The sequence below is a fragment of the Drosophila pseudoobscura genome, chromosome X, assembly GCF_009870125.1.
Source record: "Drosophila pseudoobscura strain MV-25-SWS-2005 chromosome X, UCI_Dpse_MV25, whole genome shotgun sequence".
NCBI lineage: Eukaryota > Metazoa > Arthropoda > Insecta > Diptera > Drosophilidae > Drosophila > Drosophila pseudoobscura.
In genome coordinates, this window is record NC_046683.1 from 67,621,041 (window position 1) to 67,678,988 (window position 57,948).

The window sequence follows — 57,948 nt, forward strand, 5'->3', positions numbered from 1 at the left end:
GATACAGAATACAACAAGGATGATTTTTCAATAGTTTTATTCATCATTCAACATTCAACTGCAGGTTAAGGGCAGTCCCATTCGGTGGCTTGGATGTATTTGGACAAGGTCCCTGGTTTGATTACGGACAGGTCCGAAATGTCCGTGAGGAAAGCGGCCCCGAGAATACGAAGACGACGATTTGCAAGGGCTGGGCAGTGGCAGAAGAAGTGGGGGACCGATTCCTCCTCCTCCTCGTCGCGACAACTCCTGCAGAAGTCGTTATGAGGGATTGACAGTCTAGAGGCGTGAGTGCCGATCTGCCAGTGTCCCGTAATGGCTCTAGTAACTGCAGAGCACTGTGCTCTGCTGAGTTTATACAGCTCTGCTGAGCGCTTCTTCGATTCATTCGAGTCATTCCCCTCGATGTCCCTGTGGCCGGGGACCCATATAAGGAAGGGATCTAACTGCTCTGCGATCTCTTGCAGAGACCTGCGGCAGTCAGTTACAGTCGCTGAGTTCGACGATATTGAGCCTAGAGCTTTGATAGCTGCTTGGCTGTCCGAGAAGACGCACACTAAGTGCGTATCTAGAAGTAGTTTGGAGACTATCGAAATGGCCTCCTTGATGGCTTCAACCTCCGCTTGGAACACACTACAGGGATCCGGGAGCCTGAAGCAATGACTGATGTTCAGCTCGCTGCAGTAGACTCCGCCTCCCACGCGGCCGTCTAGCTTTGAGCCATCAGTGTAGAAGTGGACCGTTTTTGCAGGTCCTGGTTCGCCCATCTCCCAGTCCTCCCTAGATGGGATTGATACCTGGAAGGGCGTCGAGAGGTGATCACTGGGGATACAGTAATCTGTCCTCCCTGGTAATTGCGGGAGTCTCATCAGGATTCCCGAGTGCCCAACCGCGGATGCTTTCCACAGTCTGGCTTCTCTCATTCTGAGGGCGGAAAGTGTTGCCACCTTCTTTCCCATGACATCCACAGGGAGGAGGTCCAGCACAGTATCCAGGGCTTCCCCTGGAGTAGTGCGTAGCCCGCCAGTTATGCATAGCTCTGCCATGCGTTGAACTCTGCTGAGTTTATTGCGGCATGTCCTTCTGTCCAAGGCTGGCCACCTAAACCTAACAACAACGAGATCTATTTAGAGTTCTTGGTTGCCATAGTCAAAGTCCTTGTTGGCGAGCTTATTCCGCTCGGATCTTGCAAGGGGTGGGATGGGACTCGGTCTGTCGCGAATACGCCTCGCTGATGCTTGGCTAGGACTCAGTCCAAAGGTGAAAGAAGATACATTTTAAAATATGTACACTAGTTTATAATAATTCACTTACGCGTTTTGTAGCTCATCCTGGCATCCAGAAAGCTCGCAGATTTCGCCTCGTGCAGCTATCCTCTAGGATGGATGGACAATTGCTGCTCGGATCTTTATCTATAAACTCTTAGTGGTTAGCATCGATTGCCGTGACCTGCTTAGTAGGATGGGCTTGAGTACGTCTGCAAGGAGCTCAAGTACCCATACACCCACTCATCTTCACCGGACCAACTATGGCAATAATGAGCCAATCTGTTGGGATTTTCGCCAGCACAATGCGCTGCCAGCAGGGTGCAATTTGACTTTTGCCAGGGGAAAGGAGCCTTCAGACGCTTGATTATAGATTTTTTCCTATTTTAAGTATGATTTAGTAATTCTTTGTTTTTTTTTATTATTTAAGATAGAAATAAGTTAGTTAAGGCTTATTTTGATTTCGTTGTCGAATAATAAAATAAATAAATAAATACTAAAATGTTTGATTGGGAAAAATACTCTGGATCCTTGATAAGGTACCATGTACCCGACACATCTCGATCACAGGAAGCCGTCACACTGATCGGGCATTGGCCGACTTTTTCATATTTTCTTTGGCTATAGCTAGACCGATCTGGGCGTGGACTGTCTTTTCGTGATCGGCAGAGTCCTGCCAATCGACTGCAATCGGATAAAAGGACATCCATTTCTTCATGATTTTCGCAAAAAAACATGATGAAACCATCATTAAATTTGCCAAAAAGCGGCCTCATTGTCGTAGTCGAGATTTTGATACCGTTCGACAGTCGGGATCCTCGCGATCCTGGGAGTGTTGGTCCTTCACCGACCTGGCGCTATTTTTCTGAGATATAGCCTTCCGAAGATTGGCATATCATTAAAATACTGGTTTCTTCGGCACGCTATATCTCTGCTATACGGCAGCCGATGGGGCCGCGGCATGTCTTTTCGTGATCGGCAGAGTCCTGCCAATCGACTGCAATCGGAAGAAAGGACATCCACTTCTTCACGATTTTCGCAAAATAACATGATGTAACCATCATTAAATTTGCCAAAAGCGGCCTCATTTTCGTAGTCGAGATTTTGATGCCGCTCGACAGTCGGGGTTGGTCCTTCACCGAACTGGCGCTATTTTTCTGAGATATAGCCTTCCGAAGATTGGCATATCATTAAAATACTGGTTTCTTCGGCACGCTATATCTCTGCTATACGGCAGCCGATGGGGCCGCGGCATGTCTTTTCGTGATCGGCAGAGTCCTGCCAATCGACAGCAATCGTAAAAAATTACATCCCCTCCTTCACGAGTTTCGCAGAAAAACATGATGTAACCATCATTAAATTTGCCAAACAGCGGCCTCATTTTCGTAGTCGAGATTTTGATCCCGCTCGACAGTCGGGATCCTCGCGATCCTGGGAGTGTTGGTCCTTCACCGACCTGGCGCTATTTTTCTGAGATATAGCCTTCCGAAGATTGGCATATCATTAAACTACTGGTGTCTTCGGCACGCTATATCTCTGCTATACGGCAACCGATTGGGGCGCAGCATGTCTTTTCGTGATCGGCAGAGTCCTGCAAATCGACTGCAATCGGGGAAAAAGATATCCATTTCTTCGCGACTTCGCAAAAAATCATGATTTGCCATTAAATTTGCTAAAAAGCGGCCTCATTTTCGTAGTCGAGATTTTGATGCCGCTCGACAGTCGGGATCCTCGCGATCCTGGGAGTGTTGGTCCTTCACCGACCTGGCGCTATTTTTCTGAGATATAGCCTTCCGAAGATTGGCATATCATTAAAATACTGGTTTCTTCGGCACGCTATATCTCTGCTATACGGCAGCCGATGGGGCCGCGGCATGTCTTTTCGTGATCGGCAGAGTCCTGCCAATCGACTGCAATCGGAAGAAAGGACATCCACTTCTTCACGATTTTCGCAAAATAACATGATGTAACCATCATTAAATTTGCCAAAAGCGGCCTCATTTTCGTAGTCGAGATTTTGATGCCGCTCGACAGTCGGGGTTGGTCCTTCACCGAACTGGCGCTATTTTTCTGAGATATAGCCTTCCGAAGATTGGCATATCATTAAAATACTGGTTTCTTCGGCACGCTATATCTCTGCTATACGGCAGCCGATGGGGCCGCGGCATGTCTTTTCGTGATCGGCAGAGTCCTGCCAATCGACAGCAATCGTAAAAAATTACATCCCCTCCTTCACGAGTTTCGCAGAAAAACATGATGTAACCATCATTAAATTTGCCAAACAGCGGCCTCATTTTCGTAGTCGAGATTTTGATCCCGCTCGACAGTCGGGATCCTCGCGATCCTGGGAGTGTTGCTCCTTCACCGACCTGGCCCTATTTTTCTGAGATATAGCCTTCGGAAGATTGGCATATCATTAAAATACTGGTTTCTTCGGCACGCTATATCTCTGCTATACGGCAGCCGATGGGGCCGCGGCATGTCTTTTCGTGATCGGCAGAGTCCTGCCAATCGACTGCAATTGGAAAAAAGGACATCCACTTCTTCACGATTTACGCAAAAAATCATGATGTAACCATCATTAAATTTGCCAAAAAGCGGCCTCATTGTCGTAGTCGAGATTTTGATGCCGCTCGACTATCGGGATCCTCGCGATCCTGGTAGTGTTGGTCCTTCAACGATCTGGCCCTATTTTTTTGAGATATAGCCTTCCGAAGATTGGAATATCATCATTGCCATATCTCTACTATACGGCAGCCGATGGGGCCGCGGCATGGCTTTTCGTGATTTGCAGAATCCTACCAATCGACTGCAGGTTGGGGCTTGTTGTTGTACAACAACAAAAATTTGTTGTACAACTATTAACAGCAACAACTTTTGTTGTTTTCTCCGTTATTCGAGGCACGTTCAGAACGTGCGACGTCGTCCTGGGTTTGGAATAGTTTCCTTGAGATAATGCATTCCTTATCAAGGACCAAGGATCAAGGATATTTTCTCCAGAGCGACCGGTTTAAAAAGTGGGTGCACGGGCCATCTGATTTAACGAGGGAAAATCACCAGAGCGGCGCAGAAAACAGAAAAGTGACGGTTGAATCCTTGTTCTGCTTTTCCGGGATATGTGTCATGAAATATGCTCTCAGAAGGAATAGACAAACCGAAATCGCTGTTGGGAGCTGGTTTTCAATTCACTTTCCACAGGGTTCCCAGGACCTTTGGCGTTCTGGCGTTCAACCACCGCCTAGTCATCATGAGAAATACGGGCAGTACACATATGTACGTGCTTGCTGGTTGTGTTTTTGAATGCACTAATGATTTAAAATTTGATGCGCAGGTATTACACTATAATCTGTTTAGTATATAATTTTTCACGAGCGATTTACTTTTTTATATGTAATCATATATGTATGTATATTATTATATAATATAATACCATAAAATACACATACATATGTTCATAATAGTACATAATATGTAGTATTTATGTTTATTCCACTAAATTATATACAAATATATATACATATAAATTTAATTTTCTTTCTACTTTCATACGTTTTCTTTCTATTTTCATACAAATTTGTATTTATTGTTTTTTTTTCTCATGTGTTTCCGTCTCACTCGAAAATATGTTTTGCCGCTCTCTTTCTCTGTTCCGGTTGCGAGTGTGTGCCTGATCGGTATATATCTCCATCTCGCTCGAGATGTATGTATTGCCCTTTCGCTCGAATTCGTGTTTCCGGTTTAGCTTGGTTGCTGTAATGGTTCCGTTCCCTGATTTTCTGTAAGCATCTTGCAGATGTCAATAGGCAGCAGGCCTCGGATAGGCCGGCCTGGGGTTTGGTAAGATTACAACAATTATATTTATTACTTATTTATTATTTATTTTGACATGGTTCGTTTGTGGTGGAGAAAAGGAAATAATGGGATATTCAGTAAACGTCTTGGATTAATTTGAAATAAGATTTTTTACTGTTCGGCTTTTTTTAGTATCTTTTCCCATTTGAAACCTGACATCATGGCGTAAGTCGACTATTTGCTTATATACATATTTATAGGGTATTGAATTAGAACTATCCATGTCAAAGCCGTTTCCCTTGGCAGATTTGTCCCTTTTGACCATGGTTTGGCTTGCCGGCCGCATGGGTGGTTCATTGGCTAGTTTTTAGTCCTTGCTTTTGTTTTATTTGACTAAAACAAGGTTTAAACAAAATAGTTTAACAAAAAAAAAACAGTCGCATGATGCGTGTATAGGCTTTTGTATACCCGAGTCTTTCCGCTCCTTCTTCATCCTGCTCGGTGCGCAAGAATATCCGAGGCAGGCAAATCGTCTGTACCATGGCACATTGAAAGTCTCCTGGCAGCTTGCAGCAGTCGGCCTCATCGTGGACATTCTCACAGTTGTCACAGGTGGTACCATCGCAGATCAGAGCCTTGTCGAAGCACCCGCCGGACTGGCAGCTGAACTGACAGTCATATGGGACATCCCACTTCATCCGACTTGTCCGGGCAGTCAGACTTGTACTTATTCATGTCACCATTCCCCGTCACTGGGGCCGTGCACGTGATATGATCTGGCCCACAGTCCGGACAAACGCCGTAGTTCTCCTGGTCCTCTAGTAGCATCAGATGCATGGGGCACGAGCAGACGTCGCGCGTGCCGCGTGTCACACCCCTCTGGCTATGCAGTTTTGGAAACAATTTGGGCAACTGTGCCGTGTGATTGTGCAGCACTTGCGCATCCGGTGTCCACACGGCCCGGATGTCGGTGAACTGCGACAGACGATGCAGCTCCACGGAATAACGTCGTTGACAGTGATCCGTTCCACTCCGGTCTTGTCCTCCAGCCAGTACAAAATCTCCCTAAGGTGGCAATGGTGCGAGGTTTTTCCGAGTCCCCGGTATCGTTGACGCCTACGAATTCAGCCAGGAAGCTAAAAGAGGCAACGTTTTAGGAACACAGTTGTGCGAATGGTCATGTTAATGCTGTTGGAGTAGGAGCAGGTCCATAGCAACAGATCATAGTCCACGGCGCGGATATTCGGGTTCGTGTGTCGTGTTCGGTAGCAGTCGGCCGAAGCTGTTCCTCTGGCTGAAGATGATGTAGTTCTTGCAGGAGACCCCGTCCTCGGCCAACTGGTAGTGGGTGGGGCACAAGTCATGCCCCGTCTGCCGGGTTAGGCCAGGTACAGGTGGGAGCAGCCCCCGTTGTTGACCTTGTACTCGGTCAAGATGAGGCCAATGTGCTCGTGGCGCGAGAACAGCAGGAAGGCGGCAGGCAACACGCAGGGGGTCGCGGGGTCGGTACAGGTAGAGGTGGAGCAGGCCCCATTCCCCACGGCACACGAACCAGACGCCAGAATCCTGAAGACGCCGGTGTTCCACCCAAACCTCCAGTCCAGGGTCTGTTCTTCTTCCTTTTTCAATTGTTTTTCAATGAAATTTCTCTTCTGGGGGCAGAGGCAGGAAGTAGTGGGCCACACAAAGGGCGTCGCTGGTCGATTCGGTATCGCAACTGCGGACTCTGTGGCTCGACTTTACCTGTAAATGCGAAGAATGTGGAAAGCACGGAAAACCCGTGGAACAGCGGACAGGGAGTGACCTGTGACATCAGGACTTACTGTCATTTGAAGCCACTGTAGGCAGACGCACAAGGCACTTTTGCTCATGCAACAGTAGCATAAACAAACGAGTACCGTTCCAATTGCTCAATTTCTTTATTCCGTTGAATAATGCTGCCTAACTAAAACCATTAGCTCTGCCCACATAATTTTATCGGATTAATGAATCAATTTTCTACCTGATTGGCTTAATTTAAATAATTACTTTTACTGGATTTCTATATAACGTTGAAAATGAAATTTAATAGATTGATGAAACCGACAAAATATACCAATATATACCGATATTCCGTAAATATGGAAATAATTCCATTCAGAACTATCGAGTGGCGGCACTATCGATGGTTTGACAGTGTTTTGTGAAAGGAAAATCCCACGAAACGGATATCGATAGTCGCACAGCTGTTTTTTGGTGTAGAATGTAAATAAGAATGTATATAGACATTTTTTTGAAGTGGCGCTGCCAACGGTCAAGGCACATGTAGTTTCTTCATAGCAGAATGAATTTAGAACATTTTCGTGTTTAAATATTTTAAAAAAATATTTCAATACCCACTACTTGCCTAAAAATGAGAATTTGAGAATAGAAAATTGATTGGATTGTTAGAATAAATTAGATGTTCGTAAAGAATCGTGATGGAAATGCACAGAGATTACCTACTCAGCGGGTGGGGGTGCTTATAATATTTACATACATATATCAATCTTATCAATAAAAGCTGCCAGTGCGTGAAATTATCAATTAAACCTTCCTGATAGCCCATGAAGGTTGTGGGCACATTTTTGTGACAACAGTTGCCGCGTTAAGAGTTTTTCGGGTAACTTTGGATGGGAGGGAATTTTCTTTAAGTCAAGAGCCCGGTCGAGATGGGGAAGGGAAGAAATGTTATCAAGCAGCTGACAGCGTTGTTAACGGAATTTGTAGCTATGAACATGAATGAAAGTAAGACAAGAAAAAACGCGCACAACGTGAGAGAGAACCGGACATACACACTCTCTCTCTTGGGTTTCGTCTCTCTCTCCTGCTTTGCTCCCACACTCCTGCGCAGCAGCAGCTAACGGTTCCACAAGAAAAAAGACATGAAAATCGCAATCGATAAGCCACGGACCGCAGGCACGTACCAGAGAAAAAGCCGTAATTTTCGTGAAAAGCAACCAGATAAACCAGAAAAATCAAGAAACTGTTGACCAAAAGAACAATCTTCACGGGCAATGTCCAAGAAAAGTGTTAGCATTGAGTTTTTCAATTAAAATTGTAGTTTGAAATATTTTGCCACCGTCTGAGTGCCAGAGAAATCGATACATCCAGTACGGGGTGCTGCTGCTCCGCTGAAAAATTACCATCAAACTGTAGAGAATTTGGCTTTTGAGAAAAAACTTGCAACCTTCAGCCACAATATTTTTGTTACATAAACCTTATCCAGTAATAGCTTGAACCTGACACATCATTCCGCCCTTTTTTTTTTTGCAGCAGCTGCTTGTGGTAACGTAGTGAACAAGAATTGGCTTGGTAAAAGCGTAAAGAGAGAGCGTAGCACTCTACTATTCAATAACATAGTAGCCATAGTAGACAAAGCCCCAAAATGCAGCCACCGCCGCGAAAGGTAAAGCCTCTCTCTCTTGGAGAACATTCATTCCATAGAGAAGTATTCCCCAGACACTAAATTCTTATGTCCAACAGGGTAACTATGTGAAATTCTTGAAGAATCTGCACACGGAGCAGGTGGCCAAGTTGCAGCTGAAAAACCAGCATGAGTGCGACCTGCTAGAGGACATACGACAGTTCACCATCAAGCGATCGGCCATCGAGAAGTCGTATAGTGAGGCCCTCCTGAAGATCTCGTCGCAGTATCTCAACAAGAAGATACCCAACATTCCTGACATCAAGATGGAGGGCATGGAAGAGCGTTGGTGAGCGTTGATGACACTTTTAAAGAATTAACGGATAAATCCCTATAACTGCCACATTGCCTTCCCTCAGGAACATGTGGAGTGTGTGGCGCACAGTTCTCGAGGAGAATGAGAAGCTGGCCCGTGCCCGCCTGGCCGCCATCGAGGTGTTCCAGCAGCAAATCGCCGACGAAGCCAAGGTCCTCAGGGACTACAAATTGGCTATTGCCAAGAGATCGCTTTCAGGCATCGTCAACGTGCAGAAGGAACTCCATTTGAGTGTGGGCGATGTGGACAAGACAAAGAAGTCGTATTTTGATGAGGAGCACTGTGCCCACGATGTGCGCGACAAAGCTCGCGACATCGAGGAGAAGCTGAAGAAGAAAAAAGGCTCCTTTTTCCAGTCGATCACATCGCTGCAGAAGAACAGCGCACGGGTCACCTCGCGGAAAGAGCTGCTCGAAGAGAAGTCGAGTGGAGCTCGAAACGATTACATACTCAGCCTGGCCGCCGCCAATGCTCATCAGAATCGTTACTTTACAGTCGATCTGCAGACCACGATGACCACCATGGAGAACTATGTGTTCGAGCGAGTGGCCGAGTACCTAATGCTAATGGGGTAAGACCTACCTCTACCTCTAGAGTTTACCGCAGTTTTCCTATTGATTCCTCTTCTAGACGCACAGAGCTGCTGACCTGCTCGGCCACGCAGAACAGTTTCGGGAAGATTCGCGATCAGGCCCAGCAGCTGACGCGGGAATACAATCTGCAGTGCTGCTATCTGTTCTATCCGGTGCTTAAGCAGCATATCCAGTATGATTTTGAGGCTTGTGACAACGATCCGGTGAGAAAGGTGACCACAGAGCATGATTCGGCCACGGAGACGCTCACCAAGGAGGCCAAGAACTTGGCGGGACGGGTGGTTAAGGAGAACGCCTCCATAAGGGAGAACGCCAAGAAGCTGGCCCTCTGTCAGTCGCTGAGGGACTCGGGACAGCGATCCGATCCCAACGATCCTAATGGTCCCGATCTGGACACCAAGATCGAGGAGTTCCGTGATCAGATACGCCGCTCCGAGACCGAGAAGGCCAAGGCCGAGGCCTGTCTGCAGTGCCTGCGCGACGGCGGCATCAATGTGGACGAGTGGGTGCAGGAGGCAGAGATTATGGGCGTGCAGGAGCTAACGCGCTCGGCCAGCTCCATATCGATGCGCACCGATGCCTCGGGCCAGGGCGAGAATCCTAGCTCAGATTCCTTCTACGACAGCGACAAAGATGAGGCGGCCGGCGGTGCCTCGGCGTTTGCTCAGACAAAGCCCAAGGCTGAGACGCAGCTCTCTAGGGATCGCACATTCAGCGACAGCGATGATGAGCCCGAGGAGCGTGCGGCAACTGGATCTTCTGCAGCAGCTGCTGCTGCCGCAGCTCCTACCTCCGCAATGGCAGCCAGTGGTAGAGCTGGAGCGTGGGACGATCCAACCGAGGTGAATTGGGGAGGCGAGGAGGAGGAGGACAAGGACGAACCGATTGTACCCGAGCCCAAAGAAGCAATCTTCAAGTGCACCGCACTCTACAGCTACACGGTGAGTGGTGGATCCTCTCTGCGGGATTGATATTAATGTTTCGTATCGACATTGAAGGGGCAAAATCCCGATGAGCTGACAATTGTCGAGAACGAGCAGCTCGAGGTGGTCGGCGAGGGTGACGGCGATGGGTGGCTGCGGGCCCGCAACTATCGGGGAGAGGAGGGCTATGTGCCGCACAATTATCTGGACATTGACCAGGAGACGGCTGGCGGCGCTTTTAATGGTACTGGTTCCGCCAATCAATTGCGCTCTCAAATCTCATTCTCATCTGTCGATTACACCGTTGACAACGAAGATCAAACGGTGGACTCGATGCAATCCCCCGACCAGGTATCGGTCATAATGGCCCCCCAGAAGCAGCTCAAGTCCGACGTCGAATGGTGCATTGCGCTCTACGACTACGATGCCACCGCCGAGGATGAGCTCACCTTCGAGGAGGGCGACAAGATCAAGATCGTCACCAAGACGGCCCACGGCGTCGACGATGGCTGGTGGGAGGGCGAGCTAGATGGAAAGTTTGGCAACTTCCCTTCCCTGGTCGTCGAGGAGTGCGACGAAATGGGCGAACCGCTGAGCGAGGGCGGCGACGAATCACCACCCCCAATGGCAGCCCCGAACTTTGCCCTGCCCCCGGCACCAGCACTACCCCCAGAGTATGCCCACGAGCTGGAATTGGAGCTTACAGAGGATATGTTTGGCTCGCAGGATACGGCAGGTGAGTGAATGGAAGTGAATTGCTGATCTTTAGACTCAAGTGAATGGTTTTTCAGATGAAGATAGCGGCTATATACCCAACGGTGCGGCTGTTCCGAGTATGCCTCCGCCAGGTAAATGTCCACATACCAGTACTGCCCCCCCGTCAGCACCTACTCTTTGGTTTCACCTCTGTCTTTATCTATTTCTATATCTATATAAATATGTATATCTATCACTCGATCTCCGATTCCTTTAGTACCAAAAGCAATTGTATAATTTTCCATTTTCCACCGATAAACAAAAAAAAGAATACATATCGAAAAGTACTGTTATACCTGCTTCTATATTCTCTAGAGGTAAAACTTAATCTCCTCTCCAAAACTGCAGCTCGTCTAAATACTAATACTACTACTAATACTATCACAACATAAAACAAATAACCATCCACCCAACCACCACCACAATTACTGTAACTACTCTCCACTCTCTACACTCTTCGTTAATGTGTCTCTGTCTTCAAAAATTGAAAAACAAAACGTGTCTCCCCAGCCAGTCCCCAGACGAAAGCCATCCGAAGAATTATTATACCCTACGATTTTTTACAGTGTTCTCTCTACTCTTCTTAGGCTGCTCTGCTTATCCAACGTGTGTCGTGTTAGTGTATCGATGTTTCTTGTCCTGTTATCGATTACAATTTTCGATTTATTTCTTTTTGCAGCTTCTCTTTTTTTTCTATAATCTATTATCAATATATTGTTGAGTGTATATGGCACTGATTTTTTATTGAAAGCTTACGATTGATTTCAATAATTATCACTTTTGTGTTTTTTTTCATTGCTGTGTGTTTTCTGCATCGGTTGTTGTTATTTCTCTCCGTGTAATTGCGTGTCTTTCTGTCATTTAAGGCCAGAACCAAAGCCAAACCACTGCCAAGAAGGGTAATTTAACGATTATGCTCTTTTAACAACATATCTACATATATATCTCTACTACCCAAAAACGTTTCTCTTACTACAATATCTCTTAATTCAGTATCTTGAATTTAATGTAGGGGAAATCTTTACCTTTTCCATTGTTTTTGAGAGCATGTAAAAGAAATCTCTTGAAATTTTTCCCCACTTGGTAGCTTCTATATTCTCGTGTTCTCCTTGAGGCTTTCCACGTAAATTTGTACTTAAATATCAGCCCAAAAATAATATCTGTAAGCTATAAGATCCTGTGACAACCTTCTTATGTATATAAAGAAAACTGATTTGCTGATAACCTAGTTTTCTTATCACCTTCCCGCATGTTTGTGTGCCCCGAAACAAAACAAAAAAAAAAAAATTCCCCCGAGTATATATTGAATATACAAATTTACCCTTCTTCTATATATCGTACGTATACGATTATTGCTTTTCTATTGCTAATTAGTTTACTTAGTTTCCTTTTTGTCATTTCCTTATCGTGTATCTAGATAGTTCTTGTTCCAAGACTGCCTTGAAATGATTCTTAACTGATTGATTTCTATGTATATCTCTCACCGTTCCATATATATATATATATATATATATATATATAAATATATATATACCATATATATATATACATACATATTTTTTATCAAGAAATAAGATTGATTAAACCAGAAATACGAATCTTGACTAAGCAATCAATATATTTTGTCATTTTTTTCTAACGCCTACTCAGTACTCATCCAAGAGCCTGGCATGGAGGTAAACTATCCATTAAACCATTTACCCATCCAATCTGATCGAAATATAGCGCGGCCATACTGAAATGTTTATTCTGTTGTGTGTTCTAGGACGATCTCAGTGACGATGGGCAGCCACCGCCATCTTTGCCGCCGCCCCAGCTGCAAAAGGCTGCTGGCAAATCAGAGCCTGGCGCTGGTGGCGCCACAGCGAACACGTTGAACTTAGGTATGGCACAAATAATTGTTACCGCTGCAACCCCCATGGTTGAAGACGGTGCCGATAAATCTTTCCCACCAGTAGGAGAGAGCGAAAGAGAGCAGCAGCAGCATGTGAAGAAGCAGGACGAGTCTAAGCAGGAACAGCCGGTGGCGGATAAAAAGCCAGAGATATCGCCAAAGCCATTGGTCAAAGTATCGCCATCGCCACAGAAACAGCCGCCATCCAATGCGGCCCAGTCGTCAATGACGGCTGCAAAAGAAGGTAACACTAGAGTGCGACCGGTGGTAAGCATTACACTGACCGAGTATCCATCCTGTGATCCAGAGGACCAACAGTCCTTCTCGGAGGGCACCGACTCGGCCTCGGGCAACAATGTCCCCATTCTGCAGGAGGTCGAGGATCCATTCAACGAGAAGTCAAAAACCGACTCGGCTGGAGATGGAATTGGATTTGAGGCTAACTTTGAGGCCAATTTTGATGCCAACTTTGATGATGCCTTTGCTGGAACTACAGGCGGAGGAGGTGGGGGCGGTGGGGGTGGAGGCGAACAGTCCAGCGATTTGGATGTGAACGGAGAGCCGGGCGATGAGGAGGAGCAGGGTCACTGCGAGGGCGTTTCAGCAGCTGGAGCCGGAACCGGAGCTGGAGCAGCCGGAGCCGCAGCCGAAGAGGACATTGAGGCGCCCAAGCAGGTGGTCGGCGGGCGAGCTAGCATACCCGAGGAATTGGACTCAAATCAATTGGCACGTTTGCAAAATCTGAAAGAGTCCAACGCTTAGATCGTCGGCGCTCCGGTCTCTTCCTCTTGGTCGGCTACTTCAATGTTGTTTCTCTTGTTCTTTTAGGCACACGATCATGAGCATGATATATACTATATAGACTATAGCGACGGACAGTTGTAGAGCGGATCCAAGCGGAACACCAACTCCAGACACAGCCACTTTGAATGCATAATAGGCTCACACACAAAACCAAACACCAACCACCCACAACCAACCTACATCCAGATACAGACTTAGACGGACTTCAATCTAGCAGTTTAACGATCGGGAAACGGGAATAAACCAAAGTCGGCAGCCTATCCATCAAAATTCCAATATAATCACAACAGAAATCCAATTTGTTGCTGGTTTATTTACGTTTCTCGAGCCACATACAACGACACAACAGCAGGTCTTCAGATAACTCATATGAAATATACTTATGCGGTATATATATATATATATATACCGTACGATAGAAGTTAAAGATCCTCTTACCACCCCTCGCATCACGTACAGCGCTCAAATTGTGTACATCCATTCAAAAATACTTCTGACTGCCTCCGGGGTTATAGTTACACAACAACTGGGCCTTCATTAACAAAAACATAAAAAGAAACCACCATACGTTATACATTATATATATATAAATATAAACTATATAAATATATAATTAATTATTCTAGTTTGTAAAGTGTTATACTCTCAGACACGTATGGAATATATATAAATATTGTAAACGCGTTTATGTAGCACTCAGACACAGAAACGGTCTTCGAATATCAGCATCCTCAACTAATCGAGCAATAATATGTATTGTATATATATCTAAGTCCAGTATTTTAGCAGTCTTACGATAAACATTGTGCTTGATCCGAACCGTATTGTATTGTATTAGCCAAGTTAACAGCATTAAAACCAAACAACAAACAGCCAAGAAGAGTTCTACCAAGTCAATTCAGTTGTTCTGTTTGATCGAACTACTCGTACACGTAGGAGTTCTGCACAACCAAAAAGGAAACAGATCCCCAAATATTGTTGCAATTGTATGCAAAACTATAGCCTTATTAGCTAAAATTGTTTTCCGTGTCTAGTGAAATGAACTAAGTTAATGTTTTGGAAGCCAGAAACTGTTGGTGAAACTGAAGAGAATCTAGTGAAATGCCTACTCAATCAGAGACTTTGTTTGCGAATACTCGAATACTCAATGCATAACTCGATTGGATGACGAATTCTTATACACATACATACATATGTATGTATTCAACGATACGATATTACCATAACACAGTTTAAACTAAAGAAAACAAAAAATGGTCTTGAATATGCCGCAAAATGTATTGTAAGTAATTCCTGAGTTCAACAAAACAACCCTCTGTTCGAAACCACTAACAAAAATAAACAAATTTCCACTTTCAAGCAAGCGAAAAATAAATGTGTTTTAATTGAATCCCTTTTAAAGCTTTCAAATCCTTTGAATATGAAAAATAAATAAACACATGTCTATTGATTTTTTTGTAATTTTTTTTTTTTTACATATCTTTATTTATATTCACTTCATTGCAATATTATAATATTTTTCTTCTTGGTTTGCATTTTGTCCACTTGGATGTTTTTTTTTAGTTTTAGTATTTAACTTAATAATATAGGTTCCATTCTTGGGTTTTTTGTTTTTATCATTTACTTTCTGGTAACATTCATCTCTTGTTATTTTCTGGTTTCATTTTCATGTGTGTTTATTTTTAAGTGGTTTTTGTTTTTATTTTCATGCTATAGATAATTATTTATTTTTTATTTCACTTCAGTTTTGCTTTAATTTTTTTTAATTTAAATTTTGTTTTATTCATTTTATATAACGAAATTAACACAGTCAAAATTTGTGATCAGTGATCAATCATTACATACGCATTTACGCATTACGTTTTAAATTATTTCTCCTTCTCAAACATATTCCTGTTACATATGTATATGGTAGCTATATATGTGTGTGTGGGGTGTGGTGGTGGTGGTGGGAGGGGTGGAGGGGTATTTGATGAGTTGAGCAAACCGAAATGTTTGGGGTCTGACGGTGGTGGTCAGGGTAATAGTAATAACAAATAATTGACAGCAGAGCAGACTTGTAGCGAAGGGAAGGGTGGGGAAGGAAAGGGATGGAGGCAGGGAGGAAGATTGGAAGATTATTGCAGGCTGGCTGAGTGTTAATCATAAAAAATGTTGTTTTATTGCAGTTAGGAACTCTTGATGGACGGATAAAACCAAAAATTATATAGATACATTTCTTTGAACTCCTTAAAACAGCGACCTTTTGGCTGCATGACGATGGTATCGTATGATTAGAATTGAGAGCTTTGAGGTTGATTGACAGACAAATCATATACACATAGATATTGTTTATTAGCCAGTGTCTGCGGGGTAGTTGTGGAGGGGAGGTAGTGGAGGGGTGTTGGTGTAAGGAGCTGGGGTGTATCTAATCTTAAAATGTAATAACAAATTTGTTCGCATGTTTTACTTTGCTTGAGCAAAAGGTGAAGCCTGTCAACAGAGAGTGCTTTTTATTCGGGGATTCTAAGAGTAATGTAATTGTTTATAATAATGATGCAACAAATTATAAATTATGCAACGTACAACCATAAGTGTATATGTGTGTCAGTGTGTGTCACTGTTGGTAAAGTATTTTCATTGCACTAGTGTTGCCTAACAATGTATGGCTCATGGCTCATGGCTCAATCGCAATTTAATCCGTTTATCCTGTGATGTGGACTATAGACTATTTCTCCATCATAATATTCACTTGCATTAACTCGGAATTCATTTAAAAAATGCCATTTTGTTTTAGTTTCTGGTGCACTATGCAGGAATGCAGGGTTCTGTTAGCTATTCTGTATATTGTATCTCTTTCAGTTTCCATTAGCTGTTTCTGTATCTTTTATCTGAATCTTGTATCTTTTATCTGTATCATGTATTTGTATCTTTTATCTGTATCTGTGTGTTCTGTGTGTGGTTCAACTTAAGCACTAAGGTTTTCAACTTGTTCATTTTCTTATCTAGATACTTTAGAATTTCCCGTTTTGTTTTTACGTTTGTTTGTTTGTTTTTGAGACCATCATATACATATATAATATATCATTAAATATACATCATACATACGCAATTATTACATCGTGTCACGTACATATATATATATATCCCTTTCTCATATATATATAGGTTAGGTATCTATTTATATTTTTGTTGGTTGCTTTATAAAACGTTGGTGTAGGTGCCGCCGTCTAAACAGCGACACCAAAAATGCTTCAAACATTTTCATTGTGTGTATAATTTAACATTTTACATATCGTTCATCGTTTTTGATGTCTTTGCCTTTTTGTCCTAAATGCTTTTGCATACACGATTACGACGGTACATATACATATGTACGTATGCATCATCTTCAACTTCCTCTTCACCTCCACGTCTTTCATAATCATTGAATAATGTTTCATAAAAAAGTTCCGACTATGGCCAACTAAATTGCTTATCATCTCTGTCTGGTTTGGTTTCCCACAAATTATATCCGTAAACTAAGTGTAGAGTAAAAAATTCCATATGAAAAATTAAACGTATCAATTTGCCATTAAGTTAGTTGTACCTTAAAATTTTTCTCAACTATTTTTGCCTCTTGCAATTGTTACAACTAAAATGGTTTTTGTTTTTCTCATTAATTTACGTTCTTTGGAAATACGCTCCGAAACCGTTGAGCAGCTATTTGTTGTTGTTCTCGTTTTTGTTTATTTTTTTGCATTTTCATCAAAAATTGATTCGACGTTTTATATAGGGGATACTCGTACTGATACTCGCTTGCATTATAGTCTGTATATCATATCATATCATATCGTTACAATATGACTCTCGCTTTTATAAACATTTTGATTTCTGTCTTTCCGTAACATAATTGATTCCTGACACTTGTATAGCTACAAAATATATAGGTGTATATATATATATATATGAGTGTTTTCTCTATATATATATGGATTTATTTATCTGTTTCTTTCTTTAATGTTCATTTATCACCGATTTCATGATTCCAAGTGTCGGGGATGTTGTAATTATTCGGGAATTCTTTGGTTTGGGAATGGTAGATCAATTGCAGTTCTGCTTCAAATCCTTTTCTCATTAAAAAACGTTAACCAGTTAATCAATTAATTACTTCAAACATTAAACATCTGGCTTTTAATTTGCTCAATTTCTTTCTTTAGTTAGATATTTTCGGGGAATACGGATACCCATAAGCCATAGATACATACATACATATGTAGGTCTGCTTTCGAAATATATGTAAACTGTATGATTATCCATTGTTATTATTGAGAAACAGACAGACTAAAAGCAATCTCTTATGATTTCTCAGATATGGCTGAAGGGTATCGAATAGTCGATTTCTCGACTCGTTCTCTCTTTCGGATAAACATGTATGTGTATTACGCGTGTGTGTGTGTGTCTGTGTCTGTCTAGATCTTTAATAAAGTAATTTTCCTTGGGCTCTCTTCTGTCTGTTGTCTGGCTGAATTCTTGGTTAGGTATTCCTCAAGTGGGTTCAAGGGTCATCTCCATCTCCATTTATATTTTCATACTGCTCCTCATCCTACAGTGTTAATGTTTAGGGTTCCATAGCTGGTTTCCATTCATAAGTACTTTTTGTCGTATATACAGTTATTTGGTTTTTTTTTGGATTAGGGGTTTACATATCAAAAAACTCGTGCTACATATATGTATGTAGGTGCCTAAATACGATTTTTGTATACATAAATATACATATGTATGTATATTTCATATAATTGTGTATACTTATACCATACTCTATATACATGTACATAGATCTGTGTGTCTGTGTGTGTCTGATTGTGTTTTTGTGTGTGTGTGTTGGAGTGTTACTATCATACTTTGACCATATTATGGTGTATACCTAATTCCTAGCATTAAGTTTAGCTAAACTGTACAAAATTCTTTAGCCTTACGACCTGCTCTTCGTCCATTTACTAATCATAAACACTAAATTAAAATTCATTGATGATATTTTGGTATGATTCACTTGCGCGTATTTATATATTTCTCCTCCTTCTCTCCTGGTGTGCTAAAGTTTATTTTTTAGTTTCTTGTATGCTCTTCACATTTTTTCTTTTGTTTGTTTTAAAGTTAAACTCACTTGCCTTTAATTTATGTGTTAATTAACTTAACTTTTGGTTTCTTGTTCTTATGTTTCTGTGATTCATCGAGGAACTTGAGCGAAAATTCATACATCTTTATTTATATATTTTTGTGTGTGTATATGTTCATTAGGCTAACTTAAGACGGTGCATCGTAAGTATCATTTTGTATGTTAATCGCTTTATTGACTGCTTGAACGTATCCGAGTTAATCGCTTAACTAGATTTAATTACATTAACTAAGTTTTTATTCAATTGCGAAGTTTTGCTCCTACTTTGCTTTTGATGAGTATGTAACGAGTACCTAGCCTGCTCCTTTTTCCTTCACACGAGTTCGAGTACATTGCTATATACAAATTGGAAATCAATTTACGGGTATCTCCCCTCCCACCCCTGTTGTGTGTTGTTGTTTTTCTTAGCAACTATTTGTTTGACCTATATACTAATTTTCTTAGGCAGTTTCATTCATTCATTACTTGTGTACATATTTCTATGCTCTATGTATAATATTCTGTATTTTGTATATCCTTTAAATTTACTTGTATTTTTAAATTTTTTTTTTATTGGATTTTCACTTAGACCTTATATTGATTTCTTATGGTGCCGCAAAGTTGTCTTCGAAAAGTTTTTGAGTTCTTGATTCTTGTGTGGAGCATCATTTTTCTGAGTGAGTGAGTGGAGTGGAGCGTTTGAGTGAGTGCAATTTGAATAATTTGTTTGTTCGTTAGTTTAAAGTTGTTATCAAAAATTTGTTGGTGTAACTAAAATGAAACATTATCGTTCCTATTATTATTATTATTTAGCTATTTCAATTGCACTAACTATTTGTATGACTTATCCACGATGCTTGCTTTCTTGCTTGCTTGTTTATAAAAGGTGCGCTCCAAAGTAATTCGTGGTATTTCTTGGTTTTCCCATTTATTATTTTGGTGTGCAAATGATTAAAACTCTCTTTCTTTCCTATTCGACGACTATACTCGACTGGTTTTATGTGTGTGTGTTTGTCTCTGTGTGTGTGTGAGTGTTATATGTAAAGTTAACTTAATCAAAAAGATTTGCTAAATTGATTCTCAATTATCGAAATTTGTTCATCGCCTTACTTTTTGATTTCTAATAAATTTGGCCATTTCACTTGGAAGCGCTAAGTCAGTTCTGAATAAACAAATCAATCAAACCAACTGAATGGGAAATCAAACTTTCGATTTACTAAATTTTGGGCTTAGTTTTGGTTTGGTTTCATTTGTGGTTCTGGTTCTGGTTTTCCTATGTGTTCGATTCGGAGAGCGTGCTTCTGAAGCTGGGGGGACTTAAATTAGAGGAAGACTCTCTGGGTGTTTTGCTTTTGAAGTGGGAAGCAAAAGGTGTTTCGGTTCTTAAACTTAAGCTCAAAACTCCGCAAAGATAATGGAAATCATTCATTCTAGTATGGTCTATAACGTTAGTTTCAGTTAATTCTTCTATTATGTATATGTATTGTGTGTTGTTTAACTTTGTGGTCTTTGAAATCAACTTTTCGACTGCGCTAGTATTGTAGTATAGTAGTATTTATTAGTTTTCGCTTTCTCATTCTCATTCTCTTGCTCACTCTCATTCTCGAACCCATTCGATTCCACTTTCCCTTTCCGTGTCCTTTAATGTCTATATTGCGTATGATTTTTTGATCGTTATATATGTGATTTTTTTTTATGGCTTTTTAATCCTTTTCAACATGTTCTCTTATACCTTTCGTTATATAATTTTCACTACAATTTGCTAATCCTGTTGCTTTTGATTATTCTTCATTCATTTATATTCATTTTTTCATTTGCCTTGTTACTGCTAATGTTATCCTTATGTTTTCTCTTTGTGTAAATCTATTTAACAATATTCTTTGCTTTCGACCTTGTAATATGTGTGTGTGTGTCCTTTTTTTCATTAGTATTAAACAAAAACTTGTTGCATTTCTTCGTCTCCTCATATCGCCTAGTTAAAATTAGTTTTGTTTCCGCTTCTTAATTAATTTTTTTTTTGCTTGTTTTCTGTTTCTTTTTTTCTTTGCGTTTTCTTCTTATTTTTTGTGTGGTTTTTCAGCGCAATGCATAGTTTGACTCTCTCGTGCGCTGTTCACTCCTCTTTCTGGCGATCCGATGGGGTCCTGGACCACCCTCGACGCGAATGGTTTGACGACGACGACGACGACGATGACGACGACGACGAGGCACTCTCTACTCCTCGCCGAGCAGCACCAGATCATCGGCGACCACGTCGCTCACATGCAGGTAGATTATCCAGTACATCAGGTTGAAGCAGACGAAGCACACCGGAAACACAATGCGCGAGTACTTGTCAATATCCGAGGGCGTGATGCCCAGCAGTTTGTTGATGTCCTGTGGGGATGGAGGGAAGTTAGGGGTCCAAGGAATAGTGGAATAGGAGAATCGGCAGAAAGGTTAAATCGATTAATATATGCTTAGGTTAGAGAAAACTTAGTTAATTATCGCCGCATCATGTACGATCTTTACCTTTACCTTTTTTACTTTGCCGGGATGCAATAAGTGGGCTGGGACCGCTGCTTCGGGATCGCCACCGCCATCTGGCGGTCCGCCACCTCCGCCGCCACCACCACCACCACCGCCGCCGGGTCCACCTCCGGACGCCGGTCCTGGTCCGTGGGGTTGGGGACCTCCTCGACCACCGTTCACTGTATTCTCCAGGGTCCCGCCCTTGGAGTGGGCCTTCGGGTCGTGGACCTTGAATCTCACCTCCTGGAACAAGGGTCCCACTATCGAGCAACCGCGCGTACCAACGTTTTGTTGGATATTGGAAAAGCCGATTGGGCGGTTACTCACTGTTTGTTTGGGAGCATGCGGATGACCATGGCTGTGGGCATGGTGACCATGCCCATGCCCATGCTCAGGACCCATGCCCATGCCGACGTTAACGCCAACGCCGACACCGACGCCACCACCGACGCCGCCTCCACCGGCGTTAGCGCCACCGCCGCCTCCTCCACCCATCCCCATGGAGGCATTCGGATTTGGATTGGCCTGTTGCTGGGCCCCGTCGAGCTGTTGCTTTTTCTGCTCGGCTATCTTTTGGATCGCCATAAATCTTTGTTTTCGCATTTGAATTCGTTTTGCCATGTAGCCGACGGTGGCGTATTCTATTGATTGCGATATACGATAACGATAACGATTTGATTTTGTTTGATTTTGGTTTGATAATTGTAATCGAATTGGTAAGGCATTTGGAATTTGAATAATCGATAGTTTTGTTGATAGTTTTTCGATAGATGAGCGGTTGCGTACAGGTGGGTGGGGTAGATTTTGATATTGATATTGATTTTGATATTGATGCGGATGCAGTTGAAGAATTTTGAGGCAAGTCGAGTTCGAGTTTGAGTTCCATATGATGTTTCGGATGATATTTTGTTGGTTGTAGTAGCAGAAGTACGAGTATATATTGTATATATATATTTTGATAATTTGGTGCGGGGTTTTTTGTTTTTGCATATTTATCGGATGGATACAAGGAAAGACAAATAGAAAAACAAAAGAAATTTAAATTTAATAAGGAATTTGGCATTCAATTTCAGTTCAGTATTGCCCAACGTCTTAAACGGTGAGTGGCGGCGAGAGATATGTAGATAGAATTTTTGGGTGGAATATAGGCCGGGCTTATAGTAGGTGACTAAGTAATACTTAGAGCCATTTCGAACGAATATAGACTTTGTTGTTCAGTGTTTTTATTGTTTGTTACGTGAAATCAAAAATTGAAGTAATTTTTTTTTAGGTATTTTCTTTTTTTAGCCAGGCAAAGGAAAATTCGAATAAAGCAAGTCTTGGGTGGAGTGTGTGTGTGTGTGAGTGGGTGTGTGAGAGAGTTAGCTATAAATTTCTAGATAGAGAGAGAAGGAGATATAGACAGAGCAATTGAAGTGTGTGTGTGTCTGCGAGTGAGTGAGTGGGTGAGTGAGTGGGTGAGTGAGCGAGTGAGTTAGGGAGTGAGTGAGTGAGTTAGTGAGTGAGTGAGTGAGAGTGTTGTTTCCTGTCGTTGTTGTGAAATGAGTGGAAAAAGTCATTTGTAAGCCAAACGATTTATGTACACATTTATTTCTGCAGTTGAGACCATCATTCAAGGAAAATGTTCATGTGCGTGCCTCAAATGCAAATTCATTGAACAGAGTCGCCCGTTATAAAGGACACAAAAATTTCCAGCATTTTGTGTTCTGCCTTCGTAATTGCTGTTGCTTCCGATGTTATTTTTCTTGTTGCTGTTCCTTTTGTTATCCTTGAAAATGTTTTGCTTTCTGCATGCGCTGTTACTGTTTCTGATTCAGATTCGTATTTCAATATCGAATTGGTTGAGCGGGATTTGTGGGGGATTGGGTTGGTGTAAGTACAAAGGGGCAGGGGTATTACGAGATTAAGTCCAAAAGAATCGCATACCCGTTATCAATATCAATGGGTAGGTCAATACATACGCTAAGCGCATACACACCTACGTACAGTTTCGTGAATGCATATGAATGGGCAGGAAGTAACGAGTAAGTAACTAGTAACGAATTTACTTACCCCAACGAGTCGCGGCAACCAATTGCTGCAAAAGGCAATAAAACAAAACAGAAAGCTGACTACAAAATCATATCTTACCTAACCCCAAAAAATTGGCATTACCAAATCTGGCTGGATCTAGTAGCCATCATGTCTGGGTCACCCATTTAAGTGACCCAAACTTGAGGGCTCCAAATCGCATATATCATTCGGAAAGTTTTGAGGTTTGCGTGGCTGGCTGGATGGCTTTTCTTTTCGATATATTTTTGTTCGGTGTGTTCGTCGATGTCTGAGGTTTTCCAGGGCTGCGTCTTCTGGCTGTTGATCGACGACTTGTTGAACCATATTTACAGTGTACTGTGTCTGTTTTATCTTTTTTCGTATGTTGTTTTTGATTCAATTCAATCGCGAGTCAAGCCAGGTGTGGCGCAGGGCATGCTGGTTTTCGTTTCGTTTCGTATCGTTTTTTTATGCGCTCCCTTCATATTATGGTTAATTTTATTGATGGTAATTTTAGGTGATTTATATATGTTCGAGCAATCGTACCCGGGCTCTAGATGGTTTGGTTGGTGCGTTGTTTTTTAGGTTTTTGTACATTTTTGTTTTGTTTTTTTCGGTTTGCGATTTAGCAGTTTTGCATTTTGGCATTTGCATTTGCGTTATGGCGGAAGCTGGGCGTATATTGATATCTGGGTACCATTTCAGGTTGGTAGTGGGTTCGCTCAAGTGTGTGAGATTTTTGAACACCACAACTCAACCTGAGTCGGCGCTATGCTATATACATTGCATATATATATAGTATATATTGAAAGGCTAATATGGCTGAATGAATCGGGTTTGATTTTTGGTATTGATTTTGGTTTTGATTTGGATATAGGTTTTCTTTTTTTGAGCTGAAGCATGCTTCGATTCTATGTGCAATGTGCAAAACATTTGTGGATTTTTTGAATTTTCTTTTCGTTTTGTTTGGAGAGTGTGGAGGCTGAGGGTAGGGGAACGGTGGGAAATTTTCGTGCCTTTATTCTTGGTACTGAGGCGCGTATCTATGAATTTGCATACATTTTCTTTAGATGATAGTTTTTCTTTGTATAGAGAAAATTAACAATAACATACAAATACGAAAAAAGAGATTTGTTTCTTTGCTTTTCTTTTCTTTTCTGCTTATTTTTTGTTCTTTCTTTCTTGCTGTTGTTGTTGCTGTTTGTTGTAGTAGTTGTTGTTGTAGTTGTGGGTGTAAGTTGTTGCTTGAGAATTGTTTTTTTTTTAAATTGTTAGATAGTTAGAGAAAAAGTTAAAGTTAGCTTTTTTTGATGGGGTCAGCACCGAAGCTTGAGATATTTACTTGGAATCACACATAATTTGGATGGCATTTAAATGGCAGTATTGTTTCGAATCTATAATTAATTATATCAAACTTTTGCCTGGTGCCAGACCCATTACAGTGCCTTTCAGTGCAGTGCATTTCAGCATCCTTATAGATAGACTTTCTCGTAAGCCTGTTGGCTCCATAATAATGTGAAATATGTATGTAGGTATTTTTAAATTGTAAAAGTTAGAAAATAAACTACTGTGGAGAGGCAAAACCACGCTGCGTTGTTTTTCGGTACAACCAATGGGTTTATAGATATGTAGAGAAATAGATAATTATGTATGTATTTTAAGAAAATTTCTTAAGACGCAGCTCGTTTTGCAGAGGAAATAAATTCGTGTGTGTTGGATGTTTCTGTATGTTGTATCTTGTATCTTGGCTGCACAACGCTAAGCGTGGCAAGGAAAGCTGGCAAAAGTGTGATTAAAAGTATACTCAAATCGGGCATATATGACATATGTCATCCCGTATTTAAATCATACGGAAACGGAAATAATCAAAAGTAAAAACCACAGAGAGTACATACATACATAAATATAGCATATGTATATGTATGTGTATGTGCATGTGTCTCTCTGTGTGTGGTGTGGCTGTGTGGGTGAGAGAGATAGATAGATAGAGAGAGTGTTATGGGGAAATAGTTTTTCTAGTTGGTTCTTTTACTGAATGGGGTTTTGGAGTTAGTTTTTGGTTTGGTTTGGTTTAGTTTGGATTGTTGGTAGTTGCTTTTTGATTACCCAGTAGACTTGCAAAGACCATAACGAAGCATGTTCCCAGATAGACGTCAATCGATTTGACGTACGAAATCTTTGGCAGCGCTGCATTTGTTGACGACATCAAAGTGGTCATTGTCAACACGGTTGTCACACCGAGCGCCACACGCGCCGGCGTTGCATTGCGATTGAGCCAAAATGATACCCATGATATAATAACGATCAGTCCAGAGGGTATGTAGATTTGTATAAGGTAGTAGCCCATCGAGCGCACGAACTGAATTTCGCAGGCTAAACGCGAATAGTTTCCTGCCCGCGCCAATGATTCAATGATTTCGATGATTCAATTTTTTCAATTATTCAATTAATCGCATTATAAACCATATTCATATTCAATCGATTTGCATTATTTTAATAAGTTAATTTTTGTTAGTTTTTGTTTTGGTTTTATGTTTTTTTTTTTTTTGCGGAAAGAGGGAGAGACAGAAAGAGAGATCGAGAAAGATATAAAAGATATTATTAGTATGTATTTCTTTGAGATCCATTTCGTTTGCAAATATCAAGGAACAAAAAATGTTAGTATTCTTCACCAAAAAAGAAAACCATAGAACGAAATCATAGTTCAAGCTTCAAATGAAAAGAAAAAAAACTCCAACCGAGATGAAAGTCAAATGAAGAGAATTAAGTATGAGCGCTTTTTCATGAGAAATAATTATTGGCTGGTAATCCTTTCTGGAAATACGGTTAGATTTCGATCTAGGCGACAACACATCGCTTCATTAATCAGGCAGGCAATACTTCAATATACAGATCAGATATATTATGTATATACTTAACTATGGGTTATTAACGAAATGGCAAAATTTTCAATGCAAAGCTAAGGTCAAGAACTAAACTAGAAAAAATATTCTAGGCATTCAAAAGGCAGTTCTACCCTAGCAGATTATTTATTAAAAAAAATCGCGTTAAAAGAGAGATATTAACTGTATCTAGTGTTAGGGAAATTGATTTCTTGAATCCCAAGATAAATGAAAGGAATATTAAAGAATTGATTGGTTCTTTAAGTTCTGCAAGGATATCAGAACTTCGACTAGACCGAAACTGCTTTAAATCTTTCTTAATAAAACATAGAGAGAGCGAGCGAGTTTAAGATTTTAGTGACTTGCATTAGACGAACAAAAACAGACTTTAAATTCTGCAAGGAAAAGGATAAATGAAACCAAAAGAAAAGTAGGAGTAATGAGTAGGAGGCATCTAGATCTAGATCTAGTGTAAGACCCAAGTTAGGAGCATTTCGCACTCGAATTGCCTGCAACTTGTTGCTGTTTGTCTTTAGATAATTGTATTTATTTTTTTTTGTTAAGATTTGGTAAAGGAAACTTTATAAGATGAGAGCATGCTTGGGAGGGCGTTTTTGTATTTTCGATATATAGATATTTTTGAGATATTTGAGATAAGGTTTGATGAACTTTATATATATTTTTTCTGGTTGCGCTTGTTTTCGCTAATTTTGTATTTCTATCGTTTGTAGCATAATATATATTTTTTTTTTGATTTTGGATTTTCATATTAATGCTTTTTGTTGTTGTTGATTTACAATACAGAATGTTGTTTGTTGGTGTCGATTGTTATTGTAATTTGTAATTGTAGATTTTGTTCGGCTATGCTAATAAGTTTCGGTAGCGTTTTTAATTACTGTTAAGATACTTTTGTAGATAGCTGTTGTAGTTTTTTTTTTTTTGCTTGTAGTAAGAACTAATTCCGTGAACAGTTAATAAAATTAATGTGGCTGTGTGTGTGGGTGTGTAGGTGTGTTCCTTTAAGAGCATGAGAGTGTGTTTGTGGCAGCTTAAAAAATGTTTAATGTCAGGCATAAATCAAAAGCATGATTTACTAAGGAAAAGCCATATTCAGTTAAGCTTTGCTAAGTATATCGAATACTTATTGTACTGTAAGATATTTTTAGATATTTTTACTCTTTGCTTATTCGGTTTTTTATGATACAAAAGGTGACTAAAGGGGAGATTAATCGTACGTTCATTTTTTCTTTTTGAATTCGGTTGTGATTTGGTTTAATTTTAAGTAGATTTCTTTTGTTGGCATTACCAATGTTTCGATTGCTGTTTTTGATTTCTGTGGTTTCTAATCGTAGTTCGCTGCAAAGTATGAACTCATGAGCGTTAAAATTAAGGCGGAAAAAACTGAGAGTTTTTAAAGGAAAAAGTAAAGCGGTAAAGGAAAATCAATTTGATGAACGAACTGAATCGGAAAAATTGTTGCTAGCTTGTAACATGCGTTGATTTTGCGTTAAAACTTTAAAGAGTATGTCTTCCTGTGGGGATACGAGTAGGACGAGTACGAGTACGAGTGGGAAAAGCTCTAAGACGCGTCTTAGTCTATCATTAGATCAGGCTGTCTAGAGTCTAGGCTATGAAGTGGGCTAATGTTAAATGCACTTGTTAATATTTTTGTTGTTAATATGTACTTAATTTTTTTTTTACTTTATTTGTACGAGTACGAGTATGCTATGAAATAGATTAGTTGATGAAACAAACTCTAGCTATATGGAAATAGAAATTATGTAAAAATCTTAGGATGCTTAACATGCATTTTCTTTACTGTTTTCCTAGGACTCTCGTCCTGGCTGAAGCACACTCTTCTTGACGCTTGAAAAGCGACGGGCTGGTGCTTGTGCTTGAGCCAGGATTTCGGTTCCCTCCTTTTTTACTTTGTTATAGCCCAAGTCTTTTACGGCACGCCCTGTTTTGGATTGTTTTGGATTGATTTGAATGATTGAATTTTGGAGTACTTTATACAAAATGCTGCTTCGAAATTAGTTTGAATCGAGAAAGGAAAAACCAAAACAAGTTAAGCCAACAAATCGAACTGAAGAGCCTGAAGAGTATTGAATTGAATTGAATCGAAAACGTAAAATCAAAACGAGATATATATTTATATATTGTATAGTATATATATTTATATTTATATAGTAGATAAGTCATCATCATCATCATCGGTATTATCGTAAATATATATATATATATATTGATGTATGTATATGTAGGTAAAAGTAAATTTTTGAAAGATAAATCGGTAACCGTCTACAGGTACCTGTGGTAAGACTGATTTCCATAGCTCTTTGACGATGGCCCAAGACCTTAAATTGGGGCAGCGATACCTCACTCGAGACACCGACCGAGTTGGGGCCCTCGTTCCATTTATATCGTATGTCACGCATCGTGTAGCCGACTATATATTGTGTATATAGTAAGGTTTTTGTTGTATCGTTGTTGGTTGTTTTAGTGTTTAAAAGTTGCATTTTTGTACAGTTTTGGTGTTAGTTTTTGTTGGGTATTTCGTTTGGGCGAGTTTATTTAATTGTACAGTTGTTGTTGTTGTTGAGGCATAGTTCGGTGGTGAGGTTGTCGTTGTTGTTGTTGTTGTTGTTGTTGTTGACGAAAAATATGCACAAAACAAAAAATACATTTCGTGAGACTATTAATAGATTCTCTTCGATCATAAGAAAAAATTTCTAAAAAAATTCAATAATATCTTTAGCTGGTTTTTCTTCAGTTTTTTTCTTCTTATTTTGGTTGAACAATTTTTTTTTGTGTTGTTGGTTAATTAATAGTCTCATTCAGAACTTGTTGCTTGAAGTGTTTTTCAAAAATATATTTTTTGATTTATATCGAGAAGAAGTTCTAAGAATATAATATAAATTGTTCATATATTACAATTGCACTAGGACTAAAAATGCATTAGGTTTTAATTCGGATCGGTTTCAGTTTTATTGGCAAAGCGTTACTAGAATAAAAGTTAGATGAGCATTTAGTAGGCACACTCCCTGGATTGACTTACAGCTACTGTTTGTTCTTATTGGCAGTAGTAATTATGATTGTATTAGATTGCTTAAAGCTATGGTACTTAGATCAATATCTATATAGCTGTTGTTGTTCTTGTTGTTTTTTTTTGTTGTTTCTTGGTGGCAGAAATGGGTGCTCTTGTGTCTTCTGTTTGGTTAAAGGCATTTTACATTGTTCTTTCGCATTTCTTAATTAGATTTCTTAGATTTTTATTAGCGTTGTAGCTGGTTTAAGCCTACCCAAGCAAACGAAACTCGACTCTTTTGCGACTCGAAAATAACTGAAACTGAAACAGAAACAGGAACTGAAAATCAAACATCTTTTTGGCCTAACTTACGCCTCACTACGTCTCTAACTGCAGTTAACTGCAGGGCTGATCTGTTAATCGGTTGGAACAGAACAGAAGGCAAAACGAAAGTATAAGTCATAACAGAGGTTAGTAGGGGACACTTTAAACACAATATATATGTATATATGCATGTATATATGGGGGTAAGTACTTAAATGGGTTTTAGTTGGGGTTAAGTTGGGGGTTTTTTTGGTTAGTAGCACACGTTACAGTTAGCACTCGATAAAGATATACTGATAAATATATATTGTATATTGGTGATGAAAGAAGAACAAGAAGAAGTAGAAGTAGAGGAAGGCAGAGGAAACACAAAAAAATCAGTTGGTTCAGGTTGGCTGGTTTATTGGTTGGTTGGTTGGGAAGTGCGTGTTTTGGTATTTTGGTAGACGGATATGCGCTAACAACCCTTTTCGAAAAACACAAACTCAAAATACGAATACGGAAATCCATTACGAAAACGCAAAACGGTTACATAAGTTCATTGAAAAATGCTTGTCAAAAACAAAGGAAATGTTAATGTGATTATTATTATTTGTTTTTTATGTATTTATATATATATAATTATATATATATATATGTATATATAATTATATAGATATTATTATTTTTTTTTTTTTTGGAAATTGTACGCTTTTTTTTATGGTTTTTTGTAATGTATGGGGTACCTGTGGTTAGGTTTATTTCGGTCGCCCTCTGCCTGTGTCCCAAGACACGGAACTGCGGTAGTTCGACCTCACTGCTCATGCCAACACTACTCAGTCCATCTCTCCAGAAATATCGGATATCTCGCATCGTGTAACCGACTTCATCGTGTTGAAGATCGTTCGTTGATATTGTAGATGTTGTTGTAGTAGTAGTTGTTGTTGTTGTTGCAAAAATGGGGGGCAGTAGTTAATTAATTTTTGTTTCTGTTTTGTTGGGTTTTTTGGTGTTGGATTTTTTCTTGTTACTTGTTGGTTTGGGTGGGTGGGGGCTTTTACACAAGAAACTCAATGTTATAGGGTTATATGAACGAATATATACATAAACTCTTAAGTCTAGGATAACTATTAGTCTGTGTGCTTGAGTGTGACTTCTTAATGCCCAGATTTTCGGGGCCGAGTTTTGACAAATATATATATATTATGATATGGCATATATATATATATATACATATATACATATATACATATTATATATATATATATATATATATAATACATATGTTTTTAGATCTTAAGCAAAAGCGTGCTGTGTATGGGATTTTGATTTATAGCTAAGGATAGTATTCTATAACTTAACTAACTTAACATGGGGCATGGGGGAATATTAGAGAGGGAGTATCAAAAAGAGTGTCACATTTGGAGTCATCAGATCATTGATCATTGATCATTGATCATCAGATCATCGATTAGCGCGAGGGAGCCTTCTACGGTTGCTGTAAGTAAGAGAAGGCGACCGAAAACCAACCAATCTTCTCCATGAATTCATTCTGGGCTATGAAACCGGATCTATGAAGCTGTGATCATGATGCATTATAGATACTGATTGATTGATTGATTGCTGTTGGGTTAAATCATTCGGGTAGATGCAGATGCAGATGAAACTCGGTATACATCTCACATGGCGACTGTGCAACATATTGATTTGATTTTTGTTTGTTTTATGGGTGGGTTCAAGAGACAAACATAATAATAACTATAAATGTCTGAGGTGGGACTTGATCTGTTTTGAATACTTTGATGAGCAGAACTAAATGTGTTGCGGTTGGGGGCGTGGGCAATTAATTTTGGTTGAACAAAATATGCACAACGAACTGAAAATTTGTATTCGAAAGCAAAAACAAAATTTTCGAGAGCTAGAACCTCACTTGACTGAACCGAAAAGCCACAGAAACAGAAGGTGCTTAATTCTATCTAAGCTATGCCTAAGGACTCGTAAATTTCTCGTTAATTGTATACAATTCGATATCCTGAAACATAACTGCTAATGTGCTCCACAATTGTCATCAAAGGCGGAATAATTGATTTTGCATCGTTCCAGTAGAGATTCGTGTGTGTGGCGTGTGTATTGAGGCACTTAAAATGTACTTGCTTGCATTTAAATTGTTTCGGTTCGGATATAGATATAGATTTGGATTCTTTGTCATACATAATTATGCTTTTTTTTTTAATTTTCTGCCCACACTGAACAAACAGCGCACGGACTTTGCTTGAGAGCTGATTTTATGCGAGTGGCCAGAGTTCAGTGCGGATGGATGGATGGAATGGAAGGTACAAAGGTGTACTGGACAGCACAGACTAATCGGCTATTCGTGCGAGAATTAAGCAACACTGGGCTCACCCACACCTCGCTCTGGTCTCTGGTCACTGGACCGAGCCTCGCTGACTAGGCTTCACATTCTGAATGAGTTCTTGGGTTTTTTATTTTTAGTTATCTTTTTTCACAGGATTCATTGAATTCATTAACAATTTTCACAATCGAAATATTTAAATTTGAACTTCAACAATAGTTTCCATTTCAATTGGCATTACTATTTTGCTTGGCTTTTCTTTTTGTATTGTTTTTTTTTACATTTACTTGGCTATTATAAGTTTGGAATGTATGTATGTAATTTAGATGAAAGTACTTACAGCTTTCTATTTCAATGTGGCACAGCTGCCGGTCCATTGGGAAATATTGCAGGTTCATCGGACACGATGCGGTGATAGTCAATCTGGAGGAAAACATTGGCATTTGGTTCCATATGGAGGAGAGAGAGTACTCGATTAGTAGGGCTTTCAACGGTTCAATGGTGAACATCAACAAACAAACGAGCAGAGGGTTCAAAGAAATTACATTCTATTACGATTAAATACACACAACATTTACGGGCGGGTGGGAGGTTGGTGAGGGGGGCGGTCCAAGGGGGTTACAAGGGGTTTAATGGGGTTATTTGGTTTCTTGGTGGTTTCTTTCTGGGGGTAAAGTTCAAGTCATTACATACAGAGCGAGTTCAATTGGATATGAGCTATTTGTAAGATATATATATTTGCTGCTGCTGTTTGGTAAGTGAGAGATACTTTTAGTGGCAGTTTAGTTGTAGATAGTGAGGCGATTGGCTCTTACGCAGGGTAATTATTATCATGAATTGGCTTTGGCTTACTTTAGTTGGGATTCGATTTTTTGATGATGTTGTTTTTAGTTGTTCTTATTGTTGTTGTTGTATTAGTTAGTTGTAGTTGCTTACGGCTACGGAAAATTATACTATACTCATACTTATTTCATTGCCTTTGGGCTACGACTATGGCTGTGGCTGCTCAGCGTTTTGTGGCGATTTTGGACAGATTCTTGTTTAAAGGTAGTAGAAAATAGTGCGCCCAGTAGCCTAGCTAGCTATCAACTAGCTACTGCGGCCAGTCAAACCTTTTTGTGGTGTCAGATACACCCATTTTTCAGGTACCCTTTTGTTTCATGCTATTCCAGATGGTACATGTATATTGTATGTTCGGCGATTTTTTCTTTTTTGACTTCCCATTTTTAATACTTGTAGCTATAGAAGTAGTGATTTGGGGGGAAATAGGCGTTTGGCGTGGCGTTTGGTGAATGCGTTTGTATAATTCATGGGCCGCACAGTTGGGGGATGACGAAATGATTGATACGAGCAGTATACATAACTATGGAGTTCATCAAGAGTAAGTGTGACATAAATTATGGAAATTAAACGGAAATTTTAAGTTTATTTTGCGCCAATCATCAATAATGTAGATCTCAATATCGAAACCAAATATGAACACAGAATTCTTGTAGCCAGAGTATACTCGTATTAAGTTCTTCCCAAAGATCGATAGATAGAATCGCTACAATTGATACCATACCATTCGATAGTACACATAAAATCGCACATAAATTTGCACCTCTAACCGATGACTCGCATGAAATGTACAAATGCAATTTCCTCGCATCGCATCGCTTTTTATTCAAATAAATACATATCTTTCTCAGCTGCATCGCTCGTAATTTGCCAACTTTCTTTCACTTTCACTTGCCAATTGAACTCACTTGAATTGTTTTGATTAATTAAACGCTTAATCGCTTGGAGGAAAACTTTTTTTCGTTCTGTAGAAATTTGTCATTTTCGGTTTTGATTTAGTAAATTACAACATCGATTTATACACACACAGAAAAAAATGTTACAAAGTTGCAAAAAGGGGGCAAAAAACATAAATGATAATTAAACAAATCAAAACCGTTTTTTTTTTGGAAAGGGATAGTACGAGTAGTTAGTAATTTGATTTGAAGTACGAGTATTTGCTGTTTTTTTGTTGTATTTTTTTGTTTGGTTTTTGAGTTTAGTTTTGGTTGTTTTGGGTGGGTTGTAAAATACTTAAATACACATACACATATACAGACAATTAAAAATGGTAATGTTTTGCTTTTTCAGTTAGAGCTTAGAGATTGGGAGTTTCAATAGTTGCAGTAGTAGTTGAGTTATTGATTTTTACCTAATACTTCTTGTTATCGATCCAGAATGATGCACACGTATGAATTCATTACTGGTTGTTGCAATGTGAAAATATGATTGTTTTTCATTTACAAAAAAGGTGTCAGGTACCCAAATATTCTTAATGAACTCTGATCCAACCGACAGTGTCTCTACACCAGGTCGTTTTCTATACGCTAAACGAGGATCGGTCCAAAATTGACGAAAGTAAAAATCCAATGTGAAGTCCTATTCAAATTCACAATTCGATTCAATTCGGATTCGATATATGTACGGGGGGAAAGGTAGCAAAAAGAGATTGAGAGGTTTATTATATTAGTAAAAAATTGACAGTGAGCACTTAGTAGTAGTATTTACGAGTATGTTGTACTAAATCACTAAAAGACTAGGAACTAAAGCTTTGTGTATTTTTTTATAATAAATTTATTTTGATCAACTAAAAAAAATTCATAGAGAGACAGATAGACAGAGAGAGAGAGATAGAAATTAGCTTTGAGAATTTTTAGAACTAGAAGGAAGAGTTTTTGTTTTTTTTTTGGTCAAACAACAAATACACTTAACAAACACACAAAGAAAAGCAAGGAATTTGCGGCAAATGGAAACCAAGGAAAATTTTTAGCGTGCACAAATTTTTCACTTTATACAACGGGAAAACCGGTTTCTGGATGGGCTTTTTTGGGTGGTTGGGTTGTCTGGTGGTCTGGTCTTTATACAGCATGCAAAAATATTGAAACATTTGAAACTTTTCACAGCGTTTTTTGGCTTGGGATATTCAAAACAAAAGAGGAACCAAGTCAAATCAAATCAAATGAAAATTAAATAAAAACATAGTTGATGGCATTATTTGTATATACAGTAGCAATAAAGACGGAAGAAGGTACGGTAGGTTAAGCAATAAGTAGTACGTAAACCTCTCACAAATATTCATATGGATTCGTTGCTGTGATGTGAAGTAGCTTGGCTTTTCTGACTACTATTGAAGGGGGGCTAAGGTACGAGTATAACTACATCTATGGCAAAAAGGCGTAGGTATGGGGGTTCGCTTTATACAAGAGTATAGTTGGCTTATTCTGCCTGTCCTGCTGCAGTGCCTCGAAGCTGAAGCGTTCTAGGTTTTAGGCACGAAAGCATTTGGCCTGCTTTGTGTGGATTGGATTGGTTTGGTTTTCGGTTTGGTTTTCAATTGGATTGGATTCGGTGGTGGAATTGTAAAACGACAAACAAATTTGGCTTTTGTGTACTCTGTTTGTATCTGTGTGTGTGTGTGTGTGTGTGTGTGCAGACATGAGTGGGTGTGTGTAAGAGGTCATAAGGGGCAAAGACAACTACTCGAGTTGTTTCTCTCAGTCTTGCATATCATTACGAGTACAGATACGGGTACGTGTACGGGTACGAGTGCGGCCATCTTGAAGCGCGTCACGTTGTTACTCTGTGACGTGGGCATACAAGAAGCCGACAAGGAACCAAAAAATTACATGGAAAACCATGTAAATGTAAATGTTAAAGGTAAATGCAAATGTAAATGTAATAACAATAGTTGTAGTTGTAGCTGTAGCAGGTAATAACATTTGTAAGTAGTTATAAATATTTATAGAGCCCACACACTACCTGCTTTTCGGGTACTTTTTGGCAGTACTTTAACGCACGCTGAGCTTTTACGAGTGTGTCTAAATGGCATATGTATATGTACATACATGTATGTACAGTGTTCACCTATGTATGTATTTATATATGGGTGAGTACGACTATTGTATATTATTTATGATTCGAAAATTGCACACGGTTCTCGTGAGTTGGCTTCAATCGTGTATCTTTTTGGGTGAGTTCAAGTTCAAGCTAGCAGATTTGGTTTCCACTCGGTTCAGGCGCGCCAAAAAAAAACAATAGATTCAAATTAAAAGTCAAACTTAAGTCTCAGCTAAATCAAAAAACTGAAAATGAAACTCCATGTGGATTCTGCAATTTCCTCAAGTTTCTACACGGTTGGGTTGTCATCCATAACAAGAAGGGTTTTGTCTGTAAGGGTTCTCCGGGGGTTTTTTTCGAGAGGGAGTCAACTTGCTTTTATTTTCGGCATAACACACACGTAAAATCAACTCTAACTACAGATATTTATGTGAATGTTCTGCAGGGGTACGGTTACGGTATACATATATATACGAGAGGAATGGGGAACGTGCCTACAATGGCATCACAATTAACCCCAAAACGTGAGCGGGTCTAAATCGAGTTGTTTGCTTTCTTATATATATGTATATATTTTGCACACCATTTACAATTTACATATGTATATATTTGTATGTATACAGTATATGTAGGTTAGGTAGGTTATGGTGTTTATTTTTGTTTGTACCCTTGCAAAACAGTATTATGATTTTGCTCAGTTATTTCGCAACACAAAGCTGGCAGAACTTTTTTGGCTCCATAAAGTGTATATAGTTTTTCGACCAGACTTCTGACTATCTTTCCGCAGATGTTGCGATCTGCAAAAGTATCAAAAGTTTCAGTCCCTGAGGGCAGGCAGCCTGCAGCCAGGATGGATTTTGTTTTATTTTTTTTTCTTTGCTTCTGTTGGTTGTAGCCAAAAGTCATGTTCGGTGTTAACTGTTGTGCCTTTGTCATTTTGATTTTTACTGCCTCCCTGTATTGGATTCGGTTCGATTGGATTGGATGGGTTTTTCTTATGTAAATTTGTCTGCGTTTGCAGTGTATCTGTATCTGTAGATGTATGTGTGTGTATCTGTGTTGTTGTTCTTGTTTCGGTTTGGCATTGGCTCAGTTTATTTTCGAATTATTTTCATTAGCAGCGGAGAACATAGTTTTATTTTCTTACTGTCACACACACAAAAGAGAGAGAGAGTAAGAATGAGAAAAAAAAATTTGTGCAAATCAAAAGTTGTGATGTGAGAAAATGATTAGGAATGAAAGTGTTTTTTCAGTTGCCGTTGATGTTATCGTTGTTAATGTGTTTTGTGCATACATATACATATACAAATGTATATGTCGTATTAGTATACTTTCGTGTTCCGGTTCGTGTTTAAGTTCATTTTGGGAATGTTATTTTCGCATAAATTGATTGCCAAAGCCAAAACGGCAGGTGCAGGTGTCGGTTCATTTGAATTTTATTAACGAACGGCAGGTGGGTGATTCTGCGTGTGTGTGGGTATATGTGTGTGTTGCAGCCGTGTCATTGCGCCTAGCTGTATGCAAAGGTGCAGTAGATTTTGGTGTACTGCTGCTGTGTGGGTGTTTGTGTGTATCCGTGTTTGGAGCTCTTCTTAAGTGCTCTGCAACGCTCTCATTGCAATATAGCAATATTTAGTTATAATATAATAATGGAATTCTCTGAATAGGCCAATTGAGATGTGTGGGTCGTCTGATGCTCTCTATTTATCGCACTCATGGCTGGCCGAGTTCATGTGAAATTACGATTATGAGTATTGTGATGGATAATTGTTGTTAGCTTCCTTTTCATGGATTATTCACGAATATGCTCGAACAGTTCAAAGCCCCGGGGGTTGTTTCAATTACTTAAGATAGTCATGGTAATGATTTGGAAAAGCTTAGAAACATTTAAATCGTTCAACCAATAGAATCGTGCGTCAATGCAGTAAATTTTCAATTTTGTATATAGGAAATTAAGTAGAACAAATCCTAAAAGGAAGTCCCAAGAGATTCAATAAAAAAATGTCCAATTGATTCCAAATTGAGGGAGATCTTTGCTTTTTCCACAAAAAGTGTAAGATAAAGACGAAAATAAAGAGGCATGGAAACAGTTAGACATTTTATAAATTCCAATTAATTCTTTGTGGTCATAAAATAAAAAAAATTGAAAACAAAATTAAGACATAATTTTGCTGCCTTTAAAGCTGTTTCTGGGCAAATAATGAAACATTAAATTGGGCGAAACGGAAACACAGAAACAGGCATATACGAGTCCGCTTGTACATGTACATATGTATGTATTTTTTAATTTTGTATCTATTTGTTGCTATGGCCAATATAGCTTTTGACTAATACATCGACACCGAGCTTGATTATGAATACTAGTATAGTAGTACGAGTATATTTGATGTGGATTATGATGTGATATTCATTCATATTCATTTTGTTAACAAACGAGCATGCGCGCAGACTCTGCCAGTGGGACTGCTGTGATTAATTTGGCTTAATTTTGCAATTGATCAGATCACAACGAATACAATTAGGTAGCAAAATGTATATAATATATAGATACAGATATATATATATATATTGTATATGAATATGGCATAAATATCTCTCGTTTCTCTCTTGGAGCTTAACGTTGTGTCTGTGTCTGTATGTAGGTGGGGATGTGGTTGTTGTTATGGTTGTTATGGTTGTGGTCACGGTTGGATGAATGAACCTTAGCCATGTGCTGGATGAGACGGTAAATAAAGATTTATACAGCAATTAGATTGATTGATTTTCTTCCAACTTGCATGGCTTTTCTTTTATGGTGAAAGAAGTCATCGATGGGTGGATGTGATGCAGTAAAGACAAAGGAAAGCAAAATAATTGAAAATCAATGAAAATTTCAAAGCAGCAAAGATGTGATAGATAGAGATATAGAGATGAATCAGCACAACCAAATGCCAAATATTGTATTCTCTTTGCAACAAAAACATTGAAATGTGCACAGTTACAGTTTTTTTTTTGATTTCGATTTCCATATTTATGTATGTATTTTTGTTGGCTTTTTGTCGTTGCTTTAGAAGCAATTGGTTGTTGTGTAACACAAATTAAATATGGTTCAAATATCAGTAACAAACATTGCGAAAATCTTGACATCAAAACAATAAAACACAAAAAACGTATATGCAACATTTCGATTTTGATATTTTCATACTTTTGGCAAAACATACGAGTATTGCAACCAACAATTGAATTATTTCACACAACACATAATTTTCAGTACTTTGTGGATATGTATAGAGAGTATTCAATATACTGTATAGAGAAGGGTTATTTGCAGTTTGCTTTTGGAATCAGAATGGAACGAAACGAAAGAGCGCGGTCATAATTTAAATGAATTTGAATCGAAGGTAATTTAAATTGAAATTGGTATGAATTTGTATGTCTGTTTCCAATTAGCGAAATTAAAATGATGTATATGTTTAGTTTTATATGGAGAACAAATAATAGGACGCAAAATGAGCTTAAAGCAACATAGAGACAAAGAGACAGGAGGCAGAGAGAGAGTGGTAGAGAAACATTTAGCAAGAGAGAATGAGATATTTTAGAGACAGAGAGAGAAAGATATAGAGCGAGCGGGAGATAGTTATAGGTATCAGGTAGAGACTGAGAGAAATTAGGAAGTATACGAGTAGTTTTATGAATTCTTTTTGTTTTTTGCTTTTTGTAAAACAAATGAAAGAAAAACGTTTGGTTTTTTCGTTTGTTTCTTGTTGTTGTTGTATTGTATGGTTGTTTGTTTTTTGTTGTGGTATATATTTTTGACGTATGTACCATGAGAACTTCCGAAACCGAACTGATACTGAGGACGTACATTGTGACGCCAACCTCCACAGGGGGACCTGCAACATATACACACACACGGATTGATGGAATTTTTAGTTTGCATATTTTTAATTTTTGGTTAATGATGTCGTTGGTTGTTACAGTAGTTCTTGTAGTTGTAGTTGTTCATGTTATAATTGACTCAAAGACCCAAAAAATATATATACATATACATATGTGGAAAAGTAGAACAATGCACTCAGAGTATACACAACACATCACACTGATGGCGCGCACTGTGTGCTCCCATTATTCGTTGCCGACTTTCGAGCGTTCGCTGCCAGAGAATGGGCAATTCGAGGGCTTCTTTTCGTTCTACGAGATACGTTCGGTGCCGTTTAATTTCCATTAGCAAAATGAAATATATTTAAAGTACAGTTGACATTTAGCTTGCCAAGCGGTGCGCTATGCTTTTATAATATTTATTGCTATTAAAAACTAAATTTGTGCTTCTATTTTTGGCTTGTTTCACAGCACGCGCCGAATGAAAACCAAATCAGTTAACTATTCTGATTGCAAAGGAAATAATATATTACTAAAACTAACAATTATTGCAAATGTTTACTTATATTTTGATAGCGGTTTAACACACCATTTTGTTTGTCTTGTTTTTGGATTGCTTTGCTTTAATAAGTACAATAAGTAGTATGTAGTTTCGTGTTGATGGGAATTGCGAATTTTGGCAGCAGCTATGGAAGGATATTGATCTGGAGGATTTTTTGTATGAGAGTTATTTGGGCCTATTAAAAGATGAGGACAAAACAATATGCATGAAGTGAGAGGCAGAGATTTGCTGCGGATTGTAGTCTTCGTTTCGATATGTACACAGAATGGTGAGGAAAGGAGAGGGGAGAGTGGAGAGTGGAGAGGGGAATGTGGATGGCTGGTTGTTGTTTCTGTTTATGTTACTGTGGCTGTTTTTTGTGGGGCCGTGTTTGTGTGGGTGTGTGTGTGTGTGTGTTGGGTAATTTTGCTGTTCTTGGCCAATTAGACATACACAAACACACACAGAGGTAAAAGTAACGAGGTGAGAATAGAAGGAGCAAAAGCTCTTTGGCTGAGAGCTGAAGAAGTTGAAACATAAAAAGCTTTTGCCAATCGGATAGGGAGAGAGAGAGACGACATTTAGTTTACGATGTGTTGTTGGCGATGCTGAACAGCCGCTGGGGGGTGGTGAGGGCTGCAGTAGAGAGTTTTGAGTAGAGGGAGTCAGGACAAACGACGCGCTGCCCTTTGCTTGGGAGTGCATTTGAATGGCTCTGGGTTTTATATATGGCACTGCCTAAATCGAGTCACAGACCGAAGACCTACTATAACACACAACTGGGGCCAAAGTTTTGAGAAATTGCTAGAGAAACCACTAAAAGTCCAGAACAAAATGTTTGAAAGAGTTGGAGAGATTTAGTACTATAAAAGAACAGAAAAGAATAAAAAGGAACATAATACGAACGCGTGGATGTATAATAAGAATTCGCAAATAACACTTTCAAATTATCTATTTTGGTCAACGGTTAGAAATAATATCTCGGAAATAATATATATACATATATATATATGTATATATATGAATGAATATATACATATATATGTATGTATATATATGAATGTATATAAATATTTTATGTGTGTGTGAAGGAAGGGGGGGAGAGAGATTTCATACAAAGCAAAACAGTTGAAAGAAACAGTTTATAGAACTATACAAATCAAGAGATGTGTGTGAGAAGGTGTCAAACTAATGCACTGTGTCGAAACAAAACTAAACGAATAGAGAAAAACTTAAAAAAAACTCCAACAACAAAGACCACAGGGAGAGAAAGAAATACAGTATAGATAGGATAGATTGATAGACAAATACAGAGAGAGAGAGAGAGAGAGACAGAGAGATAGAGAGTATGCGAGAGAGATAGAGCGCTTAACGATAATAGAAAGGTACAAGGTTCATTTAGTTTGTACCATTTTCACTTCTGAGAGCGAGCTGATCGATAGCACATACATGGTGACTCCGACTTCGACAGGAGGTCCTGCAAACACGTATGTTTTAGTAGGTAATACAGTAAACAGTAGTATGACTTGGTTACATATCTATGTACGGTACGGGCCAGGGTTATGGTATTGTTCGTATGTATATAAAAAGTTAGATGCATATTGAGTTCTAGTGCTCTGTTAAGATGCTGCGCCTCAACGTCCCCCCTAAAATGTGAATGTTCATTCGCGGGCTGTGATATTTCGATTGCCCCCCATTTGCGTTTCGTTCAAGTCGTGTTTCGGTTGGTTTCAGGTTTCTTTTCGAATTTGCTGGGTCTCTAGATTGGGCTAGATTGGTCTACTTACCACCATAATTGGGTCTTACTCTTTTGTCGTAGCTAACACTAAAGGAGTCGAGTATAGCGGATATGTTTACGTCACCCAGCATGCTGCCACCGCCAGTTCTGTAAAGAGAGAATGCAAAGAAATAGTGATTATTCATTATTTTATTAGTCTCCAGCTGATTCAAAAATAAACAATGAAAGCCATTTGTCAGCCAGTGGCAGTGGCAGGGGTCCCTCGATGGAATATGAATCTATAAAATTTGGATTTATATTTTGAACTATTTGTTTGGCGCATTTGTTGCCGGTGCGGCAGTGTGCGCAGTGTCCTGTATTTCATGTGTGCCCTGTCTGTCTGTGAGTGTGTGTCTGTGTATGTGTGGCAAGGACTTTGAGCGTTTCCTGGAAAAATGAACTGACAGCAGAAGCGTCTACACAGACATTGCGCTCGGCGGTCGTTGCAGGTTAAGTGCGCTGCCTCTGCTTCTGCCACGGCCTCTTCTCGTCTATCACTCTTTCAATGTGTATGTGCGCTTCTGTTCGTGTGTGGGTGTGTGCTACTTTCGCTTTATGCGGCATCAAGTGCGCCCACACACGAATATAGTATACGTGTGTGTGAATATGTAATATTTATTGCATGCGCCTGGCACTGAAGGCAGAAACATACATAAACATATACATACATATACGTACACGTACATATATGTACATATAAACACGGGACCCAGACCCAGACCAAGTCCCAGGCACAAGCACAAGCCCCGCCAGTCACCAGGCACCAGTTACCAGGCCGAGGCACTTCAATGCCTGTTTATTTGCGTCTATTCTACGCTAAACTGTGCTATTAAAGCGCGTTTGTTGTTAGTTCAACTCTGGCCAGGGCAGGCTAGGGCAGGATAGGGCAGGCCAGGCCATTGGGTGTATTCGGGTGTAACCACGGGTCCTAGCTCCAGCTCGACCCAAGTCTCAGACCTGATACGATGTGTGTTCAGTGTGTTTCAGTGTACACGTCTGCGTAAGTGGTATGCGGTGGTATATGGTATGTGTATGCGTATGCGTATGGCTTGTGAGCAAAATCACAATTTAATAAAAGTTGCGACTGCAAATAAACACACACTCCTCACAAAATGAGCTGCGACCGAAGTTTTGTCTCTTTGATCGCGCGTGCGCGTCCTCGAACATCAAGCCTCGAATAACGAATAACGAACCACAAAACATCGAGCTCCGGTATTTTGTCTCTTTAGCGGGAATGCTTGGTTTGTTCTTGCTTGTTTATTTGTATCGGAAATACATGTATCTTTGTGGCACTTTGTGAATGGGTGGGTATTTATGAATTTTGTACAATTTGCACCACGTCGATTTTTATGGCTCTGATTTATTGATTTGATTTTAATTTTGTGGTATGCTTTAATTTTTTGGTAATCAAGTCTGGGCGTGCCATATTCCTGCTACTCAACTCTCTCCCCTTTTTGGAAGGGGAGTGGCCACCTACCCTCTCTCTCTCTCTCTCTCTCTCTCTCTCTGTTCATGAGTGCGTTTTTGTTTTTCGCTCTTGGTTCGCTTGAGCTTTAACCCAAGTCGGTTGCGGGGCTATTGTATATACGAAGCGTTGGCATCAAAGCGAAAGCCGACGGCACAAATGGCAGCCTATTTATAAATGTGTATGAAAATACTTGCAGAGTGAAAAGTGCCTTACCCCGTCACCCCAGACACACCCTCGCCCCTGTTCCACCGTGTTGCTGGGGCACGGCCTGACAACAGTTGATATGCGGTTTTACTTATCGGGCCTTTGGCCCGATGTTGATAATGAAAAACTTTTGATTGCTATTTCATTTGAGTTTTAGATTAGATGTGTGAGTTCTATTCTCTGTCTGTGAGTGTGTGTTAGTGTGTGTGTGTGCCAGTAAAATGCTGCGTATGCGCAATGTTTGCTGCTGTTCATTTTGGGTTACGCTCTAGTAACACTTTACGAGTCCTTCCAACCCCACCCCACCTTCCCCCCACTAGCCATTAAAGTTTAATTTATGCACTGCCGCTACTTTTGCTGGCAGGTGCTGTCAATAAGTTTTTGACAGCTTGCAATAAAAATTACTTGAAGGACGCGCCAAAAACTTTTCGATTGCGTCGCCGCTCCATTTCTCCCTCTGCCGTAGCCGTTGTCGTTGCCATCGGTCCCCGGGCGGAACGTGGCGTATACGTAATATGCAAATGTGGCATGCCACTGCCTTGCCTTTTCTTGGCTAAGTGAAACTAATATTATGCCCAACGTATTGTCAAATAATTTATGCAGACGCACACTCATGAGAGACAGAGAGAGAGAGAGAGAGAGTTTGCTGTGTGTGGGTGTGTGTGGGTGTGTGTGCTTGTCGTTAAGTGCACTACAAAATATGAATAGGTCGTACTTGAGGCGTCAAATATTTGCCTATTGATCGAGGCAAACCACAAAATTACAGCGAAGAGAAAAGAAGAGTTTTCCCCTGCTCCACACTGCAGCTGAATCTGCAGAAGTACTTTACTTGGGGCACACTACTATCACTAAGTATACATTTGAGAAACATGCAATTAGCTGCGCGTACGTAAGTGGGTACAAGTTTCTTTTGCTGCTGCTTCTCGCTTCTCGCCCAAGAGCAACAACTGGCAGAAGAACAAGAGCAAGAAGCAGAAGAATAACCGTAACTGTAACTGTAACAAAAACCTAAAATGCAAAGTCATGCGCACGACAGCCAAGCCAAAAACGTGTCGCCTCAAGTGCCACGCCATCTTATCGCTGCCCACAGTTTGTTGCCTTATCTTGAGGCACTGCACGTTTACGGCTCTTCGAATGTGTGTGGGTATGTGGGTGTGGCTGGTCAGTGTATGTGTGTGTGTGCTGCGAGAGTAAAACCTCTAAGAAATATTGTCGTTATTGTTTGTTGTCGTTCCCACTGCCGCTGTGTTGTCGTTTTTAGTGGCACTTTGAGTGCCAGCCATTACGTATACGCTGCGTTGGACACGCGCCATTGCATAAATTCAAGTGAAACGTTAAAACAAAGCGGAAATGCGAGAGAGAACTACTAGCAAATATTATCTTTCTTTTAGCGTTTTCTTTATCCTCATCTCCGCTGGCTGACTGGCCTCCTGCCTGCCTCCTGCCTGCCTCGTACTGTCTCCCATCTCCGTTTGCCACTTCCCACTTCCCCATGTCCATGTCAAGGCAAGATTCTTGGCAAACGCCAACGCAGAGATAAGCAAAAGTTGGTTTAGGCCTTTCCACTGCGCAGTAAAATACTCTGCAGATGCGAGTGTCCTGTCTTCTGGATTCGCCCGGACCTGCCTCCTGTACTTCCTGCTGCTGCTGCTCGGGGGCGAGTGTGAGTAAGCGTTTTTTAATAAAGTGATAACTTGCTGCCTGACAGCCGCCTGACAGTCGCTAAGAACAAACACATCCGCCTTATAAGGCAGTAGCAAGAGTCCAGCCGCAGTCCAACAATCCAGCAGCCCAGAAGCCCAGTAGACCGTCAGTTACCAGCTCCCAGGATACACAGGAAAGCCTGTGCTTGGACAGGGAAACACATTAACTATTTTCTGCTAGTTGTTGACAAGGTTGGACCACGCCCAGTGGAAACACAAACAAAAGCTGTCACAGATTAAACCTTAAAGCCATTTTACAGGCAAACCTGACGCTTCAGTTTAAGCCTTTGGCCATTCAATTGCTTTGAGAATTTGCAATCTGCTCTGTCTTGAGGATCGTTTTGGCCTTTTGATTAAATTAAACTCAATCCGATTCCAAATAGGACAGAATTGAGAGAAGGAAGAGAATAATTGGCTGAGGGTATGTGGCAAGGTAAATGCATATAAAATTGAATTGCATTGCTGAAGTCCTTGACATTTTGCAAAATGAACAGCAATCGGCAGGCGATGTTGATGCCCAAGGCAATGGTATCTTTCGCCTCCAGTCAGGCCAATAAAAATAGTTGCTCGGTTCTGGGTAAATGTGAAAAAAATTAGACCTGCCTTGTCCGGGGCTTTATTAAATATTTTAAAAGCAGATGGCGGCATGTGGAATGGCGATTGGCAAAATGGCAACGGCTGGGAAAACACAATCTCACACATACACAGCTACGTAAGGATACCAGGCTTCAGGGTACGGCGGGAATGAGAAGAGATGCTCCTCCGACCCGGACGGCTTGTAGATATTTTCAATCATACTCAAAATGTGAAGGAACAACAATTTACGCTCAATGACACTCGACGGCGAGCTGTTGACGCTGCCTGCCTACGAGTGATGCAGCTGCCACACACATACACACAGTCATAGCCACACAGCAATACACACAGCCATACACACACAAGCGTGTAGAAATAGTAAGGCAGCTGGGGCTGGGGTTAAGGCTAGGACTGGCTGGACCCCGGCTGGGCCGGGAAGGATGACAGGCAGTCTCCTGGTTGGACGCGAGCCCGGGTGGTCTTTGCTTTTGTCGCTGCCACTTTGGCATTATCTGCTATCAATAAATTCCAAGTGAAGTGGGCACTTGTGTGGCAAGTGGAGCACAACGGCGCACACAGCAGGCGGCGCTGGCGCTGGCGGTGGCGACGTCAGGCAGGCAGGCTCGTGGCCGGGCGTGGCACAGCATCCTCCTGAGCTTTTGCCTTACAGGAAGTGGCAGCGTGTAAAGTGAGCAAACTGTGTCGCTCTGGCCTTTAACCTTTTTGGCGGATAGTGGGATGGGGAGATGGGATGCGGAATGGGAATAGGGATGGGGCCAGAATTGGGGAGACCTGGAACTTTGACTCGGCAATGCTGTCATTTTGTGTTGCATACTCGTACTTTGTGGCGGCGCCTGTGCAATGTTGCATGAAAAAGTAGCGTAAACTTTTGCTCGAGCTGCTATGCTTTTGCCGTTTCCCTTTGCCCCTTTCCCCTTTTGCCATTGCTTCTGCCTCTGCCTAGTGCCTTTTGGCCCAAATAAACAGAAAAACTGTTTGCGCCTCAGAATCGGTCTCGACTTTTGCCGACTTTTGCCACGACATTTTCGATTTTGGACTTCCTGTTACGCTATACTCTCCGATCCGGCTCCGGCTACAGCTCCGGCTTTTCCTCAGCAACAGCAACAGCAACAGCCACAGGGCACCAGGCCCCAGGCATCATGCCACGTCGCGTGTATCTCCGTGTCCTCGTCTACGTCCTCGTCCGCGTCCCGGCACGCGATCGTGTAATCCCATAAACGTGCATTTGTACTTGAGAACGATGTCGCTGTCGTTGTCGTTGTTGTTGCTCTGGTCGCAGTGGAAGTCAGAGTCGGATTTGGACTCGGTTTCAGAGTCGCAGTCATCCTAGCCCCCTTTGGATTTGCCTAATTTGCCTGGTTGCCATGTTATGCAAATGCTTGTGGCTCTGTGTGGTTCTGTGTGGCGCCTAAATATTTACTAATGAGTGCTAACCCCAAAAAGGAACAAAAAGTAACCGACCAGAGACCCACAGCTAGCAGCAACCAGAGCCCTGGCTCTGCATAATTTGTGTGATTAAGTTGACAGAACGCGACGGCTGCGGCAGTGGCAGTGGCAACAGCAACAGCAACTGTGACGTTGACAACTAATGCCACAAATGCGGCAATTTCTTTGCGTTGTCCGAATGTGTTGTCCGCGGTTGTGGCTTGCCATTGCCATCCCCTAGGATGACAGAAGGGTGTGTCTTTCTCTCACTCTTTCTCGCTCTGTGTGTGTGTGTGTTTGTATGCACGTGTGTGGGATTGACAAGTGCCAATCAGTTGGGCAGTCCCTGGCTCTGAACCTAGACGAATCCTTGTACAATTGTTTCCAAAAACAAACATAGCCACTGGCCACACTCAGAGTTGGGTGTCCGCTATTTGTCTGTCTGCTGTCGAGTGTCCCAGTGTCCGCTGACGGGTGAGTAATTACAAGACCATCGAGTGGCAGTGGTCATTTTTCAGTCCCTGCTGCCATTTTAATGACTGCCTCATGCAAATGTGACAATGACGATGTAGATATGGCGCTGGATCCAGCACCGACCCCAGCACCAGCTCCAACTTGGCCTAATAAATGGGCTGCACTTATTCAAATTGTCAGAGAGCTACAGTTCAACGTTTATTTAGGACCAGGTCAAAACAGGCTGTCATACTGGCTAATTAGCGCTCGACAAAGTTTTGAGCGCATTTTGCAGCAAAATGATTTGAATAATCATAAATTACCATGAATTATGGCTCCTGTGGGGGTCGCAAACACCTCAAATACACACACAAACACACATTGCGCACACACAGCGCACAGGCACGCACCTGTCGGCCTGACGCTCGTCCAAGGTTGTGGGGCGGACCGGTACCGGGAGCGGGGCCGGGGCCGGGGCCGTGGCCAATGCAGCAAAGTGCCAGCCCCAAAGCAAATTTATTGTTATAATAACTGGCCAACTGTATGTAGTTTTTCATTGTTCAGGGAGAGAGAGTGGGTTTTCGGTAGGAGGAAATGGTATGGCCTAGGAGTGGTGTTGTGTTTCTGGGTGACCGTGCTAGCCATTATTTTGGGCCATTATTTAATGCGAATTATACGCAGTGTGCGGCCCTCTATGATGTTATTAACCTAATTGATAGTTGTAAATGTCACTAATTGAGTAAATGTCCCAAACATTGGCCACTCATGAGTGGCATAATCACTGGTCAAAATGAATAAAAAGGAGTGTGTACTCACGCCGCCTGCACTGTGTGGATCCGTCTGTGGCCCGTTTCCTGTGCGATCAGCGCCATATTGATGGCCAGCCAGATGGTCAGCAGTGGGGTGCGGGGCAGAGGCGCCATCCTGGCCAATTTGTCCATTCTTGAATCACTCATGGTGCTGTTGCTGTTAATGCGTTGGTACGGTGTTTTGGTTGGGTTTTTGGTTTAATTTTGGAAGTTGAAAGTTCTGGGTGTTTTTTTGTTTTTATATTAAGAGAAGGATTAGCTGTGCTGGATTTTTGCTTATTTAAAATGGCTGCGCTTGCTTCTCGTAGTTTTGCATTTAAAAATTGAAGTATTTGTTCATTTAGTTGCGTATAAAGTAAGTTGTTGTTGCTGTAGTTGTTGTTGCTGTTTGTTTTTTTTTTAAATTTGTTATTTGTTGTTGCTGTAGTTGCAGTTATTAGTCAAGGTTTTAGTTGCTCTTTTAGTTTACTTGCTAGCTGGTTCCACCTTTCCTTTTTTGGTTTTGTTTTTTTGTTTGGTTGTCGCTGGCTCCTTGCTTGCTGCTTGCCCCTTCGTTTTGGCTTTCCGCTCCTTGAAGTCTCTCAGTCAGTGAGTTAGTTGGTTGTTTAGGCAGCGAGGCATTCAGTCAGTACTTCAGTGCATGTGTATGGGTTAGAGTGGTGTGTGTGTGTGTGCGCGTGTGTGTCTTTCTATCTCAATCTTCGGTTCTGGCGCTATTTTCGGGGGTCGGAAATCGAGTCACAGCACAGTCCGGACAATCAGCAGCGGATCACTATGGTCGTTGCTTCTTCTTCTTCTGAGCCACATTAATTGTTGTTGTTGTTGTTGTGGCTGTTATTGTGGCTGTTGTTGTTTTTGCTTCTCCTGCCTTTGCTTTGCTGCCTCTTGATTCTCTGTGTCTCTTTCTTTCCTGCTCGTAATCAGGTTACTTCCTGCTTTTCCTGCAGCCACCGCTTTGAGATTCTTTTCGGTTTTCCTTTTGCCTCCTGCTTTATTTACTTTTAATTACTTCTATCCTGACGAGATTCCATCAGCCCATTCTCGTATATGTGTGTGTGAGTGCGCGCTTGGGAGTCGAAGAGTGAGTGCGACTGTGTGTGGGTGAGAGCTTTGCAAATTCCTTGAAATTGAGCCTTTCGTTGCCTTTCCTGCCTGATGTCCTGTGGGGAATCTGTCTGGGGGTTGGGGCTTGGGGCTTGGGCTCGGGCGTGGGCTCGGGTGAGTGTCAGTGTGTGTGTTAGTCGAGATCCAGCAGCATGTACATTATGATATCCCTCAACGTATCGCTCTGTTTCGCTCCTGTGGTTCCTCCAGCACCCCACTGCGGCAGCCCACTCTATGCGCTCATTAATAATTACAAAATATCCACACTGTTCATGTTTCCGTTCCCCTCCTCTTTTTCGTTCTTCTCTCTCTGTTTTTCAGATTCTATTTGCGGTTAGCTGCTACCACTAATTTGGTAATAGTATCAGTTTCAGTTTCCGTCAGCATCAGTTTGTTCTGATTCCGATGGCCAGTTCCGTTGTGGTTTCAGCTGCAGTTTCAGTGCCAGTTTTTTTGTTTCTAAGTTCGTCATCCAAGCGGAGGCTCCACCTCATCGCTTGCTCAAGTACGGTGCTCCTGGTATTCCTGGTGTTCCGGGTGTTTCTACTATTTGAGATGATGTTGCGGTTCCTGTGGCGGTTCTTGTTCTTTGCGGAGTGCCTGCAACCTGCTCGTCTCGATGCTTGCCGTTGGTGTTGTAGTTGCAGGCGACTTGGCTCATTTTATTTGTGTCGATTGGTGTAGTTGCCTTTCGCTTTAACTTTTGGCATTGTTTGTTTTTGTTAAGTTGCTAACTCGGTTGCGTCTATCGTCTGGGGGCTAGGGGACATAATTTCTAGATATATTTTATAGTCTTATCTTTCTTTTGCTTAGCGTCAACACTGCAAAGTTGAGGGAAAAGATATGAAAAATCAGTTTAATTGTTGAAAAGTTGTTTCTAGTTGTGATTTGGTCAAAGGAATCGGAATTGGATAGGCATAGTTTTATATTTGAGCCATTTTTTTGGTGTGCTTATAAATACTTTCGATGTAATAATTTATTATATTTCTTTTTTGAAGATATTTTCGAGAAATTATTGGTTTGGGTTGATTCACTTTTTGATCCTAAAACTTATGAATTTTGTTTGAAACATAATTTTTTCCTAAACATAAACTTGAATCATCATTTCTTGTAGTTTTTCACTGTCTTTGCACTTAACCAATTTTTGAAATCTTTATTGTAATTTTTGAAGCGTTTTTCAGTGTTTTATAAAGAAATCAATGCACAAAAAAAAAAATTTGAAAAAAATGAAGACTCAAACTAATTTATACACGCATACATAAACATAAACTCGGATCCACACACACAGCCACGCATACACACATCCACAGGGACCCCTGCACATGCACACATACACATCAGAGGCCGAGGCAGAGGCAGACACTTTTGTATAGATTTTGTTGAGTTGCCGTTTCTTGGGAAGTTTTTCAGCTCTGGCCTGCCGTTTTCGTCCGTCACATTTTCTCAGCTGAGCGTTTGAAAACCGTTTGGCAGGCCAGGCAGTTGGCTAGCAGTCTGTTGGCCAGCTAGGAGCCAAAGCCGAGCGTGCCAGGCTTTGCAGACACACAGAGAGAGAGAGAAAGCAAGCAAGCGTCGGGCCAAAAATAGCCCGAGCCACAGGCAGGGCCTGAAAGTATGCTACACGGTCTGCAAAGCACGGTCTCGTCTCTCTTTGGCTCGTCTCTCTCGTGATTGTGCTCTCTTTCCCTGTTTGTGTGTGTGTGTGTGTATGTGTGTGTGTGTGTGTCTGCCTGTATGTGTCGGTTAGCACCTTTTGTGTGCTCTGGTGTTGCCTTCTTGTTATCCTTTTTGGCATTTTGCAGAAATGTCACCGTGCACTCTCCGAACTGGCAACCCCGGCAGTTACACTCTGTTTAGCATAAACGCTTGCTACTTGCCTCCCAACTCGGCCTCTCATTTCCTCCTCTCCTCCTGTTCCTGTTCCTCTTCTATCGTATATCGTCTATACTCTGCCCTCCTCTCCCTGCTTTCACCCATATGCATACGTATATATGATATGCATGTACATACATATGTATATGTATATGTATATGTATATGTATATGTATATGTATATGTATATGTATATGTATATGTATATGTATATGTATATGTATATGTATATGGATATGTATATGTATATGTATATGTATATGTATATGTATATGTATATGTATATATATATATCATCTAGCTGTGTCTGCGTGTGTGTGTGTTAGTTTGCTTTTGCATTGGTTTTTGTTTTTATAAATTTTTTCGCATGTGATTTGTATGCCAGTTTTTGCTAGGCTTTTCTTTGGGTTTTCCCCACATTCAAGGGGCTTTTTATTCTTTAGCAAATTTCTCGCGCCTCACATTGTGAGGCATATTCGCACATATCTCGTTAATTGGTAAGCACGCGTTTTTCCTCTGACTATGTGTGTGTATGGTGTTTGTTTTTTTCGGTCGAGCATTTTCTTGTGCCTTTGCTGTGATTGCTTTTTGCGGCAAACCACAAAAAAGCAAGGCTTTTTCAAGGCAACGACGTATGTAGCTGAGGGCTGAGGCATTGTTTCAACTTGACAAAGAAAAGCCAGCTGAGGCTCGGGTCGGGTTTTGTATGTAAATTCCACATACGTTATGCATATGTGAAGGCTGCTTTCACCGGCTCTCTCTTTCGCCCTCTCTCTCTGTGTGTGTGTGTGTGTGTGTGTGTGTTTGTGCATATTTCATATTCAATGATAAGAGTTTGACATTAATTAAAATGGTAAGAGTTGCGTGTGTGCGCTCACATTCGACATTTTACATTACATTTCACTTGCAGCTTGGCCTGCTCAGGCCTTCCACTCACACAGAGTCCTGATTGGTCTTTGGCTTACTGTTTTTTAAACGGCTTTTGTTTGGCTTTCAAAAAATTTTCATGTTGTAAACGACGACAGCTATTAATGAGCATTCCGCTTGCCTGCTGCTTGCCTGCCCGACCCTACAGCTCCTCGATTATGGTACACACTTGATGGTACCGTGGGGTACCCAACCCACCAGATAACAGGACCCTTAGATATGCAGTCTTTGACTTCAACTTGCATATTTAATGCGTTCGCAACTTTCTAATTACTTAATCAGATTTTAGAGGCAGAATTTTCATTTCCATGGGCAGTGTTGACTCTTTTCCGAACCCCCACTGTTTCTCGTAGGAGCATGGCAGTTTGCAAGTCCTGAATATCAGTGGAGGACAGGACGCTCTCTCCCTCTCGCAGTTCGTTAACCCAAAAAGCAACTCAATAAATGTGAAATTTTAGCTTTCATCAGAAGTTGCTTGAGTGCTCCTAAAACGATGCTTTTGCTACTCATAAAACTCAACGAAATTGAGTAAAATGAATGTGTTTGTTTTGGGGGGAGTACAGAAAGGGAGAGAGTGAGAGAGAGGCAGAAAGGCGAGCCGGATTTCATAGTCAACTGTCATTCAAATGTTCATGTGGCCAATGGGCTGTGGGCTGGCGGCTGGAATCGGCTAAGACTTTAAGCCATTAACCTCGTGGCCGCCCGTCATCATCATCATGGGCAGGGCACCAGCAGCCAGCAGCTAGCAGCCAGCAGCTAGCAGCCGTCAGCTCTCTCGTGGTCCCTCTCTGCACTCCCATACAGCCTCTCATAGCATAGCATCTCTCTCCCGCTGTCACCCTGTTGATGTGTGGCTGGGCACGTTTTTGGCAATTAAAAGCATATGCGGGCTAGGCCACCGCCATCGCCACAGCCTCCTCCTGCTCCTGCTCCTCGGGGCTAATCAACGAGGCCGCCCCAACAATTTGCTTGAAAATTAAACAAAGCAAACGGCGTGCAAAGAGCCGGAAGGCAGGGGGCAGGAGCCAGGCAGCCGGGGAGCCGGGGAGCAGCTGCCAGCCAAGACGATGGAAGCGCACGAAGACGAGTGTCTAGCGCAAGCAAATAAATAAATATGTATGTATATGTGTACACAGGCGCACATATAGATATAAATGTAGAAAATTCCCTCACACATACATACATAGATACCACACGTTGCAGCAGCAGCAGCAGGAACAGACTCCTTTTTGCCGTTGCCTTTTATATTTATTTACTGCTATTTTTTTTTCTTTTGCATTTGCTTTTGTGTCTGTATGGGTTTGGTTCTGGGTGTGTGTGTGTGCCAAGCAAACTCGGCCAAATTTGAGTGTGCCAGGCGGGATTTTGGTATGTATGTATATGTATATGTATGTACATATATGTGTAAGGGGTTCTTCTGTGGCCCATGTCCTGTGTGCGTACGTGCGTGTTGGTGGAATAAGTTTCTGGATTTTATTTTGCAGCAACAGACCGCCAGACAGCCTGCTTTTCCTCTTCCTTCCTCTCTCTCTTTCTCTTACCCTCTCTCTCTCTCTCTCTCTTTCTCTCTCTCTCTCTTGTGGCACTACTTTACTTAATTATAATTTTCATAATTTATCCGCTGCACAACATTTAAATATATCCAGTCCGTTGCCTTCTCTCCTTCTGCTTTGATTTTTCGCGTACTCTCACACTCACACCAAAAAACGCACACACACACACAGAGGCCGAGAGCAGCGGGGCGTACAGCTTTCCTCTCCTCTCTCTACACCCCACAAAATAGTATGCACAATCCTGGAGCAGTTACGCCTTTTTTTCCATTCGCGAAACTCTTTGGCAAAAACAAACAAAAAAAAAAAACACAAATATTCCCAAAATCGCATTTGGCGGGGCTGAGTACAGATTGCGATTTTTTGTGCTGGCACTTAATTGTAGAATTTTGATCGGATTTGATTTTAATTTTGCAATACCAACAAAAAAAAGGTGGAAAATGTATCTAGGCCTCGCTGTGAACCAATTTTATCCGCTCGGCGTTAACGACGACAGCGTCTCGACTCGACTCAACTCAACTCGACTCGACCCGCTCATGGACTCAGCTCGGGCGTGTTTGATTTTTTAGTGGAGACCCGAGAACCAGAGACCGACTAGCACAGTGCCACTTACATCACGAAGCCGCGAAAATTCTGGGTGCGACCAGGACACGAGCGCACTCGAGCCCGAGCCAGACACCGGGCCCGAGCCCGAGCCCGAGCCCGAGACGTCCTTACGGCTCTCGGGCGCTCGAGTGTGGCCATCGTTTGTGTAGAGCTTTTCTCTGTATTGATGGCGGGAGGAGAGACGGGCATCACAGTTGCACAGTTGTTGTAGGTCTCAGTTGGTTGCTCCACCGCTACCTACCACAGCTACTCCACTCCTTCTGTATTGTTGTTGGTGCAGGCTTTAAGCACACGCAAAGCAACGCAACTGTTTCGCTGCTGTGCCGCTGGGTGTGTGTGCGCTTTGTGCACAACCGGGAATCGTTTTGCCTTCCACTGCCAACTTTCTCGCACACAAATCAACATAAATCAGCTAAATCGTCAGGATACAAGCACACCAGCAGCAGCATCAGTAGCAGCACGCATACACATCATACCATGCTCAGTGGCATGGCAGGGATGGGTGGCAGAAGCACTGTATTAGCAGCAACATACGAGGGCCGCTGCAGCTGTTGCTGCAGCTGCAATTTCAGTTGCTTCTTGTTGTTGATAGCAGGGCAGAGTGTATGACTGGTTGGTTGGTGTGGTGGTGGGGTGGTGGGGTGGTTGGTGGTTGGTGGTTGGTGAGGCTTTGCATAGAGTGCATAGAGGGGTCTGCGTTGCATGTATGCGTAGTGCAGTTGATGCTGTGCAAAGCAAATCTGTTTACCCCTGACTGAGCATATTATGGCCGAGTAAACCTCATTTTATTCAGTTGATATTGAACTTTATGTTTGGCACATACATATAAGCCACACACAGCACACATAAAGATATTTGCATTATTGCACACAGGAAATACTAGGAGGTTTTCTTGTTGATTAACTTCATTAGCCCCACAGCGCACATCGGCAAAGATTTGAACTGAAGCGCATCCTATCGGCCATCGCAATGTATCTGTCATAAGCAGTAATGGCTTTTAAAATATATATCGCCAGCCATTAAATAACTTTTCCGCATACAGGACCCAGAGTACGGCACACACAGCCACAGACTGAGGCAGAGAGACAGACAGAAAGAGAGTTAGCACAAAAAACTGGATGTCAAATGAACATCCAGGCGGCCATTTTGTGGCCACAGGACCAACGATGTGGGAATCTGAAGCTCCGACCGGAGAGAGAGATAGAGTCCATTTCCCATCCTTTTGGTTGGCGATGTCAACCAAGTCTTTGACTTTCCGATGCGCACTGCTGATTCTTTTTAATAAGCATACATTTTGGCACGTAAAGCAATATGGATAAGCCGCAGACACACACACACACACACACACATCGTCAGTCATAACCAGGCTAACGCCTAACGCCCCTCCCCCACAGCGCCCCTTGCCGACCTCCGTCTAACCTCTCCCATCGCTCGTACAAGGGCGCAAATTGATTGAGTCTGCCGTTGTCATTTGTCGCTGTGGCGTGGTCCCCCGAAAATTTATGAAAATGAGATGCCACGCAGCGCTTTTCCGCTCTTCCGCTTTTCCGCCTTTCCGCTTTTGGCACGTGTGTGTATGTGGAAATCTGCTCTTGCTTGCTGTTGTATGCTCCTTTGTCTGTGTGTGTGTGCGTGTGAGGCAGGCTGCGTCAAATTAATGAAACACATGCAGAGTCGCATAATTTGTCATTTCGACAAATTTTTGAATTATTTAAACTGAAATCATAACGTCTTGCAGGCACACAAAATGTTCGCTGCGATTTATTCCTCGACTTTCGACGGGGAATGTACATAAATGCTGACTGCTGAATGCTGAATGGTGAATGGTTAACGAATGGTAATGTGAGTGTCAATGTGAGTGCGACTGTGAATGTGACAGGAATGGATGGTGTTTTAAAGACGCCGCATGAAAATGTCAAAGCCAAAAAAAAAAGAATGGCACCCAAGGCACAGCGCACACACAATTTCCATTTCGGATTTTGGCGGCGGCTCATCTCTCTGTGCCCTTGTGTGTGTTCGTGTGTTATTCCATTCTTCGTCTGGGAGCTGTATGCATTATGCACACCCTGCAAAGAGTAGGAGTATTCGTACCTCCGAAATGTTAGTACTGAATCCAATAGCAAGGGATATCCCGCTGGCTGGGCTCCCGTTAACATTGTTGCTTGTTTCCATTTGGTCTCGTGCGCCCCGGAAAATGTTGGCTTTTGGACAAGAGCAAAAACGCCAGAATGGCAGAGCCGAGCAGAGCAGAGTAAAGCTTGGTTGCTTGGCTTAATAGAAACGTAACTGCGTACAATTGCTGGCTGCCATCTAATGGCACACACACACCCATGCATGTTGCTGACAAAATGAAAAAAAAAGGAAAGAAAGAAGAAAATGCTGCCTTATCTCATTTGAATGCGCCTCGAATACTCGAAGAGCGCGTTAGTTGCTGTGCGCTTCCCCCCCCCCATTTTGCGATTTGTTTTTTCTTCTTCTTTTGCCGCTGCCTCTGCTGGCATTTGTTTTCATTCGCAGCTATATTTTGCGCTGTTTTGCATATTTAAGTCATAATCTGTTGTATCGACGCTGCAGAGTCTGAAACGGGGAGCTAAATTATAGCTCTGGTGGTCTGGTGCCCTTTGCCGTTTCCCCCCGAAAATTTTTTCTTTCTGGCTGTGATGTTTATGCCGATGGAGGGCCCCCCCTAAATATGGCATACTAATTGAGCAGATCAAGATGTACGAGGACGGGAAAGGGTACAAGTTTGCCACGCTAACAGATATTAAATATTTCCTAAACCCCTTGACAATATTATTCCTAATTGGGTATCATTCCATATATAGTATATATGTACATATGTAAATATCTCTTTTGAGAAGGGTGGAGTATAGCGTTCCTTTTGTTGAATCTTCATCATTAAGAGAGTGAGCAAGTGCGTGAGTGTAAGACAATTCATTCCGTTTCTTTTCTGCTTTTCTTTTTTTAATACATTTTATTTGACTTTCTCCGGTTTTTTTTTGTCGGAAGGGCAGTGTGCGCGCACTCTCTTGTAGTGCCGTCCCGTGCCATTCTGTTTCGCTTGGCTCTGCCCTGTTCTTTTTTTGGGTCACTTATGCAAACAAAGTTATTAATTACACTTGCTGCTAGTTGGGGCGGCAGCTGCTGTTGCTGGACCAGCCCAGGA

At 41.2% G+C, this 57,948-nt stretch overlaps 3 protein-coding genes across 32 annotated transcripts; 1 reads left to right on the top strand and 2 right to left on the bottom strand.

Moving 5' to 3' along the window:
• Positions 1-5,018: 5,018 nt before the first annotated feature.
• LOC6900911 (putative vitellogenin receptor) lies at positions 5,019-6,955 on the bottom strand. Its single transcript, XM_033383732.1, has 2 exons — positions 5,526-6,955; positions 5,019-5,450 (listed from the first exon to the last, which is right to left on the bottom strand). Exons 1-2 carry the CDS (start codon positions 5,753-5,755, stop codon positions 5,411-5,413), a joined length of 270 nt encoding a protein of 89 aa, XP_033239623.1. The 5' UTR covers positions 5,756-6,955; the 3' UTR covers positions 5,019-5,410.
• A 961-nt stretch (positions 6,956-7,916) lies between these two features.
• On the top strand, positions 7,917-14,665 carry nwk (nervous wreck). 14 transcript variants are annotated; one of them, XM_033385431.1, is made up of 13 exons: positions 7,941-8,107; positions 8,352-8,484; positions 8,562-8,791; positions 8,862-9,389; positions 9,449-10,352; positions 10,410-11,070; positions 11,126-11,182; positions 11,957-11,989; positions 12,741-12,766; positions 12,856-12,973; positions 13,046-13,228; positions 13,292-13,710; positions 13,813-14,665. In XM_033385431.1, the coding sequence occupies exons 2-13, from the start codon at positions 8,464-8,466 to the stop codon at positions 13,867-13,869; spliced, it is 3,237 nt and encodes a 1,078-aa protein (XP_033241322.1). In that variant the 5' UTR covers positions 7,941-8,107; positions 8,352-8,463; the 3' UTR covers positions 13,870-14,665. The 14 variants fall into 14 exon arrangements, 12 of the variants coding, with proteins under 12 accessions (XP_033241317.1, XP_033241322.1, XP_015042512.2 ...); XM_015187026.2 differs by having other exon boundaries at positions 13,049-13,228; XM_033385430.1 differs by having other exon boundaries at positions 10,410-10,578; positions 10,651-11,070; positions 12,856-13,228.
• Positions 14,666-18,428: 3,763 nt separating this feature from the next.
• Positions 18,429-54,792, bottom strand: Rdl (Resistant to dieldrin). 17 transcript variants are annotated; one of them, XM_033385451.1, is made up of 11 exons: positions 54,597-54,792; positions 48,731-50,648; positions 42,075-42,172; positions 39,693-39,760; positions 34,204-34,430; positions 32,353-32,435; positions 30,406-30,543; positions 25,553-25,837; positions 21,743-22,056; positions 21,416-21,658; positions 18,429-21,280 (listed from the first exon to the last, which is right to left on the bottom strand). In XM_033385451.1, exons 2-11 carry the CDS (start codon positions 48,868-48,870, stop codon positions 21,119-21,121), a joined length of 1,758 nt encoding a protein of 585 aa, XP_033241342.1. In that variant the 5' UTR covers positions 48,871-50,648; positions 54,597-54,792; the 3' UTR covers positions 18,429-21,118. The 17 variants fall into 17 exon arrangements, with proteins under 17 accessions (XP_033241342.1, XP_033241339.1, XP_033241338.1 ...); XM_033385448.1 differs by lacking the exon at positions 39,693-39,760 and adding an exon at positions 41,697-41,764 and having other exon boundaries at positions 21,416-21,655; positions 54,597-54,791; XM_033385447.1 differs by lacking the exons at positions 30,406-30,543; positions 39,693-39,760 and adding exons at positions 28,640-28,777; positions 41,697-41,764 and having other exon boundaries at positions 21,416-21,655; positions 54,597-54,787.
• Positions 54,793-57,948: the final 3,156 nt, after the last annotated feature.

Excerpts from the sequence above, each read along its gene's own strand:
- LOC6900911 (XM_033383732.1), bottom strand. The coding sequence starts at position 5,755 with ATGAAGTGGGATGTCCCATATGACTGTCAGTTCAGCTGCCAGTCCGGC. Across the intron at positions 5,451-5,525 it reads GAAGGAGCGGAAAGACTCGG|TCAAATAAAACAAAAGCAAG; the intron begins GTATACAAAAGC and ends ACCTTGTTTTAG.
- nwk (XM_033385426.1), top strand. The coding sequence starts at position 8,464 with ATGCAGCCACCGCCGCGAAAG. Across the intron at positions 10,353-10,409 it reads CCGCACTCTACAGCTACACG|GGGCAAAATCCCGATGAGCT; the intron begins GTGAGTGGTGGA and ends TCGACATTGAAG. Across the intron at positions 11,183-11,956 it reads TCCGAGTATGCCTCCGCCAG|GCCAGAACCAAAGCCAAACC; the intron begins GTAAATGTCCAC and ends CTGTCATTTAAG.
- Rdl (XM_033385440.1), bottom strand. The coding sequence starts at position 48,870 with ATGAGTGATTCAAGAATGGACAAATTGGCCAGGATGGCGCCTCTGCCC. Across the intron at positions 32,436-34,203 it reads TCGATAACAAGAAGTATTAG|ATTGACTATCACCGCATCGT; the intron begins GTAAAAATCAAT and ends GTTTTCCTCCAG. Across the intron at positions 21,281-21,415 it reads GCAAAGTAAAAAAGGTAAAG|GACATCAACAAACTGCTGGG; the intron begins GTAAAGATCGTA and ends CCATCCCCACAG.